This window comes from Magnolia sinica, chromosome 18 (genome assembly GCF_029962835.1).
Source record: "Magnolia sinica isolate HGM2019 chromosome 18, MsV1, whole genome shotgun sequence".
Classification (NCBI taxonomy): Eukaryota; Viridiplantae; Streptophyta; class Magnoliopsida; order Magnoliales; family Magnoliaceae; genus Magnolia; species Magnolia sinica.
This window is the reverse complement of record NC_080590.1, coordinates 17571343-17643431: the sequence shown is the minus strand read 5'-3', so window position 1 is coordinate 17643431 and position 72089 is coordinate 17571343. Positions and strand designations below refer to the sequence as shown.

Here is a 72089-nt window from a genome sequence, read left to right as displayed (position 1 = left end):
TTCAAACCTCAACCGAACTTAGGTGTAGAATGTGAGGAGAGCGACCCCATCTCAAGTGTGTACTTCACGAAATTAGACAATGATGCTTATTGGGATGATGATCATGAATATACAGCCCAAAGTCCCCTAGAATCAATCTCAAGTTTGGTCCAGGTCAATGATCAAGATGTACATGAAGTGGTCGATCATAATGAGCCACTCCCCTCACTTGACATGTCTGATTTTAAGGTGGAGGATGAGCCCCTTACAATCGACCCTTCTAACTCTTGTGAAACATGTTTGGATCACTCCTCTGAATTAAATGATGATGTGATTCAGGAGAAGGACGAGTTGCTCGCTACGACCTTGGAAATTGAAACCACTAAGTTGAGGCCACCATCTGAGCTGTACACGTTTGACAATTCAACACCTCGATTGAGTAGTTTCAATGAACAAAGTGATCACATCAATGCTTCCCCTATTAATTTTCAATCTATCTGTGTAGGGCTGGAGCGAGAGAGCACACCTTCGTTTACCTTTAAAGACAATGGATTCCTTGGGCAGATCATCACAAGTTTTAATGTGGAAAATGAGTCACCCTCAGCTGAATGTCTCAACTCTTTTGATGATTGTTTGGCACACTTTGCAGATTCAAATGATCCCATGATAAGAGACATAGTGAATGCCTTGCAAGACAACATCTCGGTAGTCATCACTGACCGAGAGAACCCTTACTTTGAAGTCCCTTCTTCCACAGATCCTGAATGTTTACCATTAAGGGAGGAGGAGCTGAAAATTGAACCGAAGTCTGACACTTCGGAATGTGTTGAGACTACATTACTTCTTGTGAAGTTTTCTAAACTTTATCTACCTGTAGTTTCTGATTCACTATGGGATACTAACGTTAAAACTTCTTCTGTCACAGGTGAATCGTATATACTATGGATACCTCAAGCACTTCAACGGAAAATTTCTTATGAGGTACATAAGTTTCTATGGAAGGTCATGCTCCAAGGCGTCCAAGCCTATTGCAAAAAGGGCTTTTGGATGATCCTGTTGAGGAACTTACTGAGAAACTTATCAAGATACTGGCCGAAAGAGGAACCTTACGGCTTGATTCAGTAGTTTTTCCTTGCTTTCTTAGGACTAGGGTAGTTGCTTTATTTGTCTGGCTTAAGACGGTAAACTTAGCGCTCCTGGGAGGCAACCTAGCTCTTCATTTCATTTCATTTTTATCATTAGTTAGTTCAATGTTTGTGGGTAACATTACTGCAAACCCTCACGAGACTACAACTCGTCCACTAGGGGTAACCTAGGGGTTTAAAGGCTTGTTGCATACGCTAAATGCAATCGAGAGCACCTGCGAAAGTGGTATAGGTAGGATTGTATTTTTGTTATTTTATTTGTTGGTTTCTCTCTTGTGCTGACCGCTCTTACGTAGAAATCTTTGAAAAGCCTCTTGATTCTTTCAGGTATTATCTTCCTATCACTTCGAATTTACTTATTTTGTCCCATGTGCATTGCATGTCTATTTCTTTTTACATTGAGGACAATGTAGATTTTAGGTTGGGGGTGGGAGATTAGGTCACCTAATCAGCATTTTCTTGGTCTTGAACAAAAGTTGTGAAAATTTTAAAAAATTTTCTAACATTTTGTTGAATTCGAAGTGATTTTGATGGCCATCTAGGGCACTTAGAATTTCAAGATGCGTGATGTTGGTACTTTATGACTCTTGGATTCAGTTATCTATTAAATTTCACAGCTAAGTTTGAATTATTAATCCATGATTAGAAGTTTTAAACATTGATTGAATCATAATTTCACATGTCATATCTCACTTACACATTAAGGTTTCATTCGATATTGAAGGATTAATTTGGTGATCACTAAGCTTGAAAGGAACCAACCTGAGAAATTGAAAAGATTGGGCGAATGGTTTTCACCATAGGTTTGCTCCCTACAGGTGAAGGTTTGATTCCCCAAGGTTGACATTCATAAACTTTTTGGCGACCGGTCTTTACCATAGGTTTGCTCCCTATAGGTGTAGATTCGATTCTCCTCCTTGGATTTTCTTTAAAAAAAAAAAAAAAAGTTAACGTAATGTGAAAATCATCAAAAGCTGAAAGAATTGTAAGGCAAGTTCTGGTTTAGGTTTTGAGTGTCCTGAATGCTCTTTTGATTATCAATGTTATCATAGAAATTATCTATTGGATTTCTTAATGATGATAAGCCGAGATTTCATTATACACTCATGGTACTCATTGTTTAGAATTGTTCTAATTAATGCATAAATACTTTAAACTTGATTATGAAATTTATTGTGCGCTTGATTACAGGAGGAAGTAATGCCCAACAGTCATGCATCTTAGAATTTTCGTATTTAGATTGCTTTTCAAAAATCACTTGAGTTCATAGAGATTGTTCTATAATTCTCGACTTATTTTTCGCATACTTTGCTCGGGACTAGCAAAATGTTGGTTGGGGGTTGTGTTGAGGGTCGAATATTGCATATCAGACCCCGATTACTGCCTGATTTTACGTACACGATAATGCCTAATATTATAATTTAATCGTGTTTTTGTTGCAGGATGTAATAAGGAGCTTTGATTGAAAAAGAGTATTAAAAGTATGGATTTAATGCTCCGAAGTCACCAGAGCAAGGAATGGACTCCAAGGGACCGAGATCGATGGATATACACACCAGAGATCCGAGAAAATTGAGAAACTGAAGCTCAAGTGGCCTGAAAGTTAGTCAGAATGCAAGATCACAGGGTTTCCACCATCCACTCGGCTCGAAACTTCATACATGGCCTGAGGACCATAAATTAACCATACACGTCAAATTTCAGTCATTAGATCCTCGTGGAAGTGGCCCAACAGAGAGATCAGAGGGTGCTAGCCGTTAAAGAGCATCTTGGCAATCCAGAAGCGATTAAGGCTCAAACTTAGGCGTTAGAAAGAGCACGAAAAATAACAAATCCTAGTGAAATTTTGTGTCATTTGCATGGTGCAATCAGGAGATACTGACGGCAGAAGATATAACAAAAGAGAAGGGCAAATCTGTAAATAGATGTGCCATGCATGGCTTACGTGAAGCAAATTGTATTTTTAAGGGTTAATGTTGTCCATACATCGGTTAAGTGTGTGGCCCACCCTGAAGTCAGATCTACTTTAAACTAGAGGCCATGGGCTAACACTATGTACAGGAGCTGATGGAGGGAGTGGATTTCTAGGACAGGCATCACAGTGGACCCCACCTATTTTTTGCACAAAACAGCCAAATAGTGTAAAAAATGCCCCGTGACGGACGTGCTTTGGATTGGGTTTTGACGGTGGGCCCCATTCATCATCCTTTTTCACGATCCGGACCGTCCATCAGAGTCCTGCAGGCCCACTGAACAAGACCTAGGTGGACAATTTCCAAGAAGCAGCGAGCATCCGTTTTTGATCGTCCAAATGGAAGATAGACGGAGGAATTGTTTCAATTGATGGGCCGCACTAAACCTGAGAAAAAATACTCCTTCTCGACTGAAATTCCGAGAGGAATTCAATGGATGGGTCAGATTTCTCGTCTGACATCAATCCTAGGCCCATCAATCATCACAGATGCATAAGGCTTTACTTTTGATTCCACTGCGTAAAAAGGGAGTCCTGCTCCATTGCAAGCTTACTGCGAAAGAGAAGTCGGTGCTCGACTCCAGCCACCACTTCCGGAATTCTATAAAGGAGAGAGAGGGAGAGAGAGAAAAGGCATCTTGGTTTGGCTTGGACGTGGAGCAGAGAGACAGGGAGATAGTAGAGTTTGTTTTTTTTCTCTTTCTTTTCCTTTTTATTTTGTTTTGTTTAACGGATCCAGCCCATTCATGTTGGGCTAAACCCCTTAGCTAGGGCTAAGAGGTGAAGCATGTAGCGTGATGGGAGAACTATTTGCTTGTGCCTTTTGTTTAGATTGAAGAGATTTTTGATTTAATTTTATTATGGGAATATTTGTAGTTTTTAATGGCCTGTTGTGACTGAAATTACAATGGGTTTGCAATGGCTATGAGTATTTCTTTTTCCTTATTTTGATTATGGCATCAGGAAGCCCTGTTGTTTGCCATCGTCTCCTGGGCATGGTTGGATGGCGGTACCCTTCCTAACCTTCATAATCATCTGATTGGTTGGTAATTAGTTTAATTCTGTTGTTGACTTTGTCTCCTGGGCATGGTTTGGTGATGGAATCCATTCTAATTCATATACCTTTCGTCCCTTTAAAATTATATCAGAGGAAGTTCAGTTTAATTTTCATGACTTATGAAGCAGGCATAAGATCTCCCTGATCTCTACAAGTGGATCCTCTGAATCCCTAGTTTCTTGTCTCCGATTTCTCTTAAGTTTTAGATTAATCTCTCACCATTATTCATCAATTTATATTTGATTTAGACTGCATCTTAGACTAGTTCTATTTCTACCTAGTTCCAGAAAACGTACAAGTTTCAGTCCCTGTGGATTCGACCTCGGTCTTACCGAGTTTATTACTACATCACAACCCTATACTTGGGGAGTGAACACCTTTCATTCAAGGACCAAGCATATTGCCATCAGATATCACTTCATACGTTCGTTATTGGAAGATGAATCGATTGCTCTGGAGAAGATTCATACAAGTAAGAATCCTGCGGATATATTGACCAAGGCAGTCACACGGGAGAAGCTGAAGCTTTGTTCAGCTTTGATTGGTCTTCAGGCTTGAAGACGGGGAGGTGATGCACTCCGGATGAAGAATACTAAGGTTTATGGCGATGTGTTTCCAAGTGAAAGATTGTTGAGAAGTGGAGCCACATCTGGGGCCGCGCACAACCGGTCGTGGCCCCTTGCTCGACCAGTCGTGGACTGGTACGACTCGAACTCCAGCAAGCATCAGTTTTTGGGTCCGAGGTGCTCGACTGGTCGTGGGCCATACACGACCGGTCATGGGGTCCGCTCGACCGGTCGTGGTTACGCAGATTCATTTCCGAATCTGATGTGAACTGCGGATTTCTGTGTCGCCTTTCGCAAGGGTGCAAAAGGGAAGTTGCCAAAACTATAAATTGGGGTCCCTAGGGCTATTCTAGGGTTAAGGTGAATATTGAGAAATATTTCTAAGGTGTGGACAAGGAATTTTCTCTGTACTTTCAAGGGAGAGGTTAGTATATTGCCTTGTAATCTCTGTTTGTTCTTCATAGTGGAAGTTTGCATCCGTGGTTTTTTACCTTAGTTTGGAGTTTTTTCACATATATCTTGTCTTGTGGTTTGTTTGCATTACTTTGATATGTTTCTAGTTTATATTTCTTCTTGTTTATCATTTGTGGGTGAGGCCTGAGATTGGATCTAGGCTCACTGCATTGTTGGCGTGCTGCGCAACAATTACATCATGCAATGCATCTCATGCCATCTACACCATGCCTACATATGTTATCTATATCATACATACATCTCATATCATCTTACACACATCACATGTTGTTATGGGCTTGTTTCATTATTGCCAATGGGCTGAATCAAACATGAAGACATGAAAATCTCATTGGTTTTGGGTTCCATATGAGGCTCACATTGTAGTCCACAAAACCTGCATATTTGAGCCTTTTTAATTTTTTTTAAAATTATTATTATTATTTTGTTAGCTTGTTAGTACACCCCACTTTCAGTTCACACTTCATTGTTAGCCACCCCCACTAGGGAATCGATACCAAGACCTCTGAAACTAGATATCTTTCACTCAGTCTGCCACTTGAGCACATGTTTGAGCTTTGAAATAACTCTACTTTTACCCTAATGGGCCTTGACAATGGGCCTTACAAAGCTGGCTAAATAATTTATAGCGTGGGCCCAGAATACATAGTCAAAGTGGGTCACATGGGCAGCCAAAACTGAGGGACAATCTGATTATACAATGTATATATCCCAACGGGCCTAAAGAAGGTTTTAACTGTGTAAAAGCAACACATGTAACCAGCGGCCTATTTAGGCTGCCTAAACAGATGGACAGACAACGTGTACAAAACATAAGCACCACAGCGGGTCCAATGGCAAATGGTCAACACGCTGGAAACGGCGTGGATAAGACACGTACATAACGTTGGATCCCATAGTGAGGTCCACTAAGTTTTGGATCTAATTGATATTTGTGTATTCCCCTCTTTCAGGTCTAATGTGACTTTATCAACGTGTAGGATGGTAGATAAAGATTACCGTGGGCCTCAGGGAATTTTCAACGATAGGTGTCAATCTCCACATTTCCTAGCGGTGTAGCCCAACCATGATTTGGATCTGTTTCATTTTTGGGCCCATCTCTTGGAATGATCTGAATACCTAGATGGATGATATAGATATATGATACATGCATTAAGATGGGGTCCACAAGGCCCTCGTGCGTGATGACAATGGTGGGCCCAACAACTACTGCACACTGTTAGGTGAGAGCGTGTAGCTGCTGCCTCTCCCCCATTTTTATCTCTCTTTTTTTGTATTATATATATTATATAATAAATTATATATATTCACATATATTTGAAAATAAAAATCAGGGACTTTTCAGTCGTTGGATGGAAAATAAACATCACGGTGGTCCTAGGTTAATTTTCACGGTTGGAAGAGGGCCACAGGGTGGCCCACTTGATTTTTGGGTCTGCCTCGATCAGTGGATCATGTATAGGGTCTAGAAAAACAAATAAAAGTCATACACGTGTGGTGGACACCACAGATGTGGGCTCACATAGGTTTCGATTCCAATATATTTTACTTTCAGTTAGTTACCTAAATGAGTTGAGCCCATTTTTGGGTCCGATTTGCGATCGTGTGGGGCCCGCATTTGGGGAAGGTGTGTGACCCTCTGGTAACCCTATGCATGATCCTTAAAACCCCTAAGGTGGGGCCCATTTTTTATATGTGTACGAATCATAATGGGGCCAAAACATGAGCTCTTAGAAAAACTGTGTAGAAAGTGCAGTACAGAAATGGGTTCGACCCATCTTTTGGGTATATCCTGTGATCGCGTGGGGTCACTTTGGTGTACCGTCAAGTACATCGGGTAGTCCTATGTATGGGCTCCAAAAGCCCTAAGGCGGATCTTGATGATCATGTGCGTGCAATTAATGGTGATGGCCCAAAATGGGGTAGTCGCAAAAACTGTGCAGAGAAAACTGCATAATCAATTTCTTTTCACTTTTGGACGTTACACACGGTTCGTGTGGGGCCCGGTACGGGTTGTCCAAGAAGCCAATCTTAGACTCAGGTATAAGACTTATAAGAGCCAAGTGGCAGTGCCTAATTCCAATATGGATGGGAGCCGCTACGAGGTTGCAAAGTCGGTGAAATTTTTAGAAAGACGAGTTGCTAAAAATTAACCAATCTGAACTTATGAAAGGGAGAGTGGGGTCCCACAATTAGTGGGCCCCACATGTTGCTAGTGGATAGTGTGGCTATCCTCGGTAGCCCCACAGAGATGTCCTACCTCAGCCACAAGAAATGAAAGAAAGGGGGAGAGAGAGGGGGGAGTATGACCCACCTTAGTTGGATGAAAGGATAGATGGCTTGAATCCATGCTAGGCTTGATAGTTGTCCCACCTCCCGGTGCTACAACTCTCTTTTCTCTCTCAGATTTTTTTTAAAAAAAATTTGGCTAAGTTTTGAAAGGGGAGAAATGCTAGAAAGACCCCTCTCTCATGTAGAGAAAAGAGAGTATGATGTGGCATGCAATGTGGCATTTTGTTCGGATGCCATTGATGCAAAGTGAGGTGAATTGTTGGGGTAGTTTGGATAGTTGAAAGTCTCAGTGGTAATTCTATAAATTTCTACCGGTGCTTGGGGTGTTAAGGTGGATTGATGATGTGGAAAGGCCTAGCACATGCATTGGCCAAGTAAGATGTGCCATGACATGCATTGGCCAATAAAGATGTAGATGATGTTGGGGATTTGTGCTGCGGAATCACACAGATCTAGATCGAGGATAATAATTCTATAGTAAAGAGCAATCACAGAAGAACACAAAGTTTTAATGTGGAAAACCCTTGCGGGAAAAAACCACGGCACAAAGCGACAGAGATCCACTATGAAATAGAAATTACAAAGAGAGAGGACTTACCTGATTCGAACAATCTCGAATCTCACCCTTGTTACACCCTTTGATTTCCCTAGAACCCCTTTTGAAAGCTTTAGAATTATTTCCCATACCTTAGAAAAGCCTTAGGAATACCTATTTATAGTTTAAGTAACTTCCCTTTCACATCCTAGTTGCGAAAGGACTCAGATTTCTGCAATCCGCAAAATCGCGGAACGAATCTACGTAACTACGACTAGTCGAACGGGAGCTACGACTGGTCGAGATACGACTAGTCGAACAATTCCTACGACTGGTCGAAGGGCCCGGACATGAAAAACAGGGCTCGCTAGACTTTGAGTCGAGCGGACTACGACTAGTCGAGCCGCTCCCACGACCAGTCGTGGCTGACCCACGACCGGTCGAAAAACTCAGAAAATTTCAGATTAAAGACTTCTGACAACAATCTCCACCAAGTCTTCAATCTTCAACCATGTATTTTCTTGACCTCTTCTCTTATTTCTTCATTGTATCATAGTTTCAATCAACCCTTCTCGTGCACACTCCGTCCTTCTTTTACGCCATCGCTAAGCCCAGAGAAGTTGTACAGAACTTGAACTTCTCTGCAGGAACATTTTTGTTGATCATGTCTGCCGGATCTAAATCCACATGCCCAACCACCTTTGCTCCTGTCTTCATAAAAGAAAAGACGTAGTCTTCTTATCATCTCACCGCTACCCAATATTGCTTGCCGGGGTACTTGCTCACAACATTGATAGCCTGTGAAATAACCGGTCTAATCCAGACCATGGCATACACTGCTAACCATATTCGAATAAGGCTCATGAGATATCCTACTTTTCCTCATCTGTTTTGAGATATGTCCTGAGGAAAACTTGAGGAGAGACACGTAGGAAACGCTCTCCGGCTTTACCTGGCCCATCACATCCTTGATCAATAAGTACACACAAGGTATTCCTCCTATGATTACCAAAGCCTACTCCTCCTTCAGTTTAATGCCGAGAACCATCTTTGCAGCCCCCCGATCCTTTATCCTGAATGTCCCACTTAACCGAGTCTTCAGTACATTGATTTCAGACATGTCATAATTGACGATCTACATGTCATCAATTCCTGACTCACCATGAAGGAATTAAACCACTGCCTAGGCGACAGGTCGAACCACGACCTCCTGCAAAGTCTTTTCTCAGCCCCTTTAACTTCGAACTGCTCTGGTTGTTTCATGTAGATCTGCTTTTCACTTTCCCTTACAGAAGTGCAGACTCCACATCCATCTTTCCAGCTCACGATCACATTGGCCAACCAGCGCCAATCACGGATCTAATAGACACCTGCTATACCATCGGCGCGAATATCTCTGAGAAGCCGATCTCTTCTCTTTGAGCATAAACCTTCGCTACTAATCTCGCTTTGTATCTATGCTATATTCTCCTGAAGATCCACCTACATCCAACCGCTCTCTGGCCCACTGGAAGCTCCACCAGCTCTCATATGTCGGTCTGGTACAACGAATCCATCACATCACCCATAATCACTTTCCACTTCTCAGTACCAGGCTCACCTAGAGCCATCAGAAATAGAAGATGAATCCCCTGCGATATTGGAGTCGTCCATGTATCACGCCGATATCCTGCGATCATGCCGTGTGATTCTTCTCACAGGTGGCTGCTCCACCTGCTCTGTATCCCTGTCCGTACATCTTAGCCTTCCTGCCCTGCCCGCTCATGTGGCTATGCCCAACATGCCACACACATGCAGAGGTGGAATCCACTACATCCATTGCAGCTCCACCTTTTGAAGTGCTCCCAATCAACCTATATAAGTTACCGAGTCGTTGTGCTTTCATGATTACCCGTGCCCCCTTAGATACCTTAAGAGCACTATCAATTCCTGTGTACTTGCATCTTTTGCCTTAAGTATACCAAGAGAAATCAGATTTTGCTTCAAATCAGGAACGTGCCTGACATCAGTCAGGGTGCGCTCCACCTCATCAAACATCCTGATGCGCACCATACCAGCAGCCACAACATTACAGGCAAAGCCATTGCCCATAAACACCTATTCACCATCGCACTCCTTGTAGCTGGTGAACCAACTCCGATGAGGAGTCATGTGAAAAGATGCCCCTGTGTCTAGCATCCACTCGTCCTTATGATCATCGTATAGCCGCTTGATAGTAGACACAGACAAAACATCACCATCACATCCACTCGATCCATCTGACGTGACAACATTGGCCTCCTTGTACGAAGCCTCAGAATCTTATGTCTTCGATTTAGGACTTCCACAATCCTTCTTCACATGTCCTTCCTTCTCACAATTCCAGCACTTTACCTTTCCTTTGCCCCTGCCTTTGGATTTAGATCTATAACCTGAAGAACTCGTACCTTATTAAGAATTCCTACCCATTGTAAATAGTGCATCAAAAAATGTCTCTATTCACCGTTTAGCTTTCTCATAGCCTTCCCTTGAAGGGCTGAGATAATGGTGTCGAGACTCAGGGTTTTATTCGTGCTACACATGGTGTCCTTGAATGACTCATACGACGCCGGAAGAGAATTCAGCAACATACATGCTTGTTCTTCATCTTTCATTACTTCCTCCATATCTAGCAATTTGCAAACTAATTTATTAAAATTACTGATGTGACCCTCCAGATCTCCACCCTCTGCCATCTTGAAGTTATACCACTACTGCTTCAAGTGTAGGCGATTTTCAGAGAATTTTTTCGTATAAACATCCTCTAACTTCTCCTATAACTTAGCCGCAGTTTTCTCCCTCATGACATTGTAGAGAACCTTATCCGTGAGACATAAACGGATCGATAATAAAACTTTCTTATCAAGAGTATTCCAATTATCATCAGTCATAGTAGACTTTCGCTCCTCGAGAGCACCATCTTCGCCTTACTTGATTAAGGAACTCATCATCTTGATCTTCCATAACTCAAAATTATTTTTCCCTGAGTACTTCTCAATCTCATACCTAGTACTTCCCATTATTACTAATCCCTCAAATTCAGATCTGTACCCCAACGATTTCTCTGATACCACTTGTTGGGGATTTGTGCTACGGAATCACACAGATCTAGATCTAGGATAGTAATTCTATAGTAAAAAGCAATCACAGAAGAACACAAAGTTTTAACGTGGAAAACCCTTGCGGGAAAAAACCACGGCACAAAGCGACAGAGATCCACTATGAAATAGAAATTACAAAGAGAGAGGACTTACCCGATTCGAACAACCTCGAATCTCACCCTTGCTACAACCTTTGATTTCCCTAGAACCCCTTTTGAAAGCTTTAGAATTATTTTCCATACCCTAGAAAAGCCCTAGGAACACCTATTTATAGTTTAGGCAACTTCCCTTTCGCATCCCATTTGCAAAAGGACTTAGATTTCCGCAATCCGTAAAATTGCGAAACGAATCTACGTAACTATGACTAGTCGAAGGGGAGCTACGACTGGTCGAGCTACGACTAGTCGAACAATTCTTACGACTGGTCGAAGGGCCCGGACATGACAAACAAGGCTCGCTGGACTTTGAGTCGAGCGGGCTCCGTCTAGTCGAGCCGCTGCCATGACCAGTAGAAAAACTCAAAAAATTTCAGATTAAAGACTTCTGACAACAGATGATGAGATGGCATATGATATAGATGCAAGTGGGCCATGATTGGTGAAAATGGGTAACATGTCCATTCCAAGGCCATGCATTGGTTGTATGTGAGATGAGGTGGCAACAAGCATGGGCCACCTCTCAGGATGGGCTATGATGATGATTAGAGAAGAGAGCTCCTCTTATCTTTTAGTGTGCGTTGGAGCCATATTTTATCATGTAGCTATTGTCTCTGGGCAACGGGCTTAAAGTGCCTTAAACCATGCATGGGCTTGGGATTTGGCCTTTTGGGCCTATGCTCATTAGGGTGTTTGTTCAACAAGGTACATGATTTGGGCCATGGATTCAAGGACGTATCTCACTAATAGAGCATTGGACTGACGCACAGGTGACACCTCCATACTCGGGGTGGCAGTACGATCAACAACGAATAGGTCTTGGGTTCAATGGGTGCCAGCCGCCTAAAAGCCTGTATGTACGCTTGGATTCTATTGTCTACGGAATGTGTTAGTTGGACACATGTATGATTGTGAGGAGATACTAAGGACCTGGGTCCTACAAAACCTGTCGTAAAATAAGTTCATAATTTACAAAAGGTTGAATATGAAATTCTATTCGGAAGTATGAAAATAAATGATGCTTTCCAAGTTGCCTTCATTATTGAGAAACTTTCACCTTTACAAAAAGAATATAAAATTTTCCTTAAACACGAGAAATGAAATAAGCTTTGATGACCCTACTTTCACATTTAAATAAAAGAAGAGATAGGGATCTGTGATAAACAATTTATGAAAATGAAGTTCTTAGCGATGGCCTATCTTGTTAAAAATAATTAAATGACTTAAAAAATGAACTTGAAAGAAGAAATACCCACACTTTTACGAGAACATTAAAATAAAATAAAATAAAAATATAACAAGAAGAATGTCAGTTGCTTTGTGTGTGGGAAAGTTGGTCAATGCACTAAAAATATCGCCATATGAAGAGTGACAAAAAGGAGAAGGCTCAAGTTCATATCATTAAGGAGTTTGTAGGTTATAAATGAAGCACTTATTGCGTGTATTATGAGCGAGTGATGGATTAACTCATGAGCCACCAAACACCTTTGGTCTAATCGAAGCATGTTTTTCACCTATGAAAAGGTAAGGGACGAGATGAATATCTTCATGAAAAATTCATCAAAGATTAATGTTATGGACAAAGGGAAGGTGAGCTTGAAACTCACATCTGGTAAAATATTAACTCTTTTAAAAATGTTTCATGTTTCAAACCTCCAAAAGAACCTTATCTCTAGTTCGATGCTTGACCAGAATGGTTTTAAATTAGTCTTTGAATTTGAAAATTAAGTAATTTAAAAGAAAATATATTTTTGTTAGAAAATTATATGTATGTGATACGTTGTTCATACTTGGCATTATAAATGAAATTACATATAATTCTTCTACATATTTGATTAAGTATTTAAATGTTTGACATAAATTGGGACATGTAGATTATCATTCTCATAAAAGTATGATTAATATGAAAGTATTTTTAAATACTGAAAAAGAAAACAAAAACAAATATGAAATTCACATGCAATTCAAACTTTTTAGAAAACCTTTCAAACAAGTAGAAAGTAACATAGAAATACTTATAATTCATAGTTCTATTTGTGGCTCGAAAAAGATAAAAATATGTAGAGAAAAGAAATATTTCATAATTTTTATAAATGATTATTATAGGTATACAAAAATATGTTTAATAAGCAGTAAAGATGGAATAAAGAGAAAATTTGAAAGATAACCAAATGAAGTAAAAAATTACTTAGATAAATTAAGAAGGCTAAAATCCAGGATATGATAGAAGTAGAGAATACATCTTAGACGAGTTTATATTATTTTGGGAGTCAAAAGAAATTATACATGAAATAACTACTTTTCCTATTCACCTTAATAAAACGGTATAGCCAAAACAGAAAATTAGAATATTAATTGATATGGTGAATGCTATACTAACTAGCTCACGTCTACCTTTTAACTTATGGAGAGAATCCATCTTAATTGCATATCACATCCTAAACCATAAACCATACAAAATTTTAAGAACATCATGGAAGATTAATATAAAACTAAATCTAAATTACCGCAAAGTGTGGGAGTGCCTAACTAAAGTATGTTTACCTTTATCCTTGAAATTAAAACTAGGAGCAAAAACTCTCTTAACTGTGCATTCATCCGATATGTCAAATAGTTAAGCATATTTGTTCTTAGGACTAGTTCCACAATGATGTGGAAGTAAACACCATATAATAGAATTTTAAATAGTGATTTTTGAGAATGTCTTTTCATGAAAATTATATCAACTATAATTGACTACATAGAAAATCCAACTATAAGATTTGATGTAGAGCATAATACATTCAATGAGAACTGGACTTAGAAGAAGTAGAATAGCTAGAGTATAGTCTAGATTTGGACTTAACTTTGATATATTTCTAGTAGAAGAAGAACCCATCCTACCTGATGTGGATCCAAAATCTGAATCGTTCATGTGAAGCAGCACCTAGAGAAACCCCCAAGCCCATGTTTTACTTTGATCTAAAACTTTGATGGCCCATGAAAAATGAAAACATTTTCCTCCCTTGATTTGCATTTCTCTTTGCTATGGCCCAACAGAATTTTAGATCAAGGTGAAAATTTGTCACATGGGGTTTCATGGAATTCCGCATCACATGGACCGTTCAGATTAGACACCCATGATACGTGTGCAAAGGTGCGCTCGTGCGTTGGTGCGCTGGTGAGCATGACTCTCTCTCTCTCTCTCTCTCTCTCTCTCTCTCTCTCTCTCTCTCTCTATATATATATATATATATATATATATATATATATATATATATATATATATATAGCTTCTCTTGATGTAGAGTTTTAGAGAGAAGCTTTTAATAATGAAATAGATTCAATTTTATACAATCACACTGGAGAATTTATAAAATTACCACTAGGGAGAAAACTTATATAAAACATAAATGTATATTAAATAAAAAAAAATTAGACTAGATGAATCGATTGAAAATTTTAAGGCTAGATTAATGACTTGGGGAAAAAACTAAAAGGAAGGTATTAACTTTTTAATATATATATTCACCAATTACCAAAATAATCACTATTCATATAATCAAGGATTAGATTATAGTTGAGGGTCAGCATATCCAAGCTGAAGCAGCTTGTAAGTGGTTGTGACTGGGGAGGGCTCTTTCTCTTATGGTGGGCTGAAGTAGACTATTAGTTGTGTTTTTGAGTAGCTGTGGATTTGGGTGATCAATTATCCTGCTTGTATCGGTTTTTTTTTTTTTTATATATATTTTTTATAACTTTGTTGGTTAGGTAGCTGGTTTGTTTACTTATCTGTGTGGTTTAGGTGGTTTAGCTGTATTTTTTCATGTTTTGGCCCTTTTAATTAGTGTGGGCTAGTCCTTTGTCCGGTCCACCCAATTAGATGTAAATCATAAGTTTTTACATCTAATTGGGCTGGTAAGGAAAACAGTCTCGAGGCGAAGTTTATTTGGTCTAAATACCGGCAAGATGGGCCTACCGGTGTTTCCAACAAAATTGTTTTAGGGTCGCTGATCTAGAAACGAATGGTGGGCCTTTTCCCTGTTCTGGACAGGAACGTCCAATGAGAAGTGGGCAAGGGGAACCTCAACCTCAACATGTGGGATTACAATTGGATTGGGTTGGGCCCCTTGGGATAGTGGGCGTCAGTTGATATCCAGCCCGATCAAAGGGCCCTGTGAGTAGCTGACTTTCTTGGGGATGATGGGCTTAAGTCGGATGCTCGTATTGGTCTTCCTACCAGGGTCTTGGCCCACATAAATCATGGAGGCTTCTGCACCTCTATAGCGGGCGACTCCCAAATTTGGCCTTTCGGCCCTGTTGGGATTTTCTCGGTTAAGACTGCCTGGAACGTTGGCAGAGAATATGGGCAGAAGAAAGAATGGGTAAAGTGGGTATGACATCCAAAAATTCCTCCTAAAATTTCAACATTTTTGTGGAAAACAATTCAGGGGGCTTTGCCTATTGATGTATGCATCCAGAAAAAAGGGATTCCCCTGGCCTCAAAGTATGTTTGCTGTGGAGGCGACCGGGTTTTCATCCCTTCTACAGAAAGTATGTCGCACCTGTTCTTATTCTGTAGTTTGGCAAGTAAGGTTTGGCTATCGCTTGTGAGTTTCTTTGGCGATTTCCCTAGCTTCTCACCTCTCGATAGCGGACCGGCTCCATTGGTGGTGGCTTAGGCCCCTGCCATTCAAAAGGATCCCGGTGGCTCTCCTTTTAGCTCCATCCTTCGCTCTTTGGGAAAATTGGAGAGCCAGGAACAACGTTGGATATGACGACCGCCTTATCTCAATTTTTGGCATGTTTGGGAAAGTTAAATGGTGGATGGAAGCTATCTCTCTTTCGGGCAAGAGGAGCCCCTGGTAGTTGGTGCTACTCCCAGCTGTTCCTTATGCCATGGGTCCATCTTGCCATTTCCTCCCCTCATCGGTAATCGAAATAATCAGATGGATTAGACCCTCCAGGGGCTGGTTTAAGCTTAACGTCAATGGTTCCGCCCTATCCAATCTGGGGCCTACATGTGCTAGGGGCATTTGCAGGGATAGTGATGTAGAGCGGGTCGCAGACAGTTTCATGTCCAAGATGGATCAGAAAAGGCCCGGTCGACGACAAGTGGTCCGGACCATCGGACCTTAGATCGGGCGTATCTCACAATCCAGAATGAGTTACTTGACGTAAAATATATGATTTTAGGGTAGAACGAGCTACTTTAGCCAACCAACCCCGCTACGTCGGGTTACGCAGCCCGAAATTGTGAAAAACCCCTGGATCGACGGTCATTTCCCTGCTTTAATTTCGTTTTTGCTATAAATAGTAAGTTTTAGTTTGATTATAACTCTTCATCCGTCGGGCTTTAGGAGTTGCGTCCAACGTGAAAAGAGCTTAGAATAATTAGGGGAACGGTTTGGTAAAGCCAAATAGGACACTTACTATTTTTGGCCGAAAACCTTGCGCACTAGTAGACATCACGACCGTCTATAAATAGTAAGTTTACTATTTATAGTAAGTCACGGATTCTAGGAGTTTTAGTTGTAGTTTGATTCTAATTTCTTTCCCATTGCTTGGTACCCCTATTTAAAGGGTTGTGAACTCGTTTTTAGGGATCAATTAATCAATTTCGAATTTCTTAGAATTTATTTCTATTTTTCTGCTTTCTTTCCTCGTGGATTCGAGAAGTCTCTGTGAGGAGTCCAGAGAAGCTCCGTGGATTTGGAGTAGTTATCCTCATCACGTTCATCCCTGCGTCAGATAGCTATGGCGAGACGAAATTTTCTTTCTTCAGCGGGTACGGGAACGCCTCTAACAATATGGATAAGCTTCGGGCTGTTTTTGACGGTTTGAAGTATTGTGTTTCTTCCAATCTAAATAGAGTTCTCATTGAATCGGATTCAAAATGGGTGGTGGATTGCATATCCGGGAAGTCCATCTGCGCCTGAAAATGGACATATTAGTTGGCTAGAATCAAGAATCTCTGTGATAGGGGATCCTTTCGAATCTCCCTCATCCCTAGAGAAGCGAACAACCCAGCAGACAGTCTGGCTAAAGAGGGGAGCAGGGCGCAAACCGATAGTTTCTTCCACGAGACCTCCCCCCTCTCTTGGCTGATCAAGGGTTGTTTACTGTTAGACAAAGCTGGTCTCGGCTCAGTGAGGGTGTTAAAGAGGCGCACAATTGTATAGGATATGATAGGCGAGGCTGCTTTGGTGTTGCAGTCATGCACGAATAGCCTAGGTTGTATACATTTCTTTTTTGCAATATATATAGCTGGTAGGTCCTAAGATCTGGGCCGCACCATTTTTGAAAAAAAAAATAAAAAATCGTAAGTTTTTAAATGTTGTATTGTTCTCAGGTGAGGCCTATTTCTTTGTGGTGCCAACCTGTTCATTTTTGTACAACTTTTTGTTTGCGAATCAACAAAGTTCAAGCAGTATGCTCCCACGTAAAAAAAAATAAAAATCCACTATTAATATGAAATAGCAATTGCCTCCATTCATAATCTTATAATTCATTGAATGGATATAAAAACTGTATTTTTAAATAATGAATTAGAAGAAAAATTTACATGAATCTACTTGAGGGGTTTACAATAATAGGATAAAAAAGAAAATATGTAAATTAATTAAATTCTTTTATAGTCTTAAACAATGAAGACATGAGAAATTCAACAAGTTTTGTTGTCAAATGGCTTTCAATTCAATGAATCTGATAAATGTGTGTATAACAAAGTTTTTGATAATGTATGTTTTTATACTTTTATATGTGGATGATATGTTAAATTTTGGTACCAACATAAATACAGTAAATGAAACCAAATTCTTCTTGTTATCTAATTTTGATATGAAAGGCTTGGAAGAAGTAGATGTAATTATAGGAATTTAGAAAATTAAAGATTATAATAAAATTACATTAATACAAAAAAGAAGTACAACCTTTTTAGTTATGCACTGGTCATTATTCCTTTTAGATTCTTATTTAAAATTGTTTTAAAATAACGTGTATCACCACTTTGAGTTCTTTGGTGTTATAGGTCACCTAATGTATTCAATCGCACTATAATTCCCATGATGTGGTCCACTTGTGATTTGGACGTACTTCATTTTTAGGCTCATGCCCTAAAATGAGCGGGCAAAATGGATGGACGATGTGGATATAAATACATACCATCAGGGTGGGCCCTATGATCAGGGCCACACCTAACCCGCTGCCTCCTTAGTTACCTTCAACCTTTAACCCAGAGTGGCCCACAAACAATATCTCATCTTATTAATGCTAATGAAGCTTGTGCAGGGACATTTTCTTGAAACTAGGTTCTCTCACCTTGGAATCATTGCACGAGTTCAACATCTGATCCACTCATTAGGTGGACCCTACATATTAGATGCATGCTTTTGAATATCAATAAAAGATGTTTCACACGAGCCAAGTGGGTACGTTTGGTTTGAAAGTTCTGTTTGTTGTATTTGGTGTTTTAAAATAAATAAAAATCATTTAAAAAATATTTTGAAAAATCCCTCCAAAATTATTTTAAAAAGCAACATTATTTTCTTGTCTTGCAGTGGTGGGTTTAGTCCCACATCAAATAGGGAAGGAGAAAGTTTTGAAGTTATAAGAGGAGAAATTTGTATAGGGCTTAGGCCCCTTTCATTTATTCATTTTCAATTTGGCTCTCTCTAATCTTGTATGATCATTGTTTGATCTTTAGTTCATTTTTTTGGTTTATCTACGGCCAATCTTCGAATTAGACACACAGTTGTGATTCAGGTCTTTGTACATCGAGTGTGCCGGTGTGACGAGACAACATTCAAGGGTATCTTAGATGTTGATTGTCCGGTATTCTTGTTGTATCATGGACAACGTCTAAAGGATGATAAATCAACTTCAAGCCGAGTAACTTTCGTCACACTTTTTAGCTTATTGGATAAACCAAGCTGTCAAATCTTAGTAATCCGCTGGACTTACCACTGGCTTGGCTGGGTGAAGGTGTGTTGAGATGGCATAGTTTTATGGGCCCCACCATGATGTATGTGTTATATCCGCACTGTCCATTCATCTTATGAGATCATTTTATGGAAAGAGAAAAAAGGAGGCACATCTAAAACGGAAATTAACCATATCACAAAAAGTAATTGGAATTAATGCATGCCATTAAAAACTTCCTGCGACCCACAAAAATATGAGATGAAGTTAATATTTGGCCTCATGTCCTAAAATGATATTGTAAAATGAATGGCCGATGTGGATATAACACATATTAGGTAAGTTATATCTATATGTATGTAATCACATGAATACATTACATGCATATTGTTACTGCCAAAACCTGGTTGAACAGATGTGATTGATCGTAGATGTGAGCCCACTGGTGAACCTGCATAAAAATAGAAAGATGTAGACAACAGGAGAACCGATGCCGGCTATGGACCCTCCGATGCTTAAGTTAGATCGATAGACTAGATTAAAAGGTCGAGCTTGGTTTTTTTTTTTTTTTGTCTTACCTCCTTTCAATTGTATTTGAGGTACTTATAAGGTCCTTGGGTGGTGTGGAGACCTGTGTATCCCTATCGAGTCCGCTGGATTTGCTGGAAGATCCTTATTTGGATGGGAATCTGCCTTTGAAAGTATCGCCGAGCCTACCCCGGTCGGCATGACCTTAGGGCGGGATTGTATTGAATCTTTCATTTTTTAGTTCGAGTCAGGATTCTCTTCAGGATTTTCACCTCGTCTCTGACCCTGTTCGATCTGGTCAGCTTCAAACATGGTTCTTCCCCATCGAGCTCTGCCCTCAAGCAGCTCAGCTCGGGGTTAGCTTGGGGCCCATCTCTTCATTAGGAGAATCACTCACTATATCTTTCGATCTCTACACCCTATTAGTTCGAGATGCTCGTCTTGGTACTTTAATCGGTTAAACTTCGAGATATTTTTCTTACGATAAATTACATTTTTCATGCAATTGACAAGTTTAATTTTGCCCACAACACATTAAAAAGTAGAAGCTGCAAGGATAGTATTGTATTACATACAACTTTACTTAGGAGTACTGTTTTGATAGTGATAGTCATTGATAGTGTTTATTTTTTTTTCTAATTTTTCCTTACTTAAATTTTTATTTTCTATTTTATTTTATTTTTTACGGTTTTTAATTTGAATATTTTCAACCCTGTTAAGAGTCAATTTTTGTTGTACACGTGTGATACCATTTTATGCACAACCCCGTCGAACCAAATTTTACCTAAACAGGCGGTACCATTTTATGCACAGCCCGAATATCCAACAAATGCTCCAAGTTTCCACGTGTGAAAAGCGAGTTCCAGAATCTGGACTGGCGAAGACGGTCAAATTTTCTAGTCACGCGTTTTCGCGTAAATGTGAGTGCGGGCCAGTAAAAGTCGGTTGAAACTGAAATCACCTGGACGGGTGACGTTGATGGCTACTCCCCCGCCACTAGCCCGGTGGCTGGTGGTCGGTGCTCTGTGGGCCCTACCATGATGTATGTGTTTCATCCATTCCATTCATCCATTTTAAAGATTATTTTAGTACTTACTCACATAAATGAGATGGATATAAATCTCAGGTGGACCACACCACAGGAAAACAATAGTGATTAGATATCCACCATTGAAATCCTCCTAAGGCCCACTGTACTATTTATTTGACATCCAATTTGTTTATTAGGTCATACAGACCCTAATGAATGGAAAAAACAAAGATCAGATTGATCCAAAACTTTTATGGCCCTCGAAAAGTTTGTAATGGTAGATGTTCATTCAACACTGTTTCTTGTAACGTGGTCTACTTGAGATTCGAATACACTAATTTTTGTCCTTCCCGAGTAAATGATCTAGAAAAATAGATGGACGGTGTGGATAAAATGCATATATTATACAGTACAGGGAGGCTCACAGAACTTTGACACCATCTAGCTGGCTGCTAGTGCGGTCTCCAGCCAAACCGCGTCCGTTGCGTAAAGAAAGAAGATGACCGCCTCAAATCTTCCCTTAGGTGCGCATAGATGAATGGGAAGTTTCCCCTCTCCATATTCTACGCCTCAGTCGTAGGAAGGCCCGCGATGATAATAACTGCAAGTGAAGACAAATGACCGCTATGATGACTTGATTATTGTAATTTTGAAATACGAGTCATATGTAATGAGTACTTTAGATGAATGACATATATCGGAACATCACTATGGCACATGTACGGTGGAGAGCTGCTGGCGTGCACTAATAATCGGACGCCACTTAGCTGGTTCCTTATGGACGCGGATTTCCTTCTTTCGCAGTGAGTTACCGCCAGGGATACGTGGGTCTTACTATGGTGTTTTTGAATAATCTATCCCATTATACGTTTTGTAGACTTAGACCAAAAGAGTGGGATCCAAGACGCAGGTGGGCCACACTACGTACAGGCTAAAGGAAAAGGCATCGTTTAGGATAATTATTACAGACGAAACTTTTCTTATATCGACAGTGATGCTTCGTAACGGCATTCGGGATGAACTGAAAACATAAATATTATCCTGATTTAGAACTACTACTGTGGCCATATGAATATTTCAACTGTATAAGTATAATCTTCACGTTTTTGGCTCACTTAAGTATTGGATCTGACCTATTTTTGGCTTTGTGTCTTAAAATTAATGAGCTCACAAAACAGATGAACAAGATAAATTTCTCATAAATAACATGGTGGACCCAACTAGGTTTGAGCGCACCAACTTACTTGGGGTGCGCAGACTGGATACCAACAAGGTCAGTTGCCAAATTGCTAACGAAGTGACATCACCAAGCTTTATGGACCTCACCATAATGCATGTGTTGTATTCATACCGTCCAACCATTTTTAGATATCGTTTTATGACATTACAAGGAAAATGAGATAGATCTAAAGTTCAAGTGGACCCCACCATAGAAAATAGTGGGGACAGTGACATCCTCGGTTCAAAACTTCTTAGGGGCCACAGTAGTTTCCGATGAAGCTGATATTTTTGTTTTCACTTCATCTATCTATATGATAGGATGGATCTCAAAAATACATCACTGTGGGCCTTATAAATGTTTCAACGGTGGGTGTGACGGCTCCCATAGTTTTCTATGGTGGGTCCACTTGAAATTTAGATGCATCTCATTCTCTTTATAATGCTATAAAAGGATCTCTAGAAATGGGTGGACGGCATGGATACAACACGTGCTCATGGTGGGGTCTAAGAGCTTGGTGACGTCACTTCAGTAGGGATTTGGCTACTGATCTTTTCAGTATCCAATCCACGCTCCTTCGTGGGAAAGGCTTTGGCAGTGTATCCGCGTCCGTTCCTTATCTGTTATTGTGGGTGTTACCCTGACCGTGGGGCACCTGGACGTATGCATTATACACCTATGTGGTCTATCTATTTTTTCAACTCATTTTATGGCTTGAACCCAAAAATGAAGCAGAAACAAATATCAGGTGGACCACACCACAGGAAACCGTGGTCACTGAACACTCACCATTAAAAACTTCCAAAGGGCCACTATAATATTAATTTATTTATCATCCAACCTGTTGATAAGGTCAAAAAAACCTCTATGAAGGGAAAACATAAATATCAACTTGATCCAAAACTTTGTTGGCCCACAAAAAGTTTTTAATAATCATTCTCCACTGTTTCCTATGGTATGGTCCACCTGAAAATTGTATCTGCTTCATTTTTTGGGCTCCTGCCATGAAATGAGAAGGAAAAACGGATGGATGGTGTAGATATGTAACATATACATCTAGGTAGGCCCTACGGTCAGGGTACCACCCATAGCCAAGCCGTGTCCACAAATAACCCTTCGTGAGCTCCATGCTGCCAACGTGGAATGTTTATAGAAATCAGAACCGCCAATCAAGCGGAACCATGTAGAAGATACTCCAGCCCACAGCACATCCACTCATCTGGCGCTACACAGTTTATAAATGGTTGTTTCATACAGGGCCTGATTCTATTGTACATGGTTCTGAGGTCCACCTGACAGATGGCTCAGATCATGTCAGCTAGGGTTCACCCGAGCTCGTTTGACCCATTTAAATTGGCTGCATTTCTAGCACAGGCTTAACTTGCTATCCATATGGCTTGGCTCAAAACTCACCTCAAAAGCAAGTCAGGCCAGTTGAGCAACTAGCTGACCTGACCCATTGCCATCACTAGGTGGCTATTAGATCTTGATATGCTAACTCGGGTTGCAAATGTTTTGGGACAAGCCAACAAGTTATTGGACCAGTTTGACAATAAGTGAGTTTGGGTCCAAAATTTGGACTTTACTGGGTGCAAGAGTTCAACTTGAATTACTAAATGGGTTGGGTTTGGGACTTCGCATAATCAACCCCACCCAACACAACTTCAAGCTGATTTTTAAATGGGTCGAATTTTGAGCTATACTAAATGGATCTGAACTGACCCAGCCCAAACTCAAGAAAAGTAGTCAATTAGAACATATGCAAATTGAGAGAGTCGTTTGAAGCATGAATGATCGTGTCTATTGGGGCGTATGAGCTGTGTGGGACTCTCAAGGATGCTTGAGTGTCATCTCACCTATCCATTAGATGCACCTTCCCAAGTTAGGCCTTGATCCCCAAATTCAGCTGGGCCACCCCAGAGGAAAGAATGATAGACCCTGGGGAGGTTGACACCGGCTGTTTAAACTATATTATATACTATTTACCGATTATTTGTTTTTTAATTTCCAGGTGAAGATAGTTTAATGAATTTTGAGCCATCTAAATGGACCTGACCCAACCCAAACTCAAGAAACGTAGTCAATTAGAACATATACAAATTGACTGAGTCATTTGAAACATGAATGATAATGTGTGTTGCGGCGTATGAGGCTCTCAGTGACGCTTGAGTGTCCAACCTATCCATTAGATAGATGCACCTTCACAAGTTACGCCTAGATCCCAAAATTCAGCTTATCCGGCCGTCACCTGGATGGGCCGCCCCAGGGAAGAATGATAGACCCTGGGGAGGTTGATACATGCTGTTTAAACTATATATATTATATACTATTTATGGATTGTGAATATAGTTTATTGAAGACAATTTAGACTTGAATTTCTTTTCAAAAGTGTTCTTAAATATATATAAAATTAATAGCATAGCTCTCATATCTCTTTTGATTTAAACATTGATACAAATGAAATATTAATGGTGTGAAAACCCACATAATTTTTCCATAGCTAACTCAGGCCTGAGTCATGTATCCAGGTTCGAGCCGGATTTTTTAATGGATTGGTTCTGGGTCCAAAAGTTCCACCTAGATCAAGTCCGGTCCATAGTTTGAAAACTGGAAAACTTGACTAGATGCTCACTTACACACACATCAATATGCTTTTTCAGGGGAGTCCACTATTCAATCAATAAAATTGATCTTATTGAGAAATCGGTGTCGTACTCCATGGATCTGAGGGAAAATAGCCTGACAAATATTTTGTTTGGTCTGATTCAGATGCCAAATAAAACCTATCATTGATTTGATAATTGATAAGATGAATATTTAGAGTCTACTCAACTTGATAGTTAATAACTACAAATTAGAAACAGTTGGGATAGTGGAAAGTACTTAAATTAGTTAACTTCGTATACAAGAAAATAAGGAATTTTTGCTTAGCTTGGTTGAGTTCTCTACACATGTTTTTTCTTTTCTGATTTTAATTAACAACAGGTCTAACAAGGCGAGCAACTCAGTCTGACTTAGAGCCTTGTTAGAGTAAGTTATGTTGATACGACTGAGTTTGCAAGTTGCCTAGGCAAGTCCCACTGTGATATGGTGAGTCTAAGATTCAAGTTTCACAGGGCTTAGCTCTAAATCATGTCAAGTCGGGTGAACTCAACTGAGGTTTGTGGTGAGTTATCAAGTTTTAGAACTGTGGTCAGGTTTCTGTGAACCAATGGGACCCAACCCATTGCATCCTACCCAAACTACATTAATTAGCATGATTAAAATTCTGGAATCCCTACACTTGTTAGCCCATGGTCCATACACATGGTAGTCCACCGTGCCCAAAAGTGCCGGGCACTTTGACCATGTTTATCAGTGAGCAGCAATTGCACAAGACTTGTGTATGATTGCATAGGATCCCCGTGATGGCCCCAACACCGTGGAATGTGGATTGAAGGAACTTTTAATGACAGGAAGTTAATTAGAGCCCACCGTAATATTTGTGAGAAATCCATCTATGTCATCCATTTTGCTATATTATAGATATTATAACTTGGGTTAAAAATGGAGGCAGATCTAAAACTCAAGTGGGCTGCACCGATGCAGAAAAATGCCTACCGTTGAAAACTGTTTGGAGTACACTAAGTCATTTATATGCCATCCATACAGCTCGCCAGATCATTTTTATTGGGATGAACAAAAAACATAAAAATATTAACTCGGTTCAAAACTTTTTTGGCCGCTCAAAAATTTCAACGGTGGACGTTCAACCGTCACTATTTCATGTTGTACGGACAGTTTTTTTTTTGGATCGCCTCATTTTTTAGTCAAGTCCTAATGTTGCAAAACAATAAACAATGGTGGATTTCTCACAAACATTACAGTGCCCCACTTAGATTCACGCACCAGGAGGTTCACGTGAAAGACTTTTGGAGGCAATGGGCATCCAAAGCTCAGTAGGAGGTGGGATGTGGCTGAATTTGATTAGGCCATTTGCAGCTGCTTGGGATGGCCACGTTGAGCGGAGGTGGGTGGAGCATATGATGGACCTAGCTCGCAACGTTCAAAGGCTGTCTCTGTAAACCAATCGCCTGTCTCCACGTCCAGCGCCACAGACCACGCAATCCGAGTCCCGTTGTCACATCATATGACCTATCGATCCGGTAGTCAAATGGGTGGAGGAACCCATTTCACATCGGACAACAGACACAACCGAATGGAAGACTCCAGTTTGACTGGGAGACATGAGATACGGAGACCTAGGAACCTTCCTGGGACGCCACGTTTCCACTTATCCCCACTTACAGGGAAAGCTGTTTGGATCCCACATACGATGTAATTATCAAATCCACTACGTTCATAAGTTTTCCCAGCCCATGTTAGTTTACGAGACAAAAACATGAGGAAGATCTAAAACTCAAGGGGCCATGCCACGGGAAAAAGTAGGAATTGAGTGGTGCACCATTGAAACCCTCGCTGGCGTGAAGTTTCGGATCAGGCTGATATTGGTTTTCTCAGTTCAAACTGGGGAGAATAACCATATGAACGGCTTCGATGGTATACAAACATCACAGTGGGCCCCAGGAAGGTTCCAACGGTGAGCGTTTCTTTCCCCACTGATTTTTGCCCGTGGCCCACTTAAGTCTTGGCTGGAAAAACTGATGGACGGAGTAGATGTCAGAAGCACTGGGGCCCCACGGATCCATGTAAGGGGGATAACAAGGAAAGTAGCGGCGACCTTCCCAGGAGATTGGCATGGGAGATATTTCTGGATAAGACCTATAGAAACCGACTTTGATGATGCTTTCAAACGTCAAAACACAGTACTTTTGCTTTGCGACTAAGACACGTCGATTCAACATGTCTAACTAAAACAAATCCTCAAACGGCAAAAGTCTAGTCGAATCTCTTACGTTCCGATTTCCGATAGAGAATATACCAGCTGGGAGTAGCCAGCTCATGTAACCGTGGGCGCCCAGTCCGTCAGGTTGTCGGATTCGTGTGCGCGTAGAAAGCAAAAGCAGCACGCGTTCCCTACCGCAACCTATAAGTAACAGATACTTCTCATTTCCTTCCACTTCAGCTGGACACCATTCTCCTCACCATTCTCCTCTTCTCCTCCCTCTCACTCACTCAATACAGTACTCTCTCTCTCTCAGCTTTCTTTGTCAAAACATATACACACACACACTCTCTCTCTCTCTCTCTCTCTCTCTCTCTCTCTCTCTCTCTCTCTCTCTCTCCAAGACTACTTATTTCAGCTTTCCTTTTCACGTTTATGGAAACCTTCAGTTCAGAGTCATATTTCCAGCAGTCAGCCCGTCAAGCTATTTCCGACGAGGAATCGTTCGCCACGGTGGCAACCAGTCTTCCGAAGCGGAGGGCAGGGCGCAAGAAATTCCAGGAGACGCGGCATCCGGTTTACAAGGGAATCAGGCTGAAGAACCGTGAGAAATGGGTATGTGAAATTCGTGAACCGAACAAGAAATCAAGGATATGGCTCGGGACGTTTCCAACAGCTGAGATGGCTGCTCGGGCTCATGATGTTGCGGCCTTGGCTCTTAGAGGCCGATCGGCATGCCTCAATTTCGCCGACTCAGCTCAGGTTTTACGTGTGCCGACTTCCACCGATGCCAAGGACATACAAAAGGCGGCTGCTGAAGCTGCAGAAGCCTTCCGCCCACCTCCAACAAACTACAATGCAGACTCCAGCAGCTCTGTTAGACTGGAGCATGCCTCGCTTTCGCCGGAGTCTCTGTCATATATGGATTTGGAAGCTTTTGGTGAGCCGGAGTCGCTCTACGGCATGGTTGGTGGACCGCTGCATTCTCCCCCTCCACACCTGGAAGGTGGGTCCCAATGGGATGACGTGGAAGAAGAAGCTGACGTGTCACTATGGAGTCACACCATTTGATTTTTATTTTTTATTATTATTTATTTGATTTTTTTTTTTATTTTTTTTTTTATCAATTTCGACGTACTACATTTTTCATATGGTACGCATGATGGACGTTTTAAATTAGAGAACTCGATTAATTCTTATATTATTTTCATCTCGCGGGTCATCTTAGAACGTGCGTGCACCTTATTTTATCCTATATATATATATATATATATATATATATATATATATATATATATATATATATATATATTCACATATTCACATTTCAAACAGACACATCCATCTCGTATTTTCATGTGATTGGGATCCTCTTACAGAGGAAAATTGTGGGATCCGCTTACACTGTACTCGTGTTTTCAGTCCGGACAGGTGGGCCCATGGTTCAGTTATCCGGCCTGTTGGTCTAAGAAGAGAAATAGAGCAACAATTCTCATTCAACTGAGAAGCCCCCCAATAAATAAATAATTTTTTTTTTTTTAAAAAAACAGGCTAGGATTTTCCAATCTACAAGATTTTTTTGGGCCATGGTCCGCAGACAATGGGCCCAACAGATCAACGGTCTTGATCAATGTATTGGCCCGCTAGTCCAAACTGAAAAACCCACGTCGGGTCGTGGATCCGATAATTACTTGAAAGACATCCGCCAGAGAAGCCCTTGCATGGAGAAAAGAGATAATCCACCCCCCTGAGCATATCTGCAACTGGAGCCCATGGTTGGGTGACACAGACCATTGAACTGACCTGAATGAGCATATCCGCAAGTGGAGCCCATCGTTTGGCGACCAAAACCATTGAACTGACCTGAATGTACAATGCGAAGAAAATTTCCTACATTGCAAAATCGTAGCCATCCAACATTTGATCTTTCTTCAGTTTAATTTGGACTGTTGAAGTTGGATTGCAAGGGACTGAGGATTCTCCTTCTTAGGGAGGAAGTACAAATTCAGGCATCTGGAGGAAGGATCGATACTGGCAGATTAATCAAAGTAGCAACTTGAATTCATCAGAGACGGGTAGAGTGGCAACTGAGCATAGCACAAGCAGAGGATTGGGATATGTCATCCAATCAAGGCAGCTATTCGGACTTCACCCAAACAATAATCCGCATCAGGTGGCAGCTAGGAACGACATCAATTGAAGACCTTGACCACCTCTTCTGCCACGACGATCTGGCCGCACAGGTATGGATTCACTCTGGCTGCATTTTTGATATGCTCTTAAATGAAAATCACACCATCCAGCAGAGGATTACCCAGTGGTGTCTTCCTGATATGGGTTTCTCCAAATTTAACTTTTGAAGAGGATTGGCCCCGTCCCCACTTCTATTATTTGGGAGTTATGGCTGGAAGGAAAGACAGAGAATTCGCCGGGAGGTATTATAGCTAAGGTGTGCAGATGGCTGAGAGAAACAGGTAACCGCATCCCAGATGAAGAAAACAATCCTATTGCTGAAGAGGTGGGACTTCAAGCAATATGCAACTTTGGCGGAGGCACGAGCTTTCTTGGATGGGCTGCGGATTTGTAAGGAAATGGGAAATATGAATGTTGTAATGGAGTCTGATTCTGATATACTTATTAAACCATTATCTAATCTCTCTTCAGATATTCCATGGCAAGTTTAGTATTATATTCGGGATATCCTAAATTAATAGTCTTCGCTAGATTTTAGAGCGTCTCACTCTTTCAGAGAGGGGAATGCGGTGGCTGACTGCTTGGCCAAGTTGGGGAGTAGTGGGGCTGAGAGGAGGTTGTTCAGATCGAGATCAGAACTCCCAATTGAAGCTAGAGGGCCGGTGGCTTTGGACAATGCAGGTCTTGGTTCACTGAGAGGTATTGGATTTCGGGTCCGTGGTTAGCAGGAATTGGATGATGCAGGATTGCTGATGGAGACGGTGGCGTTCTCTGCTATGAATGATTGAGAGAGGGACAGGCGTACGTGGTGAATCATCTGGATGTAGAAATAGCTACTACATGTCCTTGCAAAGGAGTCAAGGAGCCCACCTCATTATAGTATGTTCTTCCAAGAGAAATGTTGAGGCCTGCCCCTCTTACCAACAACACCATGATCTACATTCTTTATCAATCATCTAGAGGTCACACATGGCAGAGTATTTCTTTTGTTGAGATTCCCGCCTTCGCCGAAGATAGAAATGATGAGCTAGAGCAACCACCGGTGGGCAGGGAGATGGAACTGACATGGACTTGGAAGAATCCCGAGGGTCCTGTCCCCGCAGGGATCAACTTGCGGAGGCTCTGCATGAGCCATAAATTCTTATGTTGCAGGGATGCAGGGGCAGAGGCGGTTCCTCCATATAGGACCGCTAATGCCGAGAGAAGCTTTTTTGTACTTCCCCATTAGTAGGCTCGAAGCTATGGACATAGAAATATCCCGCAGGACGGTCAGTATTTAAGCTTTGTGCAACAGCAATTGGATAATGCATACCTCACTGATCAAAGATTGGTGTTGTCTGTACAAAGGTGAGATCGAAACTATTTTTCTAATCCATAGTTTTGGGCGTAGATTTCTAGTGATTGAGATTTCTCCCATGTTCTGCTCTGCAAGTCTTGCTGTCTTATGTGTATGTTAGATGACGGCTGGTGGCTGTCTGGTTTATGTGGATGAAAATCTGTTCTCAACGGTTGTGCAGTTAATGAGGCCATTTTTTTTATTTTTTTAATTTTTTTTTTTTAATGCAGCAGTGTTGTTGCTTGATCTGGGGTGGGGCATATATGTGCTTGATCGGACCCTCTAGTTGTTGGGGGGACACGTAAAAGTAACCCAAGTTAGGGGACACGTAAAAGTAACCCGAGTTAGAATCAAACAACTAATAAGTACACAGAGAATACAAGTTTTTATGTGGAAAAATTCTGGTGGGAAAAAATCATGGCCAAAGTGACAACGAATCTGCCATGATAGTCAATGTTTATAAGAGATGGAAGAGTTTACTGATCCGAGAATACATCTCCAACACCACAAAAACCCTCTCTTTAAACTCTTTTTGCTCACTAAAAGTTGTAAGCACGTTTTTCTATATCTTAATCATGGACTACAAGTCCTTAAAAATGATTAAAATCGAAATACGAAACAAAACCCGCAATTCTGCAAAACTGCTTAAGTCGGTTAATGGGAGATTCGATCATATCGAGTGCCATGACGTCCCATCAAGGAGATCGACAACTGCTCGATATGATCATGTGGTTTGTCAATGCCATTGATAGATATAGTTATAGACAAATTTAAGACATCTGATAACACTAGTTTGGTTAGAAACAAAAGATAAGGGTTTGCAGTGGCAATTTCTTTTCTTCTTGCTGCTCTTCTCTGAAAAGCTTGGGTTGGATACGAGGAGATGGCCCCTGGCCTAGGAGTTATTTTCTCATGTTTTTATAAATAGTATATTTGGATGGAATTATTTGTGTTTACGATTTTTCTATTTCATTTCTGTTCAGGTTTATTCGCTTGGTTATATGATAGGTGAGGCCTGAACTTTTTGTGGTGCCCATTCAAATGTCTGTATAGTTTTACTCCATTAACAAAGTTATAAGTGATGTGCTCTCACCTTTAAAAAAAGGGACACTCATACCGACATGAGATGCTAGGGGATGTTATGGGCCTTTCAAATTCTTCTATGGATGTGATTAAACTTAAATTTTTTTAGGGGTAACTTAGTTTGGCTATTAGTTTTTAGAAGAGTTGAAACTTTGGCTAATTAGAAGACTTAGAAGGGTTTTATAAAAAAAATATAAAACTTTGATAATTTGGCCATGTGGCTGTTTAACTTATCTTCATTTTCCTTCTAATATTGCCCCTCCACATGATTAATCGTTAAGGGTCAAATATTACATATTAGACCCCAGTTATTGCTTGGCTTTACAAACATGAAAATGCTTAACGTTCTATTTTAACCATGTTTTTGTTGCAAGATGAATTTAAGAGCTTGGATTGAAAAAGAGTACTAAAGGCTGTATTTGATGCTCACAAATCACCAAGGCAAGGGACGGATCTTAGGGGACCAAGATTGAAGAACTCACACGCCAAAGATCTGAAAAAACCCAGTGATTGAAGATAAAAAGGCTTGAAAATCATCTTGAATGAAAGATCACAGTGTTCCCACCATCCGTTTAGCTCGAAACTTTATATTTGGCCCGAGGACCATAAATTATCCATACACGTAAAATTTCAGCCATTGGATCTTTGTGGAAGTGACCCAACAAAAAGATTATCCACAAAAACACTGATTTGAGGCCCCCCTGATATCTGGATATGCTTCAATTTTGGTCTCAACCACTTAAATTAGATGGGAAGGCAAATGGACGGTGCAGATTTCTCATGGACATCACTGTGGGCCTCACACCAGGACGTGCGTGTGCACAGAAGGTGCACATCCGCACCGCACTGGACCGAAGAGTCTGGTTAAAGGGCAGTTGACCCAACCCATCTCCCTTGTTTACGCAGTGTCCGCAAGGGATGGATGCTGTGATTGAGTATGACCTACCTCAGTTACTCGGATGACTGATCCAAATCGTCCATTCGATCTGGAAGGGGAAACTGACCACAACCATGCTGTCCAAAAGCACTCATGCATGCGATCAAAAGATGACCATTTCAAACGCAAGATGGACGGCGGGAACAAAGATACAGTGGGCCGCCCCAAAACTCTACCAAAACCACCCATTTTCGACCGAAATCTCGTCAGGAATCTAATGGACGGGGTGGATTTCTCCGAAAATATCACTATGGGGCCCACCACAAATCCCAATGCAGGTTCATGTCAGGGGATGTGTACAGCAGCGTCTGGCCCAACGTGGGTCGTTGTGTGACCCAGATTACAGTCAGATCCACAATTTAGACCGTCCAAACCACTTACGGGGGGCAACCGACCATCACCAAGAAAGATGAATGGATTAGATGGTTACAACAGATCGTCTATCCACGCTAAAAGCGGGTCGAGCGCAAACGGGTTTCACAGTTTTGCTGCGAAAGAGGAGTGCGTAACTCCTTTTGCGAAAGCTTTCACTGACTCCAGCCTCCCGGCCGACCTTCCTTTATCTATAAAAAGGAGAAGAGAAGAAAGAGATGATCATTAGATTGGACGTGAGAAGAGGGGAGAGAGAGAGAGAGAGAGAGAGAGAGAGAGAGAGAGAGAGCGTGGGCCGGTCCAAGGAGTTCTTTTCTTCATTTTTCTTATTTTCTGTTTATCTTATGTCTTTAAGAGATCTAGCTTAATCATGGTCATGATTGGCTAAACTTCTTAGCTAGGGCTAAGAGGTGAAGCTTGTAGCGTGACAGGTTGTTTTCTATAGCTTTGATTCTTGGTTGATGAACCCTCTTTGATTCTAGTTTGATTATAAGATATACTTTCAAATTTTAATGATTGGTTGTGACTTAAATTACAATGAATCTGCGATAGCTTTGAGTATGTCCTTTTCATTATTTGAGATTGTGAGCTAAGAGATCTTTTTGTGCACCATCGTCTCCTGGGCATGATTGGATGATGGAATCCTCCCTAACCTGCACTGTTCTCTCAGATTGGTGGTGGATCAGTAATTTCTGTTGTTTACTCTATGTCATGGGCATAGTTTTGTGATGGAATCGATTCTAGTTCGCCTACCTTTCATCCATTGAGAACTAGGTTAAAAGAAGTTTAGATTTGGTTTTTAAGGCGATTTCTTCCAATTGGTAGCTTCTATTAGATATCCACTGGCAATTACCATGGAATTTTTTATCATTAAAATCTGGGTAAACAAATGTGATCAGTTATAGAAGCAAGTCCACCAATGCATCTGCAATGATAAGAAAGACAACGGGGGTACCGATAATGACTGTGGACCCTCTGATGCCTACGTCAGGCAGATAGACTCGGGTTGAAAAAAGGCTTGAAGTAGGATTTTTATCGTTTACCTTCCTTCACTTGTAATGGAAGTACTTATAGGCTCCATGGGTAGTGTCGAGATCGTGTATCTTGTGGGATTCATTGAATATGTTGAAAGATCTTATCTGGATGTGGATCTCCCTGTAGATTTATCGCTGAGCCCTCCTCAGTCAGCATGATCTTTGGATATGTCGGATCTCATCTCTTGACCTGGGGTGAGATATTCTCCGAGATCCTCGCCCGACCTTGATGGTGGTCGACTTGCTAAGCTCAGGAAATGGCTCTTACAATTATTGAGTTTTGCTTTCGAGGATCATTGAGCTCTGCTCGGTTTGGGACCGATCTCTCTAAGTCTTATACCCTTATTAGTTTGGAAAGCTCACTTTGACACTTCGTTTATGGTCGGTTACACTTCCCGTTCGATAGATCGGTTCAATTTTCCCTACAATAGAATCCATGTTAATTTGAACCACAAATTGATATGCATTAGAATAATCAAATTGATATGTTAATTGGAATCACTAATTGTGTTCGGTAGTTTATAATAAGAATACACTAAAATCTGGCGATTTAGGTATTATAATCATGTCTAACACTTGTATTTTAAAGAGAGAGGGAGTGAGAGAGACGACTTGGACTTGGTAATTGGTGGTAATCAAAATTCATGTGAATCAATGTTAAAAATCACAGTTTTGTAGTGATTTCAAGAGGGTGTCTTTTGGTGTATTTGATACACTCCTCCCAAACACACCAATTATCACCTATTCATGATCCCAAAATGGCTCCTTATATATATATATATTTCCCTTCATCGTGGTGTGACTCACATTATTAATTTATAAAACATCAAGGGTCCTTACAAAGGTTTCAATGGTGAAGGTCCCCCTCTACACTGGTCTCTACGACGTGGTCCACTTGTTTTGGATGAGGTTAATGTTTGGGCTTGTGGCCTAACATCATCTCGCGCAAATGATAGGCAGAGTGGATGTTACAACATACTGTGAGGTCCCACATGGATTTTTGTTGCAGGAAATCGTGCCAAACACAGCCACCGTAGCTGCCCATAACAAGCTTTACAAACTCAGATGGCAAAGTGTAGCACACAACACCGAGGCCACTACATGTTTGTTTGGATTTTAAGTCACTTAAGATAAGCTACTTATTCTACAAATAACTTATCTTAGTTTCTACTTCCTAAGATGATAAGTATGTTTGGCAAACAACCTACTTATCAGCGGCTACTGTCTCTGTTTCTCCTCATGTTTCTTTTTAGTTGCTTATGAAAACTAGAAAAACTAAAAAATTTAACTGAAGTAATTATATACTTTTATGTAAAAAAGTTACTTATAACTGATCATAAACCAAACTTATCTGAAATAAATCACTTATCTACTGCTGTGAGTAGAGAAAGTAACTTATTTGGTGGTATCCAAAAGGGCTCCACCGTTGAAACTTTCTTAAGGTCCACTGTGATATTTATTTGAGATCCAACCTATTCATAAGTTAACAAAGACATTAAATAAGGGAAAACACTAATATCAGCTTGTTCTAAAACTTTTTTGGCCCTTGGAAGTTTTTAAAATTGGTGGGCGTCACTGTCCTATCTTTTTCTGTGGTGGGGTCCAATAGAGCTTTGGATCTGATTCGTTCTTTTGTTCATGTCTTAAAATGATCTCTTCAAATGGATGGACGGTGTGGATACAAAACATACATCGGGACCCACAGAATTAGGTGAAGTCACTTCAACAGCGACTCAGCGAGTCTCGCTGCTCAAACTGTCAGTAGCTAATCCGCGTCCCACTGCGGGGTATATAACTTACATCGACGCTGTTCTTTATTTTTGAAAGCTCATTGTAGGGCATGATCCCACAGATGAAGCAGGTCCAAATCCTAGGTGGACTATACCACAGGAAACATGGGTGAAGCAGGCCCAAAATCTTAAGTAATCTCACCAGTGGGCTTTCAATTACCACTGTTTTATGTAATGTGGTCCACATGAGATTTGTATCTACTTCATTTTTTGTGTCATTCGCTAAAATGACCTGTCAAAAAGCATGAATGGTGTGGATTTAACGAACACGTTAAGGTGGCCCCCACAGTAAGGGATCCTCCCACGGAGCTGCGCCCCGGAAAAAAGGAGGGTGGTATGTGAAAATTTCCGCGACTCTCTGGAATGAGAACTTTGATACTCCGTCAGACTTCGATAGCTCATACGCAGGTAAGTAAGAACTTCACACGTGGCACATGTGCAACTAGGTAAACTGTTGAAATAATGGAAACAAAATCAGATTATTTTATCCCAAATTTTACACTAGAATAATTTCATAAATGGCGGAGTATCGGACATCTATTGAACGGCCCCAATTCAACAAAAAAATACATCCTTCAATCAGATGTTAGAAAGCCGTAACCAAACTGATTCCGGGAATATGTGCTATCTACACTGAGTCCCGTGTTTTGGACGACTCCATTGGGTTAATTTGTGCCACATGCACAATTACTTTAGGGAGCGGATTAGGTGAGACCCCCGCCTCACCCAAGACGGTGCGGCCTTTACCATGGTCCCCACCTTGATGTATGTATTCTATATCTACACTGTCCATCCATTTCTGCGGATGATTTTAGAGCATGATCCAAAAAATGAAGGAAATCCAAGTCTCAAGTGTACTATACTCTTAATGGTTCCACATTATTTATTTGCCATTCAATCGGTTGATAAGATCACATAAGCCTGAATGAATGAAAAAATTAATATCAGCTTCATCGAAAACATTTGTGGTCATTAATGGTCAGTCAGCACCGTTTCCTATAATATGATCTAGGTGATAATTTAATCTGCTTCATTTTTTAGAATATGGTAGAACCGGGTGAGGCCGGGTTCTCCTAAATGGAAGCGGATTTGTTGGTGTACCAGACACCACTCTGCTCCCGTAATTACGTTCAAATTATCTTTGAGATTATCAATATATTTTTGATATTATCTTTATCTTTAGCTTAGAGATACCGATAACGCTGGTAGTATCAGAAATTTTAGATATTAGTAATGCATCACTAAGTATTGCCAACTTATCAATATCAATATTGCTAATGTAATTGCCAATTTTTTTAACTATGTAAATTTTAGGTATCGCTTGTCTTGTCAATGCATTAATATCGTCAATGTATCGCCAATATGTTTTACTATGTAAATTCTAGGTAATGCTTGTATCATAAGTGTATTGACGATATTTCAATAATATCGCCAACATATTGATATAATCAAAATTTTATTTATTAGAAAAAAATTTATTTCAATTTTTTTTTTCATGGGCACATGGTTGTATGTAGTGTTCAATTTGTTATTGATAATATCGATAATATCTCGATATTATCAAAATCGCAACATACGCAAGATATTATCAAAATCACAACATACGCGATATTGAGACCACAATATTTCATTTCCTTTACAATTGTTGATGATTTCTTGGTGAAATATCATGTGTTGATATTTTGCGATATCGATGGATGTTTGGATGGAAGGTTGGATAGTTAAATAGGTTGGATGTGATGGTTGGACTAATTTCTTATAAATTCACCAATTTTCCCATATTTCCCTGTATTTCTAGTTATTAGCGATATTATTGGCAATATCGATATTGTTTCCGTATCCCTGCTATATTGATATCGTTTCCGTGTCCCTGCGATATGGATATTATTTTCGTATCCCTAACCAGCAAAACTTATAGGATAATTCGAACACTGGTTACATGTCGTGCGAAGACGAGTGTTAATAGTATTCGAGCAACCTGTTATACCAATGGAGCAAATCAAAGTGCCATGAGCCCCCACAATGATTTATTTATTATATCATTATTGTTCATTCATTTGGCGAGATCATTTTAGAGCATAATTCCAAAAATGAATCATATCTAAAGTTCAAATGAACTACACCACAAATAAGAGGGGATAATAATACTCACCGTTAAAACATTCCTAGGGCCCACCGTAACATTTACTTTTCATCTAATCTGTTCATAAAGCCACAAAGAAACATGAATGGATGGTAAAAACAAATATCATATTATCCACAACTGGACTCCACAACTCACACGACCCCCATAAAGGGTTGACAGTCAATCCTCCGGTGCTTTTTGCAGTATGTTCCACTTATCTTTATATCTGTCCGTTTTTTTTGAATATAACACGTGCCTCATCATGATGGGACCCACGGAACCTGGTGACATCAACGCACCGGTAAAGTCGGTGGTGTGTGATAACCGAGCCAATCCGTTGCCACCAAATCCGCTGCAGATACGTGTCAACGACGGCAATATGCAAAATCATTAAAGAAAAATCCGTCGTGTGCAGACGCGGTGTCTCCAACTATCGCAACACGATTAAGAAAAAGAAAGCGGGGTCCACGCGCTTCAATGGATAATACCAGCCAACGTGTTGAATTGCTGGATTTATGTAGCGTCACTCCCCAAAGACGTTCTGCTTACCCTTTTGCCACGTATGATGCTCTTCTACCTCTTGTGGGACCCGTACCGTTTACGACAGGATCCCAGCTTCGTCGGGCCTATAATATTATATTGGTAAAATCTTCTCCCTTCATCAGGTGCGAACTCTTATTTTAATCGTATATAAAAGATATTGGCCCTGAAAAATACTTGTCTAGGCCAAACTAATTGGAATAATGTACAATTTCTCTTAAAACCTCTGTGTTTGTCACGGTGTGGCCCGCCTGAGTCTGCATCATGCTGATTTTCGTATTTATTTGTGAGTTACATCTGATTACCCAGGTTTGATGGAAGGTACATACTATGGCGCCACACACGAACCTGTGGTGAGATGTTCCTCGTGGTGGTCTGGCCCTCCTGTGTTATAGATCTGGCTGATTTTATTGCTAGGGCTAGAATCAATGATAGAAACTGATGGACGGTGTAGATTTTACATACGCAACAAGGTGTCCCCAGGGCATTGGTTGTTTATTAGTGTTGTACACGAGGGTGACTTGGCTGCCACAACCGAACCAGCCATGTGGGTGTGACCATGACCGTAAAGACCACCTCGATGTATGCATTATATATCCATGCTGTCCATCTATTTTTCCATAGTATTTTATGACACGGTTTCAAAATTGAAGCAGATACAAGTTTCAGGTGGACCACACCATAGGAAACAGTGGTCATTTAACACTCACCATTCAAAACTTCCTAGGTTCCAACGTAATGTTTGTTTAACATCCAACCTGTTGATAAGGACACTAAGAGCAGGGTGAACTGAAAAATAAAAATCAGCTTCATCCAAACCATTTGTAGCCTACAAATGCTTTTTAATGGTCAATAACTAATGTTTCCACTAGTGTCGTCCACTAGAAATTTGTATCTGCTTCATTTTTTAGACGAATGGTGTAGATAGATCGAGGTGGGCCCTATATTATCAAGGTCGCACCCACATCACCGGTTCCGGGGTTTCGGCCAACTCGCCCCGAAAACTGGATGCTAGTATGGCGAGAAAAAGAAAGCTCATCTCTCCAAGGGAGGCGGATTGCCAGTGACACTCCACTTCCTGCGGTGGAGATAGGTAGGAAGATGTTTGCGAGAAATTCACCACTTCATCTATTTTATCAGCAATTGTTGGGACAAGAGATCTAAAATGAGGTAGAAAAAACTCAAGCGAGCTATACAAAAGAAACAGTGAGGATTTAACGTGTACCCATTGAAACCTGAGCACTGTGTTCCATTCGCTTGCTACACGAAAAAGGAAAGGATATGAGCCGCCCTTAATTTCGAGCAATTGCAGGTGGGGAAATATGGTCAGCCCTTAATTCCTTGTCGAATTTGGAACTACAGGCTAGAGGAGTTGGATGTCGCTTGATATTTTTGTCACCAGGAAGATCAAGAGTCCTTGCAAGAGATACAAGATATTTTTGTCACCGGGAAGATCAGGAGTCCTTGCAAGAGATACAAAATCCAAAAAATACAAAAATGAAGTGGAAAAAATTCTCAAGTGAACCACACTACAAGAAATCGCAGGTGAACCACACTACAAGAAACAATGATCATTAAATAGCCATCATTGAAAACTTCTTAGGTCGACCCTAATGTTTACTTGCAATCCAACTTATTGGTAAGGCACACATATACGAAGGAAGGGAAAACACAAATAGCAACTTGATTGAAAACTTTTGTAGCCCCCTTAAGGTTTGTAATGGTGGGAAGTCAATACCTGCTAAGTGGTCCACCTGAGATCATTTGTATCTACTTCATTTTCAGGACCATGCTCTTAAATGAGCTGGCAAAACTGTTGGACAACATGGATATACAACACATACATTGAGGTGGGTCACACAGTCAGGGTTGCACCCACTTGGATGGATCTGGGGTCGCACCACGTTCCAACTGTGGGGTGCAAATTAGGTGAGCCCAGAGTCCTTGATCATGGGGCCCATCTTGATGTATGTTCTGTATATACACACAGTCTATCCGTTCTCATTTTAGGGTATGGGCCCAAAAATGATCCAAATCTCAGGTGGACAACACCATAGGAAAGTAAGGTAATTTTATTAAAGGGCAATGCATCAAACTTTGCCTGTTTGAAAATTTTGCAATAATAGATATCATTATGCAAGACGTAACCAAGTAAACTAGTGAATAACATATCTTAAAACGATGAGGAAAATTGTCCTGTTTTGCCATGTGCAGGCTGGGAGGCTGCCGGCGTCTGGCTGCTTCCTCAGCCTCCTTCAGTTTCCTCTTGGGTGTGCTAGCTGCTGTTGTTGTCTCCCTCTCCCTGCTGTCGCTTGGCTTCTGTTCCGTTTTCCTGTATAGCCATGTTTAGCTGTCCGGGCCCGGAATCTTTTTGTTGGGGCCTGCCCGAATGGCTGTAAATTCCAGTTCTTCTTTAATAAAGATAAGGTGGAACGATTTCCACCTTCTTATTTTAAAAAAAGGAAAAAAAAAAAAAGAAGAGAAGAAAAATCATGATTTAATATGGAATGCCATTAGTAAAACTACGAGTTGTTTTTATTGAATGGGAATGCCAAAAAGCATGGAGGAAGAGGGAAAATACAGGTACTGAAGCAAGTAAAATCCACCCTCTCTATTGCCTGTTTCAACCAGCTTCTTGGTGTGTCGATCCTGTACAAGATAATCAGTGGAAGAAACCATCAAAGCTAAGATTAACCAGCTGACTAACCGAGAGAAGATAAAGAGATAAGACTGGCAACAAGAAAGACATTGGAGACGGAGAGATTGATATAGTGTAGACAGATCCAACCTTATTAACCTGCATAGAGGATCCATTGGTAGTATGAATAGATAATGGATAATGAAGGGACGAACAATTGACAAGAAGAAAGTTATTCGAGTTCATATGATGAAATTCGTTCAAGTAAAGAATCTGAGAAGAAAGTGGGAATGTGTTCATACCCGAGTCAGAAATAGATATTGCAGATGCATTATTAGGCAAGATTTGGGTCCTTACTCTTGCCCGGGTGGTATACTCACAGGAGTTTAAACACCAGGTCAAGGGTTCGAGTACCCATAGGCGGTGAAATCCCACTAATCGTGAGTGTGTGTGGGGGGTATGCGTCGGTGTGGTAGAAAACAAAAAAGAAAAAAGAAGAAGAAAGGAGCAAGATTCTAAGGAACTGAAGTAGTTGTAAAAGTTCTATAAGATTAGCTTAATTGAACAATGGTCTAGATCTACCTAAAGGTTGGATATTATGATCGGGCACACCAGTGAACCTCACTTAGAGTTGTGATCAAACTCTATTTCGTGTGAGAGTTGGTACGCTTGGAATGTGAGACATGCTTTTTGGATGCACAGCTACCCGTTAGAAGCTCTCCCTCCCATCTAATACGGATGTAAGATGCGGAGTATTCTGACATTTCTCTTCAGCAATAATGCCCTCCAAATCAGGTATACTTAAATTTCAATTATTAGATCTCCATATAAGATGCATGGCTCAATCCGTTTAATTCTACAATCTAAAAGGATAATAATAGTCTCCGCTCTTTTTAAAACCTCTTGTTGCTATCCAAAATTTTACAAATCCGATGGCTCCATCATTGGTAGTTGCTCCAAAATATCAGGTCCACTGATCATTCACTTATTGAATTGATCATGCACCTGGCCCACAATCATCTACCTACTCCCATCATCAGGCCCATAGTACACTTGGTACAAGTGGGCCTATGGTTCGGTCATCCAAATTTTTGATAAGATGGGTCTCATTGTGAATGATTATATGTAGTAAGGTTCCTCATATTAGATTATCCTAACCATCACAATGATTTATCAACTGTTGAGAGGAAACCATATGATTATTTGACCAAAGAACATGCACAATATCCCCAGGTTCTAGTTTGTGAAAGTGGGCCTTTGGTTTAGTCATCGAAGTCAATATGCTAATGGACCCCCTCCTGGTTAGAGCTTCTCCCAAGAATCAACACACTGGAAATTCCTACCTATCCAGACATCTGTTGTAGGTCGCTGATGAAAGGATCAGATCGCCATGAATGGACACACTTACCATTGAACCTTCCAAGGGTCCATTGTGACGTTTATACGCCACCTGACTCGTTCATAAGGTGGTTCCCATCGGGATGAAGGGAAAAGGAAAATATTAGCCTAATCAAAAACCACAATGGGCTCAAAGAAGGTTTAGATGGTGGGTGTTCAATCCCCATTGTTTCTTATTGTGTGGCTCACTTGAGTTTTAGATTTGCTTCATTTTTTAGATCATCTACTAACATAAATTGGCCAAAATAATGGATAGATAGGATGTCACATGGAAATCTCCCGGGCCTTACAGAGCTCTGGGTTACACGTGCTAGCTGTGAAAGGTAACTAGAGACCTGTATCCCACGAGAGGCTGAAGCTCCCAGGATAGGACATTCTCTTAAATACAGCCTTTTGGCTATTTTTTTTTTTCATACACATACTCTCACACTCACACACGCCACATAGGCACTCGGACCCATGACTTTAGTGTTGAAACTCACAGAGTCTACATTGAGCCACCATGAATACTGTCCCCTTTTATAGCTTTTTTTAAAAAAAAATAATACTAATAAATCTCAGTTGTTTTCAGGCTGATTTTAAGTTAATAAAAATACTTTTAACACAAAAAATGGCTACTATACCATTTCAGAAAATTGTTCAAGAGTTAGGCACTACCAAACAGGGCTTAGTAATTAAATATTTTTTAGATAAAACAATTTATAAATGTATTTATATATATGTTAGTAAATTTCCCTAGAAAAAACAGTTATTATGTGATAGGATGATGCACTAGTTAGGTGCACTTCTCCTTGTAATTGAGGTTGAGGGTTTTATTCCCTACCTCCTTGACATTTTATTAATGTATACACCTCGTTTCATCTTAACATCTGTATTAGACTATGACATAGCACTTGATTGTTATCAAACCTATGTACTGTTGCATTGGGCACAAGGGTTTTTGCGCTCACATTGCTGGTACCAAGTATAACTAAAGGTGGAGGGTTGCGTTAGGTTAGCCTCATGAAACTTATGCCATAATTTTCATCATGAATCTGAAAGGTACGTATGACATTCCAAACTCATGCTTGGGAGTTGAAGCTCTAACCTTTGTTAGAGTGGAATAGTGGAACAAGGTCCATGTAACCGGCCTCAATTAATGAAAAAGCTTATACATGATGACCAACTCAACTTGATGAGTTTTTCCAAGTCATGACCAAGGTAGAAATAGTTATGAGTTCCCCAACAACTCAGCTCGAAATCTTGTGGAGTTAAGTTGACTATGAAGAGTTTTGCCTCAACTCAATGAGTTTTAGAATTATGACTGACCGAATTGAGTGGATCCAAATTAATTAATAATGTGTGTATAAAAGAGAGAGAGAGATCATCAAGTTTCCGAGTGGCCTCACCCAAGTGTAGACTATATTTCAATTTAGGGTATGAATCCAAAATGAGGCAGATCAAAAGCTTAAATGAACCATACCACATGAAGCTGTAGTGATAATGACATACTCTCCTTGAAACCTTTTTAGGTACTATCGTTATGTTTATTTTCCATCTAACTTGTTCACATAGGCCTAGATGAAGGGAAAACACAAATATCAGCTTGATCAAAACTTCTGTAGCTCCCAAAATGTTTTCAACCACAGGCATTTAATTCCCACTGTGTGATTCACTTGAGCCTTGGATCTGCCTTAATTTTAGGCTTATACCCTAAAATGATATGGCAAAATGGATGGATGGTATGGATAAAACCCTTACATCATGGTGGCCACTCAAAGCCCCTGCCAGCACCTACATCGATACTAACCGGGTAGCACCCAATCTGCGTCCAATTACAGTAATCTAGCCGTAGCAAAAAATTAAGAATTCGCATCGACTTATGTTTAATATTTTCATCTTGACACACGAGTGCCAAGCTGGCAAAGAGTGATGGATAGCTTGGATCTTACGCACGGGTGCCAAGATAGCAAGAGTGATGTTCGGCTCGGATCTTACTCACCGGCGCCAAGCTAACGAGTGTGATCGACATGTACCTACCACGAAAGCCAAATCGCACGACTGCGTTTTACTTGTTTGGACCTCGGAGTCAAAGATTCGGATCCGGTGCTAAAGGTGTCATCATCAAGCTAGATTTAAGTCATCAAATTCCTAAACACGTGGCACACATGAATGATATCCTCACCGTTCATCATTTCAGACCCACCTTTGTTCGGCCATACCCTGTAAATCTTACAAGTTGAAATTTTCTTACATCCAATTAAATGACATTTGTACATTGAAATCCATCCTCATATATCCTCTTTCCAGCCATCACTTGTCATCATGAAAAAAGCAGCCAATTCAGTCGACCTAACCATGTATGCAATCTGAGTGACTTTCTGGTCCATGCAACAACATAGGGCCAAACGAAGCAACGGTCCAGATCATTCACATGTACAGCACGTGCATGGGAACGGAAGATAACGTATAAGTCAGAACACCGGTTCCCTTGTTAATATTAATAGAGAAATCGAAAACACCTGAAAGCTGAAAGGATGAGACAAGCTTTTATACTCTGACAGAGTGTGATACTTGATAAGGAGGCACCACAAAATGGAAGCTTGATGTACATATAGTTCAACCAAAACCGTGAAAGTTGTGGGGCCCAACATAACTGGATCCAAAACAGAAAAATTACACTAATTTTACCCCTAATTGGCTGATTGGTTAAGTAAACGGTCAAAGTAAAAACTGTCAGCGGTCCCTATTCAACAAATCGTTTTCTATTAATTAATGGATAAAACTATTAAAATTATGCGTATTTTTTCAAGTGACCTATCTTCAGTAATTAACGCAATTTAGACAAATTGGTAAGAGTCAACAAACTTTAGAAACGCAATTTACAGTGCATGAATATCAACCATCATGTTCTGCCAGAGTATCAAATAGCTTTTTAGGAGATACTTGAGTCAACCATTCAAATTCCACAACGACAGAATCACATTTTAAAAACCAGGACAGCTGGCCCTCCGTGCTGACAGGCTACAGCGGCCGTGGGCGCTCCGTGTTCGCGTACGATCCGGTACCTATAAGAGCAGGCTCCCACTCGCATATCTTGCACGAGCAAACCGATTCAGCTTCTTTCTTCACTCAACACTGCTACTGAAACAAGAGCTATCAGTCGCCACTGCCAATGGCAATAGATTCTTTCAACTGTGGGTCGGATTTTTCTACATGTTACGCATCGGATAATTCGTCCACGTCGTCGATCTCCTCCGCTGGCCCCGTTGTGTCAGACGAGGAAGTATATGCCACCGTGGCAACTAGTGGCCCGAAGAGGCGGGCCGGGCGGAAGAAATTCCGTGAGACGCGTCACCCCGTCTACAAGGGCGTCAGGCGGAGGAACGGGAGTAAGTGGGTATGCGAGGTGCGCGAGCCCAACAAGAAGTCTCGGATATGGCTCGGGACGTATCCGACGGCTGAGATGGCTGCTCGGGCCCATGATGTTGCCGCGATGGCGCTCAAAGGAAGAAGGGCGTGCCTCAATTTCGCCGATTCAGCTTGGCGTTTGCCTATGCCAGTATCCAGCAGTGCGAAGGACATACAGAAGGCTGCTGCAGAGGCTGCGGAAGCTTTCCGGCCATCTGAATCTGATAATGCTTCCAACGGTGATCTTAATATAAGGTCAGAGAATCTGACGCCCTTGCTGGAGGAGAATGTGTTTTACATGGATGAGGAGGTGATCTTTGGCATGCCAGGATTTCTTGCAAGTATGGCAGAGGGATTGTTGATTTCTCCACCTCCATGCCTTGGAGGTGGGTCCCTCTGTGATGACGTGGAGATGGAAGCTGACGTGTCATTGTGGAGCTACTCAATTTGATGAGGAGTCTTGTGGTGATTGTATAGGGATGGGGTTGTTGTGATTGTATAGGGATGGGGTCCACCCCCTTTTCTGTTTTGATACGGAGTGGAACCCAAGTAGCAATTAAAGAAGTACGATGTATATCTTTACAGATAAAGAGTATATTGTACCATAACATTTATTTTGTGTGGCCTCCATTGCATTCCAGATAACGAAATTGTTACACTTCAAAGAAAGAAAAGGAAAGAAAAAACAAGTGCCTTACATCTTCTTGATCAGTAATTACTTATTTCTTTTAATCACCCTTAATCACTACAGGAGTGACCCAATACAAATCACAAGCACCAGAACTTCATAGAAAGTCCATCCACTTCACATGTGGGTCTCACCTTATCCTGGCCGCAATTAAATAGTGCAGATCATGAACTTCAACTGTCCAAGTGCAGGTGCCACCTTATCCATGCAACATAAACAGAAATGGATGAAGAAAGAAATACCATAAGGGCCCGTTTGGCCAGGTGGTTTGAAAGGGATTGAATGGCATTAGGGTGGATGGCGTGGATTTCTAGGTAATGATGGTGTTGTCAGTGGATTGTCTTGAGATCCATTGGATTGCTATATCCCTGGATTGCTATATCCAGTCGGTTTGGGCGTCATCCAGTCGGTTTGGCACGCCCGGCCAATCCTGGAATTAAACCTTCCCATCCTTTCCAATCCCTCGAACCAAACACGTCGCTGGCAAATTTGAATGGATTAGGGTGGATTGGATGGGATTTAAAGGTAACGATGGCGTTGTCAGTGGATTGTCTTGAGACCCATGGGATTAGGATCATATCACCGACTCTGTTTGGCACGTCCGGCCAATCCTGGGATTTAACTTTCAATCCCTTCCAATACCATCCAATCCCTTCCAATCCGGCCGGCCAAACGGGCCCTAAAGCTGCAACGCGTGGGAGATGAGAGTACCGTATACGACTGGCATTAATCTATTCCATGGGCTCTGAGGTTGGGTCCAAACTGGGTCCACAGCCGTTTGACTCAGCTGGGGCGGTCCCATCCTATTGGCGAACGCGAATGACAACTCATCAAGTCAAAGCTAAAATCCTAAATGATTCTTTATGGAATGGATTAGTTTAAATCCTCAAAGAATCATTTCCAATCATATCTTTTGAATTGGAAGCTTCTAGAAGTGTCAAGCATCTTTGGACTATTGGAACTATTACAAATACCTCAAGACATACCTCACCTCATAAAACATCATTGAGGGGCTTCCAAAGTTACCCCTTAAAAAAGATCATGACCACCAACCATAAGACCTAAGCAATGACGTAAGAGAAGTGGCAGGCAACTTAATGGAAAGCCAATATCAAATGAAATAATGCCGAAACTGCCTAACGCGTATTATATCTCTCAACAACCATATTTTATATTATAAAGTCTAGTCATTAGAATGTTATTGACAAGCCGTGAATGGTTTCACAACCTATGGTCATTTTAACATCAAAATTTGGTTTGAGGTATTTTTCTTTTCTAAATTGTTTATTCGTTATTTCCAGCTAGATATGGGCATTGAGTCGAGTCAAACTGAGTTAGAACCGACCCAACTCAATTCAGTTTTGAAATAAACCTAATCCAAACTCAACCCAACTCGGTATCGAGTCTAGCATGTATATAAGTTCGAGCAATGCCTAGACTAATCCGGACTGAGTCAGGATAGGTGTAGTGGGTATCCATGAGCTGAAATCACGACTCAAAATCTAAGTGCACTTGTCAGAATTGCAGCCTCTCCTTAAGCGACGTGAATGGATCGGCTACTCCCCCTGCCACCAGCCCTATGGCTAGTGGTTAGTGTTCTATGGGCCCCACCATGATGTATGTACTCCATCCATTTTTACTGGTCATTTTAGGAATTGATCCCAAAATGATAGGAATATAAATCTCAGGTAGACCACGCCACAGGAAAACAATAGCGATTGGATATCCACTATTAAAATCTTCCTAAGGCCCACTGTACCGTTTATTTGACATCCAAGTTGTTGATTAGGTCATACAAACCCAGATGAAAGGAAAAAACAAAGATTAGCTTGATCCAAAACTTTTATGGCCCCCAAAAAGGTTTTTAATGGTCGAAGTTCATTCAACACAGTTTCCTGTAATGTGGTCCGCTTGAGATTGGGTTATACCTCAGTTTTGGTCTCATACCATAAAATCATATAGAAAAGTAGATGGACAGCATGGATGAAACACATACATCATGGTGGGGCCCACAGAGCACTGACCACCAGCCATTGGTTGGTGTCAGGGGAAGTAGCCAATCCGTTTCCATCAGCTACACAAGGATAAACCTAGGTGCCATGTGCAAAATTGTGCAATGCAATGCATGTTTCAAAGTGCTCATCATGCTCAAAGTTGTTCAGTCAAGTATACTCCACAAATAGGCTGGATCAATCAAACGTTGCCATGGCCACGTTGAACTCCACTCCACTCCACTGTAATTTTGGAATACATCCATCTGTTTCCGGATCCATCAATTATTTTGTCATCCAAACAGTTCATAAGATCATGAAGACATTGACGAAGGAAAAATACAAATATCAGCGTGATCTAAAACTTCTGTGACCCCAATAATTTTTTAACAGTTGACATTCAATTCAACTGTTTGTGCGGTGTGGTCCACTTGAGCTTTGGATATGCTTCTGTTTTTCGAAGTCTTAAAATTATCCTTTAAAATGAATGGATAGAGCGGATAAAATACGTAAATCACAGTGCCCCCCACGGAGTTTTCTCAGTACTCAATCTGCTTAACTCAGTAAGGCAATCCACTTCCGTGCACGTGTACTACTAGGGACCACCACATCACCATGATCACGTGGTATGATGCTCATCAGCCATCACTTCCTCTTCCGTGAAGCTGCTTGGGGCGACCGTATGTCGTGGTGCTGCAGAAGGTCATATCTAGTCATTGGTCCCACTTTCAAGCATGTGGAAGGTCGCTACACGCGATGTCCACACGTACGTAACACGACTAACCAATAAGAAACTGACGGTATCAGTCAATCACGTCGAAACTGGACAGCTGGTTTCGCATTACTTCATCACAAAATGAACTTTCCTTGTCCCTTTCTGCCCGCTGATATTGCTCTCATCCAATTGTTATTAGTGATTTAGTATGTCCACCGAAGTGGATTAGGTAGATAGCCCATATCATCAATCGGCACCGTTCATTTCTTCGGTGATCTCTTCACAGGCAACTTTTATTGAAAAAAGAAAGAAAAATGATGATTGCATGATCTAACAGATGAACGGTTTAGATTATGCACACGTACAACACTATTGTCAGAAAATAATAATAAGATAGTAGAATTAAGTGAGAGCACAGGAATTAAAGAAAGTTCTCGAGTCAACCATGGACTCAAATGTAAGGTAGCGGTACACATGTAAGAATGTAAGCAGACAGCAGACGTGTCAAAGATCCATGGCATTTATCTAAGTAATCTTCGCTCCAAACATGCCAGTCGTTTGTTCACTGTTCGGTGCCATCAAACTTGACGAGAAAAATAGGCTAACAAAGAAAAATCATCTACCGTACTAGTTTCTGTCAATACCTTCTTCAACGATAAGTGAAATGCTTTTCACACAGTAACAGCATGCGAGCAGTCATGAGGTATTCAAAACCAAGCATCCCAAGTCACTAAAGGCGGCCAATAAAGGCGTAAAACTAGACTGAGCCGGCCAATAATCATTTAGAAATAGAATAAACTGAGAGATATATGAAAAGGCATTTTGACTGCGGTGACAGCAAGAGTAATAAAAGAAATAAACAATCACCGATCACCTACAACATCAATCAAAATAAATAAATCTATTAATTTACTTTATCTCAACTTATCCTAAAAATAGCAATAATCCAATAACCATAATTTTTAACTCTATTTTTTTAATTGTAATCTAAATCTATGCTTACATACTATATTTGATTCCTATTTAATATCATGCAGTTCTTTTCAAGAGATGTATTTTTACGGTTGCTCTTAATGATTGATTGTGAGTTTTTCCCTTTGTTTGATTGCACTAGTATTTTAAAAAGTCTTGTTTTTTTTTTTTTTTGGAAGACAATAAGCATTTCATCTTCTAAGGAAGAACCCTACCCTTTGCTTATTACCTGATGGTTATTAAATTTTGTAAATGGCTGAGTAGGTGATTAATTTTCTCAGAATCTGATCATATACGTTCATATTAGATGCATTTGCTTATTTCACTGCTTGGGTTTGAAGTCGATCAGTTTGGATTAAGCCGCTTTATCGATTCATGCATGCCTACACACACTACACGTGACAAAAAATAAACCGAGTATCGACAAATTTGGCATGCTCGGTGCGACTCTGATTATAAGCACATTATCAGTGCATTAAATCATGGGCAAAAAATAGATTTATCAAACACCTAAACAATTAAGTTTATTATTGAATCCGGTACCCTTTCCATTAAACCTAGATAGGGTATCCTCATCTCAGGTTGAGCCTCTTGAGAATTTGTCAGCTGAAATGCTCGATATATAAAGAGGAATTTAATATATTGTTGAACCGTCATGAATTCAGGCTGAAACTTTAGGTAGATGGATGACCAGTAATACTGAAAACATGAATTGGATGATGACTTTCTTTATCGAAAGAACATCTGTGGCACCTCAACAACAGGTCGATACTGGTTTTGTTGAAAATCTGGCAACGGCATTATTGGTACAACTTGTGACGACAATACCACAACTGACACTATGAGTATCTCTTCCGCAACAGATTACACTTCCTTCAGTACATGAAGTGCGGAATCTTCCACTATATACTGAGTTTTGGTAACTGTAATGGGAGGTCAAGAATATAGTTCTTGAAGAAGGAAACTAAGGTATACCTGGGGGCAGCCATTTTTAGGAATTCACCATATCATGGAAGATAAAACCAGGTAAGCCCTAAATGTGACGCCCTGTTACTATGGTCACATGTGGGCGGGCCCCAAGATGGCTGGCAGGCTACTATGCACACAGTGAAGGTGAAACTTTGTCCCACATCGGAAGTGTCATTTGAAGTTGTGGTGGTTATATGTGGAGTTGTCTCCCTATACTGTATGAGGCATTTTTGGGGAGTTCTCCAAGAATAAAACCGTGCGGGCTGTGCCCAGAGCGGACAATACCATACAGTGTGAGCGTGGGCTGTTACAAATGGTATCAGAACCGAGGATGGCTCTACCCTCGGTGAGGGATATTGTGACGCCCTGTCATTGTGGTCACATGTGGGCGGGCCCCAAGATGGCCAACAGACTACTGTGTGGCTGGCAGGCTACTGTGCACACAGTGAAGGTGAAACTTTATCCCACATCCGAAGTGTCGTTTGAAGTTGTGGTGGTTATATGTGGAGTTGCCACCATATACTGTATGAGGCCTTTTGGGGGAGTTCCTCAAGAACAAAACCGTGCTGGCTGTGCCTAGAACGGACAATATCATACAGTGTGGGTGTGAGCTATTACACTAAACCACCTCCAATAGTCAAATCTCGCCATTTGAATTGTGACTAAATTGTTCAAATGGTCCAGAAACTTGTAGGCCAAGTTCTTGGTCGTATTATTACATTGGTCAATCATAAGCCTTATTTAGAATGGATTGACTGACAGTCTCTATTGTCAAGACCAAAATTTTCAATTAAGATGGCCGAGTTAGGCAAAGACAATTGAATTTGTTGTCTCTTGATCAAGACGGTCGAGTTCGGCCAAGACAACAGAATTTGCTGTCTCTCGATCAAGACGGTCGATTTCAACCAAGATGGCAGAGTTCGATCAAGATAGTAGAATTTTTCGTCTCTTAATCAAGGCAGCCAAGTTCAACCAAGATGGCCGAATTTGACATTTCTCGATCAAAATGGCCAGGATCAACTGAGACTGCCGAACTTGTCATCTCTCGATCAAGGTAGTCGAGTTCAACAAAGATGTATGAATTGGCCATTTCTGGATTAAGATGGCCGAATTCGACCAAATTTGTTTTTTTTTATTTTTTAAATACCAAGATGATTGAATTTGACCAAGATAGCCAAATTTGCTATTTTTGAACAAGACTGTCCAATTCGACCAAAATGCCTGAATTTGCTAATTTTCGACCGAGACGGTTGAGTTTGACTAATATAGTTGAATTTGATATTTTTCGATCGAGATGAGCAAATTCAATCGAGATGGTCGAAAATGATTTTTTTTTTTCCCGGTTGAGCAGTCACATTTATTACGCCAAATAATGAATCAACATTGTATTCACCTTTTACTTAAGGTAAATTTATGCAGGGGGTAATAGTGTACCCTATTTCTGATAGTTCTTGAAAATTTTATTTAAAAAATGACACGTGTTATAGTAAGGGAGAAATATATATATATATATATATATATATATATATATATATATGTTAAAGATCTTAAAAAATACTTAGAGTGTTTTAAAAAAAATTATAACCAATAAAATAATAAGACAATGAGCAGTTGGAGGTATTAAAAAACAAACAAAGTGATTTAGGTGTATTTAAGAGGCGACCAAAAAATGCCTAAAAGTAAACCAATCAATCAAGAGGCGTATATACATAAACCAAGTGGCTGAGAGGCATCGAAAAACAAAAATAACGAAGCTAAGGAAACGGAGTAAATGGTGGATAAGCGGAACAAAACTCAGCTAAAAAGAAGAGAAACCATCAAAAGGAAGAATGAGATATGCCTACCATGAAAGTGAATTCGCACCAGTGCGATTTACTTGCAAGGAACTGGGAGTCAAAGACTCGGATCCGGTGCTAATGGCCTTATGTTCAAGCTGGATGTACGTCATCAAATTCCTGAACACGTGGTATGCATATATGACATCTTCACCGTCCATCATTTGAGACCCACCTTTGTTCGACCGTATCCTGTGAGTATTAGAATTTGAAAATTTCTGACATCCAATTAGATTGCATTTGTACATTGAAATCCTTCCTCATATATACACTTTCTACCGATCACTTGTCATAAAAATAAAAATAAAAAACTCCAATTCAGTCGTCATAACCGTGCAAGCAAGCTGACTAACTTTCTGGTCCAAGAAGCGTAGGGCCAAACGAAACTACGGTCCAGATCATGCGCATGTACAGCACCCACACGTAAACAGAAATGACATGACGTAGATATAAGTGAGAACACCGGTTCCCTTATTAAAATAATAGAGAAATTGAAAACATCCGAAATGATGTGAAAAGCTTTTATGCTCTTGAGAGAGTGTGAGTTGATAAGCAGGAACCATAATATGGAAGCGTGATGTATATTGATTTTAACCAAAACGGTAAAAGTTGTAGGGCACAGCATAGTTCGATCCAAGACTGAAAAATTACACGAATTTCACCGCTAACTGGCCGACTCAATAAGTAAACGGTCAAAGCGAAAAACTGTCAACGGTCTCGATTTAAGAAATCATTTTCTACAAATCAATGGTTAAAACTAATAAAATTTGGGCGTTTTAGTTAGTGCCGACGAATTTAAGAAATGCAATTTTACGATGCCTGAGTATCAACCATCATACTCTTCCAGAGTATCAAATAAGTAGCTTTTCAAGAGATAACCGAGTCAACATTTCAAATTCCACTACGTCAAAATCCAATATTAAAAACCTGGCCAGCTGGCTCTTCGTACAGACACTGGGGAACAGCTTCAAAAGAAGTGGGTAGTAACGGCCGTGGACGCGTGTTCGCGTACTAGCCGCGAATAAAAAACGAGGGCATATATGATACTCAGGCAGCATGTGACGCTTGATACACAGGCACTTAGAACATCTACGAGAGGCATGATAAAATCTAGAAGAAAACATATTAGATTATCCATCTCATTGTTCTCAAGTCACAATCCCAAGACTATATTGGTTGAACATTCCTACCCTCTGATTCATGGACACTTGTTTTTCGAAATAGAAACGTTGAATATTTTCTATTTAACCGTCCAATAAATGCCCAACAATCTGACAGTAAAATAATCAAGTAATCTTTATTTTTAGTTTATGACAGATCTAAACTGGTTACTATAAATCGGGCCGTTTAATTAAACTACATGTATACCACATCTGCAATTTATACGTCCATGCGTATCATCCTTAAAAGTCTCCAGAGTATCAAAGTTTTTACATTAAAAAATAGAAAAAAAAAAAAAAAAAAAACTAACCGCAACTGGTAAAAGCAGCGTCTCATTCGGATAGCTTGTACGGGCAAACGAACTCAGCTTCTTTCTTCACTCAACACTGCTACTGATACTAGAGCAATCACTCGCCACCGCCAATGGCAGCAGATTCTCTCAGCTGTGAGTCGGATTTTTCTCCATATTACGCATCGGATAATTCGTCCACGTCATCGATCACCACCGCCGGCCCCACCGTGTCAGACGAGGAAGTATATGCCACCGTGGCAACTAGTGGCCCGAAGCGGCGGGCTGGGCGAAAGAAATTCCGTGAGAGGCGGCACCCCGTCTACAAAGGCGTCAGGCAGAGGAACAGGAGTAAGTGGGTATGCGAGGTGCGCGAGCCCAACAAGAAGTCTCGGATATGGCTCGGGACGTATCCGACGGCTGAGATGGCCGCTCGGCCCATGATGTTGCCGCGATGGTACTCAAGGGAAGAAGGGCGTGTCTCAATTTCGCTGATTCGGCTTGGCGTTTGCCTATGCCGGTGTCCAAAAATGCTAAGGACATACAAAAGGCTGCCGCCGAGGCTGCGGAAACCTTCCGGCCATCGGAATCTGACGATGCTTCCATCGATGACAGTGATATAAGGCCGGATAATCTGACGCTATCGCAGGAGAATGTGTTATACATGGATGAGGAGGCGGTCTTCGGCATGCCAGGATGGCTTGCTAGCATGGCAGAAGGATTGCTGCTTTTGTTGGATACGGTGGAGGATTTTGCAAATCCAAAACCGTGTGAAAGGTGCGTGTGCTAGCTGTGCATGCTAGCTGTAAGATTTTTTTAGCTGTGAGATTTTTCTAAGTTTAGAATATTAGTTGGAGAAGATACACAATAGATTTTTTCTTTGGATTTGTTCTTTCTTTAGATGCCCCTACGATGAATCTAGACAGGGATAAATTAGTAATTTCATAGTATAAGAAAGGCTAAAAAGGCAGCAATGTAATTCGTTTCTATTTATAAGAAAATACAGCAGCAGTTCATATCTTTCTCTTTTCAGTCTTTTATTCTATGGTGGCTGCAGCCACACATTGGCAAGTAGTTGGGATACAAACCCAACAAAGTGGTATCAGAGCAGCATTCGATCATTGGGCCTCATCAGCAAAAGGCAGGTCCTGTTGCACTCCCTGGTTTTTCAAAAAAAAAAAATCTGTTTTCAAAATCAGATTGCAGCAGAGCAGAAAAATCTGTTTTTTTTTTATTAAAATCAGATTTCGAAAAATCTGTTTTTCCAAAAATCAGATTGCAGTAAACAATCTGTTTCAAAAAAAATCAGATTTCAGCAAAAAAAAAAAAAAAAAAACAAAATCTCTTCTTCTAGTCCATCCTTTAAAAAAAAAAAAATGTAACACCCCGTACTTTCTAGTACTCGAGTGTTACCATGTAATTTAATTTAATATAAAAACAAAGAATAATACAACCTAAATATATATATACACTATGAAGTGTATATACTTTATAAAGATTTAAAATTTCATGCTAAAATGATACATATGTATTTAATGTATATAAGACATTATGAAAATAATATTATATTAAATAAACACAATGAAAAATAATTTCACAACATAAAATCAAATTTTAAATAATAATATAGCAGTGAATATTTTTATATCCGTATGTATACAAAAATCATTAGATATTTTAATGATATTTTATATTTAACAATATTATTAAATACAAATATAGTTTTAATTTAATATAATATTGTATATTAAGAATTATGTATATTAATGAATGTGTGAACAGCAGCATGTAATTAGTGGTGTGTTAATATTAAAATTATTTTTATATATGTATGAGATTTTAAATATTGTAATTATAGGTAAGATACAAAAATAATAAAAAATTATATTAATATTAGTATCAGTTAGTAATATATGACAAAAGCCTTACAAATGGCCCATGAAGACCTTTTAACCGTTGACGTCCAACTTCGGGATGATCTGACCGTCAGATTAATGAAAACACCAATTTAGAGGAAAAATCTTCATGTATGGCCCACCTAGGCATTGTACCCACCTGAGTTTAGGTTAAAAACCCATACTTGGGCACATCAAGTGAAATGGACAGAGTGGATTTATCACAAACATCACTGTGGACCCCACTCATATGATGTGTGTGCATAGGGCATGTGCACACGCGGTGCACGGGACCATGGAGCTCGGTCAGGCGGGTCTGACCCGCGTCTTTCCAAAATAGAGAGATTTCCCTCTCTCTTTCTGTTTGAAAACAGCGAACGTACGTTCGTCCGTGTCTTCGATGGTGGCCCACAAACCAGGGTCCAAGTTCGTTATCTGAACCGTCCATCAGCTTCAGAGGGTGGATCTGACCAAAACCCAACTGTCATGGAAGATTTTCCTCCACGTATGGACGCACTATCTTCACTGCAAATTGGCCTTACAAAACCTTATTTCCAAAAATGGCAACTGCCCTCATTACCACGAGGGCGATCCGTGTGCTCGTGCATCTTTCCATCTCAACTGTCCCTTGGAGGGCTATCTTAGCCATCCATTTTCTTATGGTTTTCCAAGCAAAACCATGTTCGGTTTTGGTTTTGCCTACCGTATTTGGAGGCGGTTTCGGCCAGAGAAGATCCGGGCCACTTGTTGTTGATCCGATGGTCTAGAAAGGTTTAGGGCGAGCATAAGAGGCGTATGGATCGGGGAACAGTAGCTCGCCCTCGATTTTCGCAGCCACAACCATGAAACCAGCCGTTTCCTCCCAAATCCGAACCCACCAGACAAATCCCTCTCAAGCTTAGTAAGAGCTCGTCCAGAAGCCTCTCAGGGTCCATATGGACCGTTTGTAAACATTGGATTGGAGAAAGGAGTGGTGCTGTCCAAGACGCCATTAATGGCCGTCTTCCCCTTCTCCGTTCGAGCCGCGCCTCACCGAGTCACTCCGACGTATGAGGAATTCTGGACGGGTCGGAGTTGCGCCTGGCCTGAGAAACAGAAAAGAAGTAGAAGAAAGGAAATGAAAGAAGAAGGAAAAGAGACAGAGAAAGAGGGAGTAACGAGAGAGAGAATGTGGGGTGCTGCTACACCAGCTCGGCCTAGCCTACTTGAGCTCAACTCAGGCTCGGGTCTGTTCCAGGCGTTGCTGGATATTCCAGCATTGAAGAAAAAAAAAACGAGAAGAGGAGAAGAAGGAAATAGAAGGTGAGAGAAAGAGAGAGAGTGGTGCGTTGCTGCACCTGCTTGAACCGAGCCGGATCAGCTGGTCGGGTTCTGAGTTACCGGGCCTGTTTCGGTCCGAGTTGGACTGGGTCGAGTCCAGTGATGTTGCTGGACTTCAAAGAAAGAAGAAGAATGAAGAGAAGGCAACGAGAGAGAGGAGAGAATGAGGGTGTGGGCGTGCATTAGTGCAACGCTGCCAGGTTCACCGTCGAGTCAGCAACCGGCTGGGTCGACTCAGTCGGATTGAGGCTGGCCGTGGGTCGAGCTCAGTCCTTGTTGGACGTTGCAAGTAAGGGAGAAGGGAAGAGAAAGAAAAGAGAAAGAGAAGGAAGAAGGGAAAGAAAAGAGAAAGGAAGGAAGAAGGAGGAGGAGAAGAAAAGCTAGTGAAGGGAGAGTCCGAGTCAACTCGGCTCGAACTGAGTCGACTGGGTGAGCCCACATTTTCTGTTCTAATTTAAATAATCATTTCTGTTATTAATGTCATTTTTAGGATTATTAAAGATAGGTATGATTAACAATTAGTAAGTTACCCATACGGATATTAGTTAGCACATATAAAAATTATCATTAATATCTTGTCGTTCTTAAAATATTGTTATTAATGTTAGAACACACTAATCATTTTCATTAAAATAATTATTAGTGTCATGTTAGCTAATATTATGGATATTGTTAATATTAATAATTGTTTTGGGAATTACTAATATTATTATTCGTAGTGGGACATTGTTAGGTAATTCAATATAATAGTAACCATTATTGATATTCCTAAATTTATAACCAATTCATTTAATTAATCATGTTCATTTATTACTCTCTTTGATAATACCACTAATGGACACCCAAAATAGAGTTTAATTCCATAATCTAAACCCAGAACTAAACCCTAAGACAAAACCCTAAACTCCACATTAAAACCCTAAGATAGATAACTCAATATCCCTAGGTTTAAACCCTAAACCTAAATAGTGTGTAAACTTGGACCTAACTGTATAACTTTATGATTCATGATAGGGTGTGATTCTAAGGAAACACACACTCTCTAGTAACACTGGTGGCGATTCAAAGTTTAAGGTAATGATTCTTCCTCTTGAGCTTTCCATCTTCTCATTAGCTTAAGTTATAGTTTTTATTAAAAATTATAATTGATATCTCTCTCTTATAATCACATGTATTAGCTGGTGGAAGTTGAATTGCTATATTGCCTGCTTAATGTTCATCCTGTATATTTGTTCATGCTTGTGGATTATTTGTGTATTGCTTATGGACTTTAAACTGGTACATTAGTGGGAAACCCCCACCTATAAATGTACACCCATACTTGGGATGTAACCCGACTGGTTGTGATTAAAATGGACCTTCGACTTAGTGGTTATTGAGTAGTGGTCTAAATGAATCATTGATGTGGGCCTACCATCCAGGGTTGTTGTGTCCAAATGGTTTTCAAGGATGGTCTTTTATCGCATGGTTTTGACACTCACCCTATGAGGCTCATTTTGATAATTGCCCTATGTGGCTTGTTTGATATCGCCCTATGTGGCTTGTTTGATATCGCCTTATGTGGCTTTGTTCTGATATTTTTCCTATATGGGTTCGATGTTTTATACTGTGTAACCATGCGATGGTAAGCCCCATATACTATAATATGATTGGCCACTAGTCGATGGGTTTCCATTAAACATCTTAAGATGGTAGCCTCATGAGCCGGGGATGGTGGTAATGGGACACTATGCCCGAGCTGTCGGCCTACGCTGGGCCCTGCGCTCCCCGTAGTGACCGTGAGCTTATTCTAAAATGGCTGATTGCAATTGGACTAATAATGGGCTGGCAAATCATGCATGCATAGCATACTACGACGGCTTGGATCATTATGCCCATACGATTACGCTGCGAGTTGCGCTAATGACCAGCCGATCGATTTATGATGATGACTTGGATCACTCATGCCCATACGATTACGCTGCGCGTTGCGCTGATGACCACTCACATCTTTGGGTGACGACCCCATTGCCTGTCTAGATGTTTTTCCTGGGGCTCCGATCATCCGGATGATTTACCCGGGTCGATGATTGCATTCATGCATCCATGCACCTAATAAGACTGCATTTACTCTGTTTTGGTTGTCTGGATGTTTTATACTATCTCTTACCTAATGCGACGGTGTGTAATCTTGAGGGGAATTCACACTGAGTTGGCCACTCATCCATCAAATATAAAACCGTACAGGTAGTACAGGTGGCTTAAGTGATATGCATGTTCAGACTTGATAAGAAGCAGGGTACGATCACCAGGAATGCTTGACTGTATGCTTGGAGGAGCTGTGTGATCTTGCGGCTTATACTTATATGCTTTTTATTATTTCTCATGTATTAGATCATGTAATTCTTGTACTTGTTAAATTCAGAGACATTGGTTTGTATAAGTCATTATGGGCAGCTTCTTGTAAATTTGAATGATAATGAAATTTTCCTTTATGTCGATTTGTCCACATTACGCTCATTTGCTTACTCTGATGATAGTTTTAAAAAAAAATGTACACTCGAATTCGACCATCCTTTAAAGCTAGCACTCAGGTTTTTGGGACACGGGTCATATACTCGGGTCCTAAAAACCGGGGTGTTACAAAAAAGAAATAGAAAAAGATGGCTAGCACAATCCAGCCGCAAGTTCCTAATTTGTCAAAGGACAACTATGAAAAATGGTGTATCCAAATGAAGGCATTGTTCGGGTCGCAAGAACTATGGGAGATCGTCACCGATGGGTATGAAGAACCCACTATGGAAGAAGAAACCGCCTTCACCAACGAAGAAAAGACTGCGCTCAAAAATCAAAGGAAGAGAGACAATAAGGCTTTGTTTCTCCTCTATCAAGGGTTGGATGAATCCACCTTCGAAAAGATTGCCGAAGCAACATCAAGCAAGCAAGCATGGGATACCCTTGGCACCATCTTCAAGGGTGTAGATCGAGTGAAGCGGGTTCGCCTTCAAACATTAAGAGCCGAGTTCGAAGCGACTCACATGAAGGAAGGTGAGAATGTTACTGATTATTTTTCGCGTTTGCTTGTAACTGTCAATAATTTGAAAAGAAATGGTGAAAAGATTGAAGATGTCCGAGTTATTGAAAAGATACTTCGATCCCTCACAACCAAGTTTGAGCATGTGGTTGTGGCGATTGAAGAATCAAAAGATATTGAGAAACTCTCCATTGAGGAGTTGATGGGATCGTTACAAGTTCATGAGCAACGAATGCAGAAGAATACCAGTTCCATGCCAATGGAACAAGCTTTGGAGTCAAGATTGACTTTAAATGATAACAATGGTGGACGTGGAAGTTCACAATGTGGTGGACGTTTTACTAACAATCGCGCAAGATGCAGAGGGTGTGGATACCAACAAAGTCATGGCCAAAACCAACAGAAGAATACCAATTTCTGTGGAAGAGGAAATGATTGAGGTAGATCTATGCGTGGACGGAAAAGTACAAAGAATATCCAATGCTATAATTGCAACAAGCTTGGCCACTATGCATCTGATTGCTGGAGCAAGCCGGTAACTCAAGACGAGTTATCCAACTATGCTGAAGCATCAGGCTATGAACAAGAAAGCTCCACACTTCTCCTTGCACAAGAGAAAAGTAGTGATCAGCAAGATGTATGGTATCTCGACACGGGTGCAAGTAATCACATGTGCGGCGACAAGAAACTTTTTGTGGAACTCACAGAAGGAGTTTATGGCGATGTAACGTTTGGAGACTCATTAAAAATGCCAGTGAAAGGTAAAGGCAAAATCAAAATCTTTCAGAAGAATGGTGTTCCAAACTATATCTCTAATGTGTACTACGTGCCCAACATGAAAAGTAACTTACTGAGTCTCGGACAACTCCTCGAAAAAGGGTATGTCATACACATGGAGAACTCTTCTCTTTCCATAAGAGATATCCATGGACGTTTGATTGTAAAAGTCCAGATGGCGAAGAATCGTATGTTTCCTCTCCATATAAACACAATGCTTGAGAAGTGTTTTTATGGGAAAGCAAAGAATGATTCCTGGACGTGGCATCTTCGCTTTGGCCATCTAAACTTCAGTGGCTTGAAACTTCTGTCCTCATCAAGCATGGTGCATGGCTTGCCTGCCATTGAAGCTCCAGAACATGTGTGTGAGACGTGCACACTTGGGAAACAACAAAGAAACTCCTTTCCGAGTGGAGTATCCCGAAGAGCAAGAGAACTGTTGCAGTTGGTTCACACTGACATCTGTGGACCATTAGAGCCAATCTCTCTTGGAGGTAATAAATACTTTATTACCTTCATTGACGATTTCAGTAGAAAATTGTGGGTGTATGTAATTAAAGAGAAGTCTGCTGCTTTTACTATTTTTAAAAATTTTAAGGCCCTTGTTGAAAAAGAAAGTGGTCTTAAAATCAAAACTCTCCGATCTGACAGAGGTGGGGAGTACACCTCAAATGTTTTTCGAGAATATTGCAGGGAACATGGCATTAAGCAACAACACACTGCAGCATACACGCCACAACAAAATGAAATTGCAGAACGGAAGAACCGCACCATCCTCGACATGACGAGGACCATGCTAAAGGAGAAAAGTCTGCCAAAGAATTTCTGGACAGAGGCAGTTGCATGTACTGCCTATCTGCTTAATAGGTGTCCGACCAAAAGTGTTAGATTCAAGACACCGCAAGAAGCATGAAGTGGATACAAGCCGAGCATAGCGCACCTTAAGATCTTTGGGTGTGTCGCCTACGCTTAAGTTCTAGAAGCGAGAAGGAAAAAGCTTGATAATCGTGGCGAGAAATGCATCTTCATCGGTTACAGCGAAGAGTCAAAGGCATACAAGCTCTACAACCCACTAACCAATAAGCTGGTGGTGAGTAGAGATGTGGTATTTTGTGAGGAAGAAGCATGGAAATGGAACGAGGGAAACTCGGCCAAAAGAAAATCAGGTCGAGGTCGAAGAATACGAAGAAGAGAGACCTGAGATTTAAGAGTAGACATCACCCCCTTCGAATCGCCGAAGTCCAGGAGTACGCTCCATCTCTCCTGGAAGTACTTCATCAAATCAGAATTCATCCAGCACATCTTCATCCGATTCTTCTTCACCCTTGGTTCCTATTAAAATGAGAAGCCTCAAAGACGTCTATGCAGAAACTGAGGAAGTAAATTTACTCTGCCTGTATGCGGACCATGAGCCTCTCACATTCGAGGAGGCTGTGAATGAAGAATGTTGGAGAAAAGCTATGGAAGAAGAGATTCATGCCATCGAGAAGAATCGAACATGGGTGTTGACCTCACTCCCCAAAAGCCAAAAGACCATTGGTCTCAAATGGGTGTACAAAATCAAGCGGAATGCCGATGGTAAGATCGAACGATATAAAGCAAGGCTCGTAGCAAAAGGTTACAAACAGAAATATGGCGTAGACTATGAAGAAGTTTTCGCCCCAGTTGCTCGCCTTGACACTGTTAGAATGATAATCTCCCTTGCAGCTCATCATAGTTGGATGATTTACCAACTGGATGTGAAATCTGCATTCTTAAATGGGGTACTTGAAGAAGAAGTATACGTTAACCAGCCTGAAGGCTTTGTCATGCAAGGGGAGGAACACAAGGTGTATCGGCTGAAGAAAGCCCTGTATGGGTTGAAGCAAGCTCCTCGTGCTTGGAATGCACGGATCGACAGTTATCTTCAAGAAAATGGTTTCGTCAAATGTCCAAATGAGCATGCCGTCTACACAAAGAAGAATGCCCGTGGTGATATGCTTATCGCTTGTTTATATGTTGATGATTTGCTGTTCACTGGGAGCAGTCATGCGATGTTTGAGGAATTCAAGCAGGCTATGTTCAAAGAGTTCGAGATGACTGATGGTAGATTGATGTCTTTCTTCTTGGGCATTGAGGTGAAGCAACAAGTCGGCGGCATTCACATATCCCAGAAGAAGTACACAAAGGAATTTCTTGAGAAGTTTCAGATGGTCGACTGTAAAGCCGTAAATACACCTGTTACAACAGGCCTGAAGCTCACGAAAGATGAAGAAGGAAGAAATGTTGACTCAACCCTATTCAAGAGTCTAATCGGAAGCTTAAGGTACCTCACAATCATTAGGCCAGATATAGTCTACAGTGTCGGGCTTCTAAGCCAGTATATGGAAGCCCTAAAAGAGTCACACTGGCTAGTTGCAAAACGAGTACTGAGGTATATCAAAGGGACTATTGAGTTTGGTCTCTTTTATCCGTACAATGATGATGCGATGTTGTATGGATACTCTGATAGTGATTGGGGTGGTGATCAAGATGAAAGAAAAAGCACCACAGGCTATGTTTTCTATCTTGGGTCGACAACATTCACATGAAATTCGAAGAAGCAGAGTGTGGTCGCCCTGTCCACATGTGAAGCAGAGTACATGGCAGCATCGTCCACCGTCTGTGAAGGAATTTGGTTGAGAAATCTGCTAAAGGAGCTGAAACATCCGCAAGAAGAATCCACAGTCATATATGTGGATAACAAGTCGGCAATCGAGCTAGCCAAAAATCCGGTGCAGCATGGAAGAAGCAAACACATCGATACCCGATACCATTTTCTGAGAGATCATGTGAAGCAGAAAACGATGAAATTAGAGTATTGTCATACTACGGAACAGGTGGCGGATATTTTCACAAAGGCATTGCCGACAGATGCATTTAAACGACTAAGAACGATGCTCGGAATGAAGCCGGTTTTGGTTTGAAGGGGAGTGTTGGATACGGTGGAGGATTTTGCAAATCCAAAACCGTGTGAAGGGTGCGTGTGCTAGCTGTGCATGCTAGCTGTAAGATTTTTTTAGCTGTGAGATTTTTCTAAGTTTAGAATATTAGTTGGAGAAGATAAACAGTAGATTTTTCCTTTGAATTTTTTCTTTCTTTAGATGCCCCTAGGATGAATTTAGACAGGGATAAATTAGTAATTTCATAGTATAAGAAAGCCTAAAAAGGCAGCAATGTAATTCGTTTCTATTTATAAGAAAATACAGCAGCAGTTCATATTTTTCTCTTTTCAGTCTTTTATTCTATGGTGGCTGCAGCCACACATCGGCAAGTAGTTGGGATACAAACCCAACAGCTTTCTCCCCCTCCATGCCTTGGAGGTGGGTCGTACTGGGATGACATGGAAACTGAAGTTGACGTGTCGTTGTGGAGCTCCTGAATACGAGTATCTGGCTTGATGTGGCAGTGTAGCGGGTGGGGCCCGCCCCATTATCTTTTTGACACTGGGCCGTACCCACGTAGGTGAGAAGCATGAAGTGTATTACTTTAGGATGAGGGTTTTATGTACCATACCATTTACTATGTTCATTTATTTCACGAAAGGATACTTTACATATCAAACTAGAATAGTGCCTTAAAATCTTCTTGACTAGCAGTCAGTTGCTACTTCACATGATTTCCAAATCCAATGTACAGTTAATCAAAACATACTTTTTACTTTTTGGAGCTCTATATCTTTTACCCAGCATTTTGTCAACAGCCTGCTTTTTAAAAGCTAAAACCAAGAACATATGCCTAATAAATGAGGGCCATCCTGAGCCACCGTCCATTCGTTATGCCAACTAATTGTAGGTCATGTGCAAAAACATGAAGCAGATACAAAACTTAAGATCAAGTGGACCAAGTCACGTGAGGGAATTTAATGTAGAGCAAGTTGTGGACAGTTTTGGCCAAGATGGATTAGAAAAGGCCTGATCGGAGATAGAGGTGATCCAGACCGTCAGAACCTAAAATGAACGTATCTCACTAACTGGAATGAGCTATCAGACGTACCATATATGATTTTGGGGTAAGACGAGCTAGTTTAGCTACCCAAGCCTGCTATGTTGGGTTACGCATGCCGAATTTGCGAAATACCATCAAATCGGCCGTCAAATTCATATTTTAATTTCGTTTTTACTATTTATAGTAAGTTTTGGTTTTGAGTATAACTCTTCATACGTTGGGCTTTAAGAGTAACGACCAATATGAAAATGCTTAGAATAGTTCAAGGAACATCATGGTTCGGCCAAATAGGGCACTTACTATTTTTGGCCAAAAACCATGTGCATGCTAGTAAGTTTACTATTTATAGTAAGTCGCGATGTCCATGAGTTTTAGTTGTAGTTCAAAACTTCTTCCATTGCTTAATATCCCTATATAAAGGGGTGTAAAGTCGTTTATTCATTCGTCAATTAATTTACAAATTTTTTAAAATATTATTTTTATTTTTTAGCTTTTTGCTCATGGATACGAGAAGTCTCTGTGAGGAGTCCATAGAAGCTTCGTGGATTCAAAGTAGTTATCCTTGAGGAAGACGTGATTGACCTCATCACATTCATCCATACGTAAGAATTGAACACCTACCATTAAAAACTACTTGGCCTTAGAAGTTTCGAATCAAGTTGATATTTGTGTTTTCCCTTTATCCATGTGGACGTAACCTCGTAAATAGATTAGATGACAAATAAACATAAATGTGAGCCATGTAAAGAAAATAACTTTCAACAATGTATGTTTTAAGACCATTATATTTCCTATGGCGTGAGCCACTTGAGATTTGGATCTACCTCATTTTTGTGATCATGACCTAAAATGTTATGGTAAAATAGATGGATGGCATGGATATGTCACATACATCACGATGAGACATCAAATTTAATTCAGCCCATTTTAGATCTATTTTCATGATAGAATTGGTCTCCAACTTTCAAACAATGGTCTTATCTAAGATTACTCAAATTTGAGGTGCAACGAGATTCGGTTCATTTATTGAAGTTGCATGATGCTAACCATGTAAGCAATGTGAGTTGCACTATTAGAAAATTTGGGTTCACTTTTAAAAGTCAAATAGTCTTTAAATGAGACATTTTAGTCCTAATTAAAAGCTCATCGAATTATTTTTCCAATGAACTAATATCTTTTCGTGGGATCGGGGATGCTAAACATGAGCCTAGCATAACATGCTTGTACTGCTTGCTTTCCCTTTTGCGAGCTTTGATTCCACACTCTCACTTTCGCTACCTACTCACTCTCGCTTTGACGAATTGCTTACATTCGCTTTTGCAAGTCCAGCTCACAAAAATGCTTATAATTTCATCGTGACTAATTAAATTGGGGCTATCTTGGACTCGTTGTAAAGATAATTCGATGAACTTTCAAATAGGAAGAGAATCGTCTCAATTGGATATCATTTGACATTTGAAAAGTGAGCCCAATGTCTCGGAATATGAATTTATATTGTTCATGCTCGTGCTCATTTCTAGCATTGCATGATCACCGAAATGATAAATAGTCCCTTGTTATAGGTTGAATTGAGGTGAACTTAGACTTATTGAGAAGATACTTTGATGAGCTTTTAAATAGGATTAGAAGTATCTTATATGGAGGTTGTTTGACCTTTCAAAAGTCGGTCCATAGTCTTTGATGACATAACTCACATTACTTGCACAATTAGTACCATGCAACTTTGGTAAATAGACCAGATCTCCCTCGTTGCACCTCGAATATGGTGATCTTAGACTTTTTGAAAAGGTAATTTGATAAGCATTCTAATAGTGATAAATCACCTCGATTAAAAATCACTTGGTTTGTTATCTTGTGACTTGAAGTGTACCTTTTGTAGTATCAATCATCGAACAAAGCTATTTTATAGGTATAAGCATGAAATATTGCTTGAGAGAGTAGTCGAAGAACATGAAAGATTGTTAGAGAATAGTTGGAAAGTACAAAAGATCCGCGTAAAGAAGTATTGAAAGAAGAGTAAGCCAAAGAGATGTGGTAAAAGAACATTCATGTATAGAAAAGAATGCCGAGGAGCATTTCCATCCCCTAAAATAAAAAAGTACCAAAAAGCCTTAAGTGTAGAAAAGTAGAGTTTTAAAATGAGTTTTTTTTAAGGCTCCCACTGTAACCTAAAAGTGTATTCTGGGAGAAAAACTCACTAATGAAAAATAGAGGGGAGGTGTTTACCACTGTCAGCATTACATTTGAGTCTTGATTTGATCGCGAGGGAGCCCTACACCTGTTAGAAGTACAGAGAATGCCGTACATGTCACAAATCTAGGCCATTCTACAGTTACTACAAACTGTGGTGAATGGACACTACCTCGCTTATCTCGAGCTTGGAACAGGGCTGGGCCGGGTTCTAAGCAGCCCACCGTGATTTATTGGTTTATCAACATTGTTTATCCATATATATTTTCATATCTTTTTATTATATAAGCTTAAAAATGAGGCATATCCAAGGGTAAACTAGGACACAATAGGTATCAAATGCCCACCATTAAAAACATCTTAGGAGCCGTAGAAGTTTTACATCAAGCCGATAGTTCTGTTTTGCCTTCATCTAAGTCTACGTGACCTTGTAATGGTGGCTAATAAACACCACGGTAGGCACTAAGAAAGTTTCAAGGGTGTGAGTGGTTATCATCGGTACTTTCTGTGGTGTGGTTCAATTGAGCCTTGGATCTGGCTTATTTTTTTGGCTTGTATCATAAAATGATCTATACAGAGTTGATAAACCCATAAATTACAGTGGGCCGTTAGAGCCCCAGCATGTTCCGAGCTTGGGATTGGTTGGGTTGTCCCTAATCCGGGTTGGTCGTCTACAGTCCACGGACTAAAAGTAATGTTGTCTAGCAAATTATAGTCAGGTCAAAGATGGACAGATAAGAATTTCCAACAGTAAATTAGTATAGAGGATTCGGGTTCCTAGATAAATATATGGCTTTTCTCTTACACATGTTTGACCTCTTATACAAGGGCACGCTCATTGAAGCATGCCCCCACATAGAAGTCTTTTTCTTGGTAAGCTGGTTGTTCACACCCGAAATATAGGTTTGTGATGTAGTAATAAACTCGGTAAGACCAAGGTCAAATCTGTTGAGGATTAAATATTACATATTAGACCTCAGTTATTGTCTGGATTTACAAACATGGTATTGTTTAATGGCCCAATTTAACCGTGTTTGTGTTACAAGGTGTGTTTAGAGCTTGGACTGAAACAGGATGCTAAAAGCATGAGTTTAACGCTCTAAAGTCACTAAGGTAAGGGATGGACCCCAGGGGACCAAGATCGATGGATTTACACGCCAGACATCTGAGAAAATCGAGAAACTGAAGCTCAAGTGGCCTGAAAGTTAGCCAGAATGCAAGATCACAGGGTTTCCACTATACGTTCGACTCGAAACTTCATACATTGCCTGAGGACCATAAATTAACCATACACTTCAAAATTGAGCCATTGGAAGTTGCCCAACGGACAGATCAACCATTAAATCCCTGATTTGGCCCCGCCTGATATCTGAAAATGCTTTAAATTCAGTCTCAACCCTTAAATGGGAAGATGAAATGGATGGACCAAGTAGATTTCTCACAAAGCTTTCCGAGGGACCCATATGTACATTGCATGTGCAAGGTGCACAGTTGCACCGGACGTGCACCAAAAGTCAGAAAGTCGGTCAGCGTGTGCTGACCGACTCTTCTTCTCAAGAAGGCGAATTTACACAGCAGACGGGCGAAATTTTTCGGGTGATCACAGTGGGCCACAACCATCGTCTAAAAAGATGATCTGAACCATCCAATTGCGTCGTAGGGTGGCCTAGACCCTCTCCAAGGTCTCTTTTTGTTCCCATGCACGCACGCATAGGTAAATCGCGACCAAAAATAGAATGGACGGTGCCATGGAAAGTGATATGGGCCACACCTAATCCGAACCAAATCAATCCATTTCCGAAGGGTTTTTCGATAGTATTACAATTTACGAAATGGATTCCATGTCTGGCATCAATCACGGGCCCACCATCTCTCACAGCGCAGCATTGCGCAGGCTCTGTTTCACAAACAGACCTGCGGTCGATCCAGGTGGACCACCACCGTTGATCGGACCAAAGATCTGGATCGTCCAGTAGGAGACCACGATCCCTCTCATCTAAGCCTAGGTGAAGAAATCTCAAGAAACAACGGAGATCAGTTTTAACCGTCTAAACGGAGGACGAACGGTAGAAGCACAAGTCCCATTAGCCATGCCGAATCCAAGCCAAATCAGTCCATCTTCGACCAAAAATCTGACGTGAATCCACTGGATGGAGTGGATTTTCTTGCCAACATTGATGATGACCCGCCAATCATCATAGATGCGTAAGATTTTCTTGCAATTCTACTGCGTAAGCAAAGTGGGTTTCTGACTCTGGCACAACAACCACTCCCACTGACCTCTATCCTCCATAAAAGGGAACGAGAGAGAAAGAAAGGGGATTCATCTGATCTTTAGGCAGCCATGGAGGCGAGCTTGGGCGTGAACAGAGGAGAGAGAGACACCGTTGGCCGGCGAGAGTCTTCTTCTTCTCTATCTTAGTCTTCTGCTCCTTTAATGTTTTTGTTTTAGAGATTTTAGTTAACCATTTTTATGATTTGCTAAACCCCTTAGCTAGGGCAAAGAGGTGAAGCTTGTAGTGTGATTAGAATGGCAGCTTTGCTTTGATTCATGGTTATTGAACTCTTATGGATTCTAGCTTGATTATTAAGGAATACTTTTAGTTTATATGATTTATTATTACTTAAATTATAGTAGATCTGCAATATCTTTGAGTATGTTCTTTTCATTATGAGATTGTGAATTTAAGAGGCCTTGTTGTTCACCATTGTCTCCTGGGTATGGTTGGGTGATGGAACCCTTCATAACCTTCATAATTCTTTTATGATTGTCTGTGAGATTGGTAAATTATTGTTTATTTACCATCGTCTCCTGAGCATGGTTAGGTGACGGGATCACTTCCAAATCTTCACCACTTTTATCTATTGATGATTAGATCCATGAGAAGTTCAGATATCTGACAAATCTCTTCTTACCAACTGAATAGAATAGGACTCTGATTCCAGTTGTGTCTTTGAATCATTATTAGGTAACTTCCCAATTGCTACAAGTGGATCCTTTGCACCCTAGTTACCACCTTTAAATTTATTAGTTTTTATTTAATCTATTCACCATTATTCCCTTAAAATCCCTTTGATTTAGATTTCATCTTAGTCTAGTTCTAGTTCTACTTAGTTTCAGATTACGTACAGGTTTCAGTCCCTTGGGATTTGACCTCGGTCTCACCGAGTTTATTACTACATCACAACCCTATACTTGGGGAGTGAAGAGAATCCAAAGGGACTAAAACCTGTACGTAATTTGAAAATAACTCAAACTAGAACTAGGAGAAGATGAAATCTAATTCGAATAAATGTGAGGGAATAATGGTGAAAGTATTAATCTACAACTTGTAAATTCAAAGGTAGGAAACTATGGTGCTAAGGATCCACTTGTAGCAATTAGAAAGCTACCTAACAATGATTCAAGGACACAACTGGAATCAGAGTCCTATCTTATCCAGCTGGTAAGAAGAGATTTGTCAGATCTCTGAACTTCTCATGGGTCTAATCATCAATTGATAGGAATGACGAAGATTTGGAAGTGATCCGGTCACCTAATCATGCCTAAGAGACTATGGTAAACAAAAGTAATTTACCAAACCCACAACCAATTATAAGAGAATTGTGAAAGTTAGGAAGGGTTCCTCACCCAACCATGCCCAGGAGAAGATGATGAATAACAGGGCCTCCTAAGTTCACAATAATAAAAAGAACATACTCAAAGATATTACAAATCTATTGTAATTTGAGTCACAATAAACCATTATATTTCTTAATAATCAAGCTAGAATCTATAAGAGTTCAATAACCATAAATCAGAGCAAAGCTATCATCCTCATCACGCTACAAGCTTCACCTGTTAGCCCTAGCTAAGGGGTTTAACCAATCATAAACATGGTTATCTAAAATCCCTAAAACAAAAGCATTAAAGGAGCAAAAGACTAAGATGAAGAAGTAGACTCTGGCTAGCCCACGGTGTCTCTCTCTCCTCTGTTCACGCCCAAGCTCGCCTCCATGGCTGCCCAAAGATCAGGTGGTCTTCACATTCTCTCTCCCTTTTTATAAGAAGCAAAGTCGGTGGACAATGAGGAGAGCTGGAGTCGGCTACTGCGTGTAAGGGCGGTGTAGAATTACGTAGCCACTTGCGTTTACGCAACAACGTGCGTAGGAACAGAAACTGCATTACATTTGAATGAGTTTTGGGATGGCTGGCTGTCCCAAAATTCGGTTTTGGCTCCTTGGTTAGGGCAAAGACCCACTTCTGAGGATTTTGGACGGTTTGGATCAGCAATCCGACCATGATCAAGATCATGGAATGCCCCACAAGTCCCGAATTTCACGGCCGTGTGTATCCTGCGAAATTTTTTACGCTGACATGTTCGGTGGGCTCCACAGTGATGTTTTGTGAGAAATTTGACTCGTTCATTGGATTTCTGGCTAAAAACCAGTTAGGAAGGAGTAATTTTTATTGAGTTTTGGTGTCGTCTACTGTATCAAACCAACTCGTCGTTCATCCTTTGTTTTTTGACGATCCACATGCATACATGTATATAGGGCCAAATGGCCATCTAGGAGAGAGTCACGCCTACTCTAGAGACATAATGGACGGTCCAGACCATAAAAATACATGATGGGTGGGGCCCACAATCAAAAACCAGATGGCGTGCATTAGATGTTGTTGCATCTTTGAAATTT

General features: G+C 40.6%; 2 protein-coding genes and 1 pseudogene across 2 annotated transcripts; all 3 read left to right on the top strand.

Moving 5' to 3' along the window:
- Positions 1-27135: 27135 nt before the first annotated feature.
- On the top strand, positions 27136-27886 carry LOC131232239 (dehydration-responsive element-binding protein 1B-like). Its single transcript, XM_058228444.1, has one exon. It carries the CDS (start codon positions 27231-27233, stop codon positions 27864-27866), a length of 636 nt encoding a protein of 211 aa, XP_058084427.1. The 5' UTR covers positions 27136-27230; the 3' UTR covers positions 27867-27886.
- A 17448-nt stretch (positions 27887-45334) lies between these two features.
- On the top strand, positions 45335-46111 carry LOC131232236 (dehydration-responsive element-binding protein 1B-like). The gene has a single exon (XM_058228441.1). It carries the CDS (start codon positions 45396-45398, stop codon positions 46080-46082), a length of 687 nt encoding a protein of 228 aa, XP_058084424.1. The 5' UTR covers positions 45335-45395; the 3' UTR covers positions 46083-46111.
- An 8170-nt stretch (positions 46112-54281) lies between these two features.
- On the top strand, positions 54282-64656 carry LOC131232289 (dehydration-responsive element-binding protein 1A-like; annotated as a pseudogene).
- Positions 64657-72089: the final 7433 nt, after the last annotated feature.

Bases quoted from the DNA above. Each gene is read 5' to 3' on its own strand.
- LOC131232239 (XM_058228444.1), top strand. From the start codon at position 27,231: ATGGAAACCTTCAGTTCAGAGTCATATTTCCAGCAGTCAGCCCGTCAA.
- LOC131232236 (XM_058228441.1), top strand. From the start codon at position 45,396: ATGGCAATAGATTCTTTCAACTGTGGGTCGGATTTTTCTACATGTTAC.